This window comes from Sparus aurata, chromosome 5 (assembly GCF_900880675.1).
Source record: "Sparus aurata chromosome 5, fSpaAur1.1, whole genome shotgun sequence".
NCBI lineage: Eukaryota > Metazoa > Chordata > Actinopteri > Spariformes > Sparidae > Sparus > Sparus aurata.
The window spans coordinates 1252123-1324211 of record NC_044191.1 but is presented as its reverse complement, the minus strand read 5'-3'; the positions used below and the strand labels follow the sequence as shown (position 1 = coordinate 1324211).

General features: G+C 41.1%; 1 protein-coding gene across 1 annotated transcript; it reads right to left on the bottom strand.

Annotated features, from left to right (window-relative positions):
• Positions 1-18304: 18304 nt before the first annotated feature.
• Positions 18305-56841, bottom strand: crb2b (crumbs cell polarity complex component 2b). Its single transcript, XM_030418111.1, has 13 exons — positions 56580-56841; positions 47343-48038; positions 44968-45163; positions 43035-43174; positions 41018-41203; positions 40792-40905; positions 35499-36452; positions 31401-31942; positions 30829-30994; positions 28546-29407; positions 25297-25413; positions 25002-25128; positions 18305-23091 (listed from the first exon to the last, which is right to left on the bottom strand). Exons 1-13 carry the CDS (start codon positions 56647-56649, stop codon positions 22870-22872), a joined length of 4392 nt encoding a protein of 1463 aa, XP_030273971.1. The 5' UTR covers positions 56650-56841; the 3' UTR covers positions 18305-22869.
• Between the last annotated feature and the right edge of the window lie 15248 nt (positions 56842-72089).

Sequence of the window (72089 nt, the reverse complement as noted above, 5' to 3'; positions counted from 1 at the left end):
TTGTGATTGTTGCGGGCAAAAATCCTTGATTATGCGGCACGTTTTCTTAAAAAATGCGATGGAATATGCAGGATATTTATGCAATTTTATGCGTTGAAATTGCGGGAACTTGCAAAAATCGCGGGAACTCTCAAAAACTGCGGTTTGATGAAAAAGAGAAAAAAAAGTGATTCCCCCAACACCCTTTTCTCACTAGACAACTACCTTAATGTAAAGAGTCATTTCTTATTACTTCCTATGATAAGCAGCATACGACATCACAGAAAGTGCTGGAAATATTTAAGTTCTCAGCTTGTTTTATTTCAGACCTTAATAAACACATGGCTCAAACTTACAAAACATTGGTGAGTCAAACAAGTTCTGTAGCTTTACAAAAGAAATATGCTACAACTTCTGTAAAATGAATAAAATATAAAAAAATTAAATGTGTGCTTCCTGTTTTACAGAGGTAGCTGTACAAAACAGACATCTTCTGTAAAAATAGTGTCTCTACTAAATCTCTACTGTAACGTAAATTTACAAACTACTAATATACTTACAACTGTAAGGTTTTTGAAACTACTATGATTTTTTGTTGGCAAATGAGACTGATTTGCGGGCTTCATCATGGCTTCATCACGGGGTTTGCAGCTTTTCGACAATGTTCACGTCGTGTAATTACATCACTTCATAACGTTCCCATGGCAACAGGGGAAAATGGCTGCTCTTGTGTGAAGTAAGCGCAAAATTTTTCAACTTTCTGCTAAGATATATGTGACTTTTTTGCAATGAAAATGCGGGGATTATGAAATCATGCAAGCCCTGCATATTTTGCGTGGAAATCGTTAATTTATGCGGCGCAAGTGCGGCGTATTAGAAAAAATGCAGCCCCCGCATAAATATGCGGACTTTGCCTGATTATGCATTGAATTATGCAATCTCTAATCTAGTTTATTTAAGTGTTGAGAAGACTGGAGAGGACAGAATAAAAGGGGGGGTCGGGGGTGGTTGGATGAGGAAAAGGGGTCGGGGTCGGTGGATGAAAAGGGGGGCTGCGGGTTTGCCGAGCCATCTAGTAACCAAGGGGGGGAGACGGTCGAGACTCAGAGTGGGGGTACGTCTCGATGAGAGCACATCCTGACGGGCGTGGCTTCATCTTCCCCCAAAAGGTGCTTCTGAGATATGCTAACATGGGCTTGACGGATATCGCCGAGGTGGCTGTGAATGTAGTTGTTGTAGGCCTGGGAGGACCAGCGGCCAAGGACTTTGATGGTGTGTTCGATAATTCCTTGTTGCGAGGCGGTGGTTGAGTTAATGAGGCACAGGTGTTTTGATGAGATGCGGGTGGTTATGTTGATGAGATGCAAGTGGTTAGATTGGCTGAGCCTAGGTGGTGGATTGGCAAGGCGGGGTGGCGTGGTCAAGTTCCCGAACCTTAGCTATAATAACTCCATTTCACGAACAAGACCACGCCACAATTTGATGTTAAGATAGTTTATTGAATTGGTAGAAGATTTTGGAAAGGATGGGAAGAGGGAGGTCGAGGTCGGTGGATGACGAAAGGGAAGGGTCGAGGTCGGTGGATGAAGAGGGAGTTTGAGTGGGGCACAGATCGGCTGGACCGTCTAGGAACCAGGAGGTTGAGACTCAGAGTGGGGTACGTCTCGATGGGTGCATGTCTTGGTCGGCGTGGCTTCGTCGTCCCCCCCCCGGCTCGTGTGCTTGATGGCCTGGGTCCCTGCTCTGGTATCTTCTTGCCATGGAATGGTGATGTCGAAAGCTGGGCTGCCAGTGGTCCTGTGAGAAGGGATGGTGGAGAGAGAGAGGGTCTGGGGGGGAGGGTTATCAGAACGATGAACAGGAGAGAGATGGTTTGGCTTACCTTATGTAGGCTTCACGGGTGATGAGATTGGGCGTGGAGGTGGTTGAGTTGATTGGGCGCAGGTGGTTAGGTTGATGATGTGGGTGGTTTGATTGGCTGGACCTGGGTGGCAGGTCAGCGAGTGGATTGGCGTGGTCCTGTTCCTGAACCTTAGTATTAACTCCATATAAACTTTCCATGGGACAGTCTGAGTTTTATGCAACAGCAGACTGTCATAGTAGATTGTAAAAAAATGTGCACCAAAAATGAAGCATTTTACTTGAGTTAGTTTTGAGCTATTGTATAAACAGATCTTCAGTTTAATTGCCTTGCAATGGAATTGGATTTGCTTAACTCATGTGATTGTGTGGTCTTGCAAACCTTCAAGCTATGTGCCTGAACCAATTAGTCTCCAATGAGGAACTACTGGCAGCTCGAGAAGGAAGCTACAATAGCCGTTTTTAGACAGGGCACCAAGCCGCCAATTTGCCCGTCCTTTTGGCGGCTCGGTCCGCGGTTTTAGACAGAGGCCGGCAAATTGGGGGTCTGTTTTGGTCCGTCGATCTTCCGCCTTAGGGGGAACACTTACTTCCGCCTCGCCTGCTATCTAAAAACAAGGCCTCTGCGTGAGGTGGGCGAAGGTGTCGATGACCTGCACTGTTGTGCGACCCACAGCCGGGAAGTTTTAAAACCAGGAAACAGCTGATCACAGCAGTCAGTCCATCACTTCATCCACGGACATTAAGATGAGCAACTGGACAGCCGCTGAGATCCAGGAGATGCTAGCGTCTCCTCGGTCTCTGTAGCTGTTTGGTTGTGTTAGCTTGATGTTGTGTCAGCAAGCTAAGGACGGTCGCTACTTTCAAATTAAAAGCCCCGGGCTAAGTTTGCAGTTCTAAACCCCAATGGGGTGCAATGTAAAGCTCTCATTTTGAAGACAAATTTGTTGTCACCGTTCACAACCCAACTTCGAGCTTTACATCACGTCACATGTTTACGCCTACTTCAGAAGCGGCTTTTGGAAAAGAAGGAATATTATGCCTCCGTTTTAGAAAGACAGGCCGGCACATTGCCGTCCTTACCTTGGAGCAAATGTGCCGCCTTTTCTATCTAAAAAGGGCTAATGACAACTCCTCAAGAGGTTAACGTAGATGCTGCTATGAGCACCAGTTACTCTAAGATTTCACTGGATGCATGTCCATTGCGTTCCAGCTCCAGTACAGTTTTGCTCCATCATCCATCGTCCGTCAACCCCCATCAGCTGTGTTTTGAGTCCAGCACTGCGCAGCACTGCACTGCCGGACAGCTGGAGTTGCAAGACCGAGTACAGTTTCTGTCGATTATTATGAAAAAAAGACACATTTTAGTTTTGAGCTGCTTGTATCCAACTTGATAATGCCAAACTCAAAGGCAAAAAGTTGTTACAAATAAGTGTGAGTTTGTTATCAGTTTGTTTGTCTCCTTTGGTACAGTGTTTAATCGACCACCGAAGTCCACTTCAATTGCAATTTCGTTTGATGCCAACATCATTTGGTACTCAGACCTTCATCAGGATATCTCCTGAGATGTTTCTTGTGGGCCCTGGTTTCTCTCCTACAAATTAACCTCATTGTGCAAGTCATCCAGCTGACTTGTGTATCTGCTGCCTAAACGGGCCATTTGATGAAGAAGAAACATAAAAGTCACCAACAGTGGACCAAGGAACACATTTTTTCCTAAAATTTGTGAGATAATATTCTATTTAGTCAATTAATTATTGAAAAAAACTAATGCAATCAGACAATCAGACTAGAGTTAGAACTAAGTTGAATTAACCGAAATGATCATGTCATATTAACTTACAGTATCCATACAATGAACTGAATGGTTGTTATAACTTTTCAAAGAATCTGTCTTTGTTTTCAGGCATATCGGAGGATTACTGTGGAAGGGTCTGAGGCAGAACTTTATTTTAGAACTGGATTAAGATGCCTATGCATTTGTGTCTGTGTAGTTGAGTGTGTGCATGCATGTCTTCGTGTCTAGAGTGTGAGAGGTCCGCACAGTTGTGTGTGTCTGTGAGTGTTTGTGTGTGTGGTGTGTGTGTGAGTGTAGATGTGGATGTGGTGTGCATATCTATTCCTGGGCCGGGGGATCCTCTCCTGCAGGTCTAATTACTTTAATGAGGGATGTCTCCCTCTCTATCTGCCCTACCCAAGGGTACACATTAACATTCCCCCCACATAGTAATACACACCAACACTCACAATTAACCACAAATTCATCAGCAGAGTAAATACTCTCTGTTGCCTTTATGTGAAACTTACTCCTCTCTTAAATTCTTACTTCCGTGAGAAAGTGGGCCCTCCTTAGCCCCCCCTCCCCAGTCAAGCTATTCAGCCCAAACTCAACTTGATTCCTGAGGTACTTTAAGTCTGTCTGTCTTCGCCTCCAGTAGACACTCAAAGGTGAGAAGACACCCGGGTTTTTTTAACAGATCAGACAATATGCAATTGAGTCATTATTCAGCTGTGCTGTATCACTCTCACCCTATCGTCCAATTTAGAATCCAAGAGAGTGGCTGACAGCTGGATATCTAATGATGTTTCTGTTGTGACCCGCAACTATTACCCGTGCTGTGTGTGTGTGTGTCATGTGTGTCTGTGTGAGTGACTGTGTATTAAGCTTAAGCTAGCGTTGCCAAGAGACACTGCAGGCACCACTAAGGGCCACAGCTTTATTCATGAGAGAGAAGTGGAAGCGGGGAGGGTTAGTTATTTAAACTGATCTGATGAGCAAAGCCCAAGGATGTGAAATAAACACATTGAAACTTGGACGTTCTCCTTCTGCTTCTCTACACTCAGTCGGCAGCTTTTGGCTGTCCTCTGGTGGTCATAACAGGGAACTGCAACACAGGGGACATTCAGAGGAGAACGCAGATAGAAAATGTGACCAAGCCCAACGAAATATTCCTCTTTTTCTTTAAAGGTGATGGAGATGTATTTGTCAGTAAGAGACGTTAAAATTGTTTCTGACATGTGATCTTAAACTTGACCATTTAAAAAACATATGTATAGTTTTATTTTTTCTGTGATACCCACAACTGGAGTTTGTTTTTGTTTTTTTGTTTTTTTTCTCTGTGGACTGAATATTTGTCAGCAGGTGGGTTGCTACCTTCTTTGGGAGGTTTTAATTGTCACTGAACTTTGACATACCACTAATAATCTGACAAGCACAAAGACTGCATTTCCAACAAGAAAGTAGAATGGCCCTCAATAGACCAAATACCTCCACTGTGGCCAAACAGTCCCCTTTTGCACTCTCTCATAGATACTATCCGTCCCTGTACTCGGATCAACACCAAAAGGTATTGGGGTGTGTTCCACGTTCGTTGGAACTCAGCTCTGTGATTTTTGTGTAATCCCACTGACAATCAACCAACAAGCAGAATCAGGTGAAAACATAACCATGACAGAGATAAAAAATAAATAGAAGAAAAAGAACGTGTTGCATCTTTAAATCTGGTTTCATATCACTTTAGTAATACAGACTTTTTGATAATAAATTGTAAAAAGTTACCATTGCTGAAAATTCTTCAAGAACAATAACCATTTTACTTTGGGCATGTTATTTTCAGGCATGTACATTTTTTTCCATTTATTATCAGTCTCTGCCTTGTCTTCATGCCTTTTCCAGTGGTAGATGGACGTGCATTTCTATAGCGCTTTTCCAGTCCACTAACTGATCAGAGAGCTTGTAACACTTGTCACATTCACACACAAATTCAAACATGGCATGATGGCAGAGGATGCCATGCAAAGTGCCAACCTGCTCATCAGGAGCATTTTGGGGTTCCGTATCTTGATCAAGAATACTTCGACATGCAGCCGGGGGAGCCGGGGATTCTAACCAGACCTTCTGATAACTGGACGACCCGCTATGCCTCCTGAGCTACAACCTCCCAGTCATTTCAGTCAGTTACCTTTGGATTTAACCCTCCTGCTTTGTAGATTTTTTCACAACAGTTCTCCTAAAGCAATTATAGCCTCTTCCAGTTCCTTCAACAGACTGGAATAGCATTGTCAGTAACATGTAATCATGAGCAATGGTAATAATGGCTAGTACTATGAAAGCAAGCCTCCTGCTTAGAAAAATGTGAAATTTTCTACAACTTGTAACATATATTTATAATTCGGATGTCGCTTCAAACACACTTTGCTCTTTTTTGCCCTATACCAGCTATGATGGGGCACTCCATCAACCGTATATATCAATCTCTGCTTCTGCAATTCCAATTAAAAGCACCTTTCCTTGATATGGCCTTGCTACTCAATGATTCATACAGGAGTAGAATGTTGTTGACTTCAACCTTTTTTGTTTTCATTCTGACAGCAACCCACAGTGCAGTAAATAGACATTTTAACAAAGCATAGGTAAAACCAAATAATTAAATCACTACTTGTTAGAGTCAGTATACAGACTTTAATCTGCCCACAACTGCCTGTCTTGGCAAAATCTACTGCTGGATCTGTATGTGGATTGATGGTATTGGGTTGATAAAGAATCACTGAGGATGCACCTGAGAGCCATTTTAAAAGAGAATCCTCCAATTCATATAAACTTGAAATGGCTTCAAAGAGATGTCAAGCAGGTCTGAGAGTAAACCCCCTCTTACACTGGATTGTCAGAAAACTCATTGATGGTAAACAACACAGGTGTGGATGATACTGTTACTATAATAAAAAAACAGGCTAGAAGCAAAAAACACAACGTAACCGTGGGAGAAAGATAATCGTTGTTCATTTATAACAATCCTATGTGAGCCTGTTTGAATTTCAGTTATTATCACACATGACGAATAATCTGTTATTTTTAATTTAATCATTTGGTCTATTATTTGGTTTTATTATCATAACAAGCAAAAGAATCTCCATCAGTGGTATGGTGAGGACCTAACTGTGCCCTCTGCCCAACTCCAGCAACTCTCAAACACATTGTGACAGGCTGCAAGACCCTCTTTACGCAAGGGAGATACACCTGGCGGCACAATCAGCTCCTTAAGACCCTGGCAGTAGTTCTGGAAAGCAAGCAGAGCGAGAATAACTAATTGCCACCAAGAGCAATCAACCCCCTGAAGGCAACAGCTTTTCACAGAGGACAGGACAGAAAACACCAAAACATCCCTCCACCAGGCTGGAAGCAGGACACCTAGGCATGGCCTGGGACTAAAGGATGTTGGCAGACATTGGCCCAAAACTAATTTTCCCACCAGATATCGCCTCCGCCAACTTCAGGCCAGACTTGGTACTCTAGTCCTCTTCACTAAAGGCTGCCTACCTCATAGAGCTCACAGTTCCATGGGAGAACTGGGTTTAAAAAGGCCTATCAGTGAAAGAAGCTGCGCTATGCAGACTATCAGCAAATCGAAGCAGCGTGGCTGGAAAAGTTAAAATGGAATGCCTAGGATTTGTGGCATCCTTTACCATCAGACTGCTGAAAGATCTGGTCAGGCTCTCCATGTCACATTCAGACCATCAGGGCAGTCTCAGAAGCGTCTCAAATAAGCAGCCAGTGGATTGGGCTCCAGCAGAATGACCCTTGCTGGGCCCCAGGTACAACCAAAGGGTGAATTTCGGAGGCGGTTGAGCACAGTACACAAGCTGAGGGCTGATCATCTTGCAGCAGGCCACCGTCACGGAGGGTGTATAGTGTTAAAAGGCCTAAACACCCAGTGATGCAGGTCACACTACTGAAGATGTGTCCTCTGCCCAACTGTCCCCAGAGTTTTACCCTGGCCAAGATTCTCCTCCCACACAACTTCCAGCACACAAGTGTGTTTGCTGGGGCAAGTACGGCTCACAGCCCGCTACATCAGCTCCACTGCTGGCTGTTTTAAACAACAGCGAGAAAAACACTAGCAGAGCTAATTAAGACCAGACAACCACTTAACATACAGTTAGGAAATAACAATGTACCAGTTACCCTGACAGAAATGCAAAAGTGGGATTGTGGTTAATGTTAGCATAAAGCACACGCTAGAGCAACTGTTGTGCTAGCCTTTTCAGACTGAGATGCACTTGTGACCACTATTTTTCTTGGGTTTACATGATTGTGGCATTTCATCATTTGTCAGAAATGTTGCCTTGGTATTTGTCTAAAAAGCTATGATATAAACAACAAACCAGCCACTAACACATCTCCTGGCCAGCACTAAGAGCAGCGTGGCAGTCTATTGTCAGGCAGTCCACGTTCATTTGTTCAGGAGGAGCACCTATTAAATGGGGGAGGTGGGATTTTTATGGTTGGCTGCTTTCAAAACTGAGGCTTGCTTTTGCTGGTTTCTACAGTTTTGCCAACCCTGGCTTAACAACATTTAATAATCCTTTTAAAAATTGCAGTACAGAAGACAGCAAACTTGAAAAGATACAGCAACTACACAGTGACAACCGATCTCACTCCCAACTTGTCAAATACAGCAGCTTGGTCAGTGGCCTTAAGCTTCCAACTATGCCTGCCTATCCTTCTAGTGTGAGTTTCTCATGTGAATGGATTGCAGTGAAGTTAGCAGTGATACATGATACACAACTTCCAGTTAGACTTTCAAAATAAACAGTTCACTTCGTGCGATATATGACAAATTAAGATTTTTAGACTTGTAACATTGTGAAACAGTTTTTGGTAGGGTTTAAAGGGATTTTCCGGTGTAAATTTAATCCATGGTCTAACACACCGTGAAACTGTGTTAGACTCCCTCTCGAGAGATCAAGTTAGCAGACCACTAATTTACGGAGTTTTATCAACCTCAGAAAGGACCGCACGACAACAATACACTGCAGTAAATGGATCCAAATATAAACCGCCACCAAAAAGCCACAAATAATGCTCAGAACAGCACCAAACTTCAGCAACAGTACAAATAGGGTCTCAGCACATAGTCTGGGGCATCTAACCTCCGCTAGCTTAGCTGGATTTCTACTGAAAAGCTGACTAAATTTACCACTCTTCTGCAGCAGCTTCCTGTTGACGGGAAGTCCCGACGAGTCGATTACCGAGTGCAGTAGAGTTCCGCGGCTCATGGATGAAAATGTATGATTATGACTCCATGGAAAAGCAATCAAAGTTCATATTTGCTTACCTGCCAGTTTATAACAGTTATTATCGAGAGCGGACAGGGAAAAGAACGGAATTGAGCATTTCTAACCGCACTCTGTAATCGTCGTGTCGGGACTTCTCCGACCCGGAAGCTGATGGAGGAGAGTTGAAGTCTGTTTTTAGCTTCACAATAGAAATCCAGCTAAGCTAGCGGAGGTTAGATGCCCCGGACTATGTGCTGAGACCCTATTTGTACTGTTGCTGAAGTTTGGTGCTGTTCTGAGCATTATTTGTGGCTTTTTGGTAGCGGTTTATATTTGGATCCATTTACTGCAGTGTATTGTTGTCGTGCGGTCGTTTCTGAGGTTGATAAAACTCCGTAAATTAGCGGTCTGCTAACTTGATCTCTCGAGAGGGAGTCTAACACAGTTTCACGGTGATTTAGACCATGGATTAAATTTACGCCGGAATATCCCTTTAAGTTCCAAAAATACCTGGGTAAGGTTCAGAAAAATCATCTTTTGGGTTAAAATAGCTACGTTCAGTCTTGTAACTTAGCGTAAGTTATGGAAGTCATGTAACTCTCATACTAAAATGAGTTACATAACCTACAGTATATAAGTGTCAACACTCACATAATGTTAGTGTTTATAAGCCTGCCATTAGCACCTATTTTACGCTGCTTTTTCCTCCCTTTCACTACTGCTTTCAAAATCGGTGTCGCTACAGGAAACAACAACTTCTGAGCTAGCAACCTACGTGCTGAAAATTTAGCCTCGTTCCATTACATAATGTTTGCAGTTAACATTTCTGTGTGAAAGTGCAAATGTCAAGGTTGACCTTTATTGTACATGTGGCATATCACATTCACATTATATGCTTCGTAGCTACTTTTTATGGGGTGCAGGTGACAGTGGTGGCGTTGTTACAGCCAACTGGCTGCCGAACGGCAGGCAGCTCTTCAGCTTACACCACTGGATTTCGTAAGGACACCTGGGGATATATCCAGCCATTTTTGTGGTTAAAAGAAAACTATTTTACGCAGGAAGTCAGACCATCTCCATGCATGACTATGTCAACCAAAACAGGTATTACAAGCCAAACACTGTGTTTTCCTACCCACTATTATGTGTTTTTGTGTCTAAATCTAAGCAACAGCAAGCAGAAATGGAAAATTCTACCTGAGCAAATGTTAGATTAAACATACAGACGTCCAGTTTAAATTATTTGTGGTTTTGCAGAAACATACTTAGCTAACATTTATTCTGGTGGGTTATAAACAGTGCAATTCACAGATTTTTATGATAAGCTTCCAATTTCTTTTTCCAATGACTGGTTATTTCTTATATTCTTCTTTAACTGTTATACAGAGGTATGTTCTTTCCTGCCTCTCAGTCTGGTCGAACTATTGAATGGCGTTTTGTTCTCCTTGTCCTAAATTTGACTTTTTCTGCAAAACTTTTACCCAAAATGACACCTACTTGAGAAAATGCTTGTTAAAAGGAGGAGGATAGATATATAAACTACTACACTTATATTTCATGTTGAGTTGTGTACTGTCATTGTCCTTGATGTTTTCAACAATGTTTCATCACAGAGAAATTCATACTTTTATTCAAAGTAACAGTGCATTTCATTTGGTGACATCGGATAGATTTTTATTTCCGATTGTGGTTGTTTAACAATGAAGACAGCAACTCACACGACTCTATGTTACTTATGTCTTTTGATTGTTTTGATTAAGAGACCCCTAGCGTCAGAAATGACATACTGTGTGCTTAAATATTAGATGGTTTTGTTTTATTTGGAAGTTTTATTAAAATGTCAGAAGAATGCAAGCTATAGAGTTTACTTTGATGTCCCTGGTTAAAATTGCATAGAGTGTGCTTTATCAGTCAGAATTTAGTTGTACACAGAAGGCCTGAGAATGTGATCATGTAAATTGTATAAACTAGTATTCTTTATTTTAACTATTTAGTATTATTTGATAGTGTAAGTTATAGACAGCACACTGGAGTCTGGTTATATTAAGCTCTGGTGTCATGCCGGCTTGGCACGGTCTATGACACAATGATGATATGCCACATGTATCATAATCATCAATTAAAAAATTGTAGCAGTGTAACTAAGAAAGGCCTTTATAGCCCAAAAAATGAATTAGCAAGCAGACAATAGAGCAAAACACATAGCAGAATATCAAGTGTTCCCTAATCCAGCCTTTGTCAGGCAGAGTCGAGATAGGGGACTTTATAGAGAAAGCCCACCTGGCTAAATGAATAGGCAATGTTGTCAGGGTTTAGAGGAGTCAGTCGGCTGTGAGGCTGCCGTATAATACAGCGGCTGTCAGCACTGACAAGTCTCAGAAACACACACCTCTAATCTCAACCCCCCTTTCTTCTCCCCCTCAACCATAACACACAGAAAAAAATGACACCCTGCGCAAATATTAAACATCTTCCAAGGCCTATTCCATTATCTTCTTTTCTCTAACACTGTTTTACCCCTCCTCCGCCTCCTTGCTCTCTCACTCCCTCTCCATATCTCTCACCCATCTTGTCTTGTCCTTGTCTCCTCAGAAGCCCTGGCAGCCGGATCATCTCTGTCTCTTAGTGTCAATTAAAAGTGAAATATCTGCATTTGTCAACATATCATTTGTGCTGGGCCCGTGATGCACTGCTGATTTGTCGGCCGATTCCTGACATCGGAGAGGGAATGCCGAGGCGGCAGTCTCCCTCATTAGACCTGGAACTGGCACCATGATGGCTGACACCGCCGGGAGGCTTCGCTCCCCGCCGACATGATACTAACCCAGGAACAGGCCTCGTCTGTCAGTCCTGTCACTTGCCAGCCAGCCATCCAGTCAGGGAGAGCGAGGGGCAGATGGGTGGAGGAGGGGGTGTCGGGGGGTGGGGTGTGTACCATGTACCCTACTCTGACGCCCAGGGAGGGAGAGACTATAATGAAGTTTTATTTGTATGGCAAATTGTCAATATATGTCATATTGTCTGAAGGACATGTGGGCAATGGTTGACATGTCAGTGTGGTGACTGCAAACTGTGAGTTGCTCTAATAATGATTTTACACCAGGGTTATACCACCAGTAATATAAGGAGAATACACATGAATATGTATACCAAGTTCCATAGGAATATGGGCAGTAGTGGTTTAAATATATGTGTGTCAGGTGGGCCCAAAGAGGATGTTACCATCTGAAAATGAGAGTACAAATACCGCCATATTGAAAATGTAAAAAATGTTTTAAAAAAAAACTCCCTCAAAAAACAGTATGTATGAATCAATAAAATGGAAACTGATTGTGTGAGGGTTGGCCACTCGGTGGGCTCTTCAGAACCAGACGCTTTGTTTAGATCTAAAGAGACAGTCTAAAGATGTTGTTTGTTTTATTCTCTATTTTTCTATTCTTGTCAGTCAATCACAAACAGAGACCAAAACCAACAAAGTGTTTGTGTTTCAACATGTCCTGACTTAACTTTCCTGTCTGTGGCACATTTTTAGCAAACAGGACGAGCATAATTGTAGGGCAGTATTTTCACAGTGTTTGCGTCAGCAGCACGTTTTGTTGGACAAAACATACTACAGTGCTAATGAAGGAACATGACAATTAGTGTGGGGTACGTGTTACAAACAAGCCAATGATCAATGGATCAATGATGGGTTTTTGGACAACAGTGGAGCTCTGTGGCACAGAGTAATAACACATCTCAGACTATTGAGCCAGTCCTTCAAAAAAACAACCTATAGGTCTGTTATGAAGTGACTGTTGCTCATTGCCAGTAGTGGGCACTAGTGTATTGGACAAACAGGTATCACCCAGAGTTAACCTGAGTAAGGTTAGCCCAGGCAGAGCAAGGCGATAAGCCCCTGTGTTGGTGGTAGTGCTACTATGCAGAGTTGTAATTGTATTTAAGCCAGCTGAACTGGAAATGAAGTCTCTGCCTCTGTTTATTGACATACCAAGATATCACATAAGGCGACGAGGATAAAGGCCTAACTAGGGCAAGAATACAACTGCAGTGCTAGGTTAGCAGGTGAAGCTAGCCTTATTCCTAACAAACAATGTGGGTGACAACGTGTCACTAGCAAGGAAAAAGGCTGCTATGGTGGGTCAATAGCTCCTTTTGAGAGCAACTCTCAAGCGTGGAATTCTGGACATTTTTTTCTTGGTAAATGGCATCAATGATGAAGAAAGGGAAGTTAGCTGTGCTGCTCAGTGGCGTGGGCGCTCAGACCTACACACTGATGAGGAATCTGCTCAGCCCGCCTTTACTTCTTCTTTTTTCACACTCAACCAAGCAGCTGTGCTGGGTCTGTGATGCACTGTTGATTTGTAGGACGATTTTGGACATTGGAGAGGGAATGCCAAGGCAGAATCAAAAGAGGCGTTGCAGTGACTTTAAATACAAATTTCCAGAGACAGTAACTACAACAAAACAGTAGTGGAAGGAGACAAAGACATGGTGTGTTAAAGTTTTTTGCTCTGAATCACGTCACATAATCACCCACATTCAACTGTAGGAGCCGCCTGGCTCTGCTGCCGGGGACAGATGCTGATTTTCAGGCAGAAATATGACAAAGAGTCGGTAGGACAGGATGAGGCTTTTCCATGTATGGATGCAATATTCTTTTCCTCATATAAGTTGCCAAAGACACTACCAGTTACCACATAAATGTTGCTTGGTCCTGTAACATTGCTTTGTCAGTTAAAGTGTGGAAAGGATCTGTGTAGCTGTCAGACTGTGAATCCCATCAGACCGACACACCGCTGATCTGCGCCTCTGGCTTTTCAATTCACACAGACACCATCTTACCTCTGCTGCTGCTCTGATACACGCATCAGAGCAGCAGCGAAACTGTCCCCCCTCCACATCTGTAACTTTCAGACAGACTAGCACATGATTTCCGCACTGAAAGGGCAGTGTGAATGGGGCTACTGTGGACTTACATGGCATAAAAGAACATGATAAATGGAGCCGTGTGGGAGGGTCTGTGAAAAAAGGTGAGCGATGCCATTGCGAAACCCCAGCTGGACATGAGGAAATGCTACAGATGTGGGGGAGACAGCCACCTGCTCTCACACACTAGTGATGTCTAACCGTGCCACCACCTGTTCCTTGACCCAAAACAACTCATAAGACATCCTCACCACCCTGATCAACTCCTCCCTCACAGGCGATATTGCAGCTCCTTTCAAGACAGCTACAGTAAAGCCGCTCCTAAAGAAACCCACCCTAGACTCAACTGACATCTAAAACTAAGGAACTGTACCTCTTCTTCCATTCCTCTCTAAAACCCTGGAATGTGCCTGTCTTTCACAAAACAACCTCCTTGACCCCCAGTCAGGCTTCAGGTATGCCTACTCCACTGAGATGGCCCTCCTCACAGTGACTGAGTCACTCCGTGCCTCCTTATCTTCTGTGTTTGACACAGTCACCACACAACCTCTCCACTTTGGCTGTACTTGGCATCACTGACTCTGCTCTAATCTGGGTTACATCATACCTTGCAAATTGCACCTTTCAGGTTACATGAAATGCCTCCTTGTGCAAACCTTTGAACTGGTGTCTCTCGAGGCTCAGTACTAGGACCACTTCTATTTTCACTATACACTAGATCACTAGGCTCTGTAATCACATCACATGGATTCTCCTGCCACTGTCATGCAGATTTCCCCTATCATCCGACACCCACGTTGCAACACGCATCTCGGGATTGTCTGGCAGATATCTCTGCTTGGACAACTGCACATCACCTCAGGCTCAACCCTCATAGAACTGAACTCTGAACGGACTATCCGCAGGATCCAGTCTTTCCTCACAAAGGATGCCACTCAACTCCAAGCACTGGTCATCTCACACCTGGTCTCCTCCAGCTTCCACAACTAAATTGCTGCAGGGTGGCTTGTTTTTAATCTACCTGAATTCTCCATTGTGACCCCCCTTACTCCGTGACCTCTACTGGCTTCCTGTTGCAGCCCGCATCCGATTCAAGATGATGGTGCTGGCCTTCTAGGAATGTCAATGTCAATGAAAGTCATTGGAACTGCACCAGTCTACCTCCAAACACTGGTCAGACCACACGCCTCAGCGCAAGCACTTTGCTCTACTACATCAGCGGGCCGGCTGGTACCGCCATCGCTGAGAGCAAACAAAGGTCCTTCAGTGAAGTCGCAACTCTTCTCTGTTCTGGCACCTCAGTGGTAGAACAAACTCCCGACCAATGTCAGAACAGCAGAATTACTGGCCATCTTCCGCAAAAGAGTCAAGACTCATTTGTTCAGACTTCGCCTTGATCCCACATAGCATGACAACCCACATGAGGGTTGGTTGGACTAATGACCCAAAAGTGGCCCTAACGACTCAGAAAGAACACACCCTAAGAACATTTAAAAGCCTGCCAACTCCTCTCCAGTTAGTTAGAACTGAAGAAGCCTCTTGGGTGACAGGTAAAATGTCTTCAAGAAAGTCCAGCTGCCTACAATACAGCACTTAGATTAATAAAAAAAAAAAAAAGGTGGAAGCAGATAACAAAGTAAAGAAGCTTATCATTAAAGACATGCCAAAGAATCCAACTTTGTGACAGGAGACACTGTCTACACTAAAAACTGTGGATATGGACCTAGGGCTAATACAGGAGCTCACAGGACCAGTTTTCTACACAATGTTGCTTGGAAATGGTAAACTGGTCAGGAGACACATTGATCAGCTGTTCAGTAGAAAGGATTCAGTCCTAATACCAGATTTGACACATAAGGAGGAGTGTGTGGTACCCCCACCAGTGACTAACACAGAGCTACTCAAGTGGATGATAAAGTTGTACCATTTTGCAACAGGATAAAGTGGGCAATACACCTGATGGTCCACCAATGGAGTTGTTCTGCTGATCTCAAACACAACAGGAGGCCACCAGCCTACATTAAAGACTATGTGAAATAAAAAGCAAAAAACAAAAACATGTTAAAAACACAAAGATGAGAAATTTTTGTAGTATGGAAGTTGGAACTAACTCACCTTTTATGTTCACTATAGCATAATAGGTTTGCGGCTGAGCTGTTAATAGTGTTCAGATTTGCATGTAGTTAATAAGGATGTAAAAATAAGAGTTATATTGTTGTACCTGGCAACTACAGAGTAGTTCAGATTTGAGAGGGTAGGGATGATATGAAGTGACTGTTTTCTTTTGCAGCTCGGTGTGAGTAGTGGGCACTAATGTACTGGACATACAGGCATCACTCAGAGTTAACCTGAGTATAGTTAGCCCAGGTGGAGCAAGGCTGTAAGCCCCTGTGTTGGTTGTAGTGTTACTATGCGGAGTTATTGATTACATTAAAGCCAGCTGAACTGTAGATGAAGTCTCTGTCTCTGTTTGTTGATAGTCCAAGATATCACAGGTAAAAAATTCAAGCAGCTTACTACCACTCAGCTACAATGGAGGAGGTGAGCAGAAGTAGAATAAAGAGGGAAAAGTCCATAAAGGGATGAGGTCTGGGATGGACCATCAAGTTGAACAAGGACAGGACTTTTTTTCTGGAGACCTCTGTTCGTGTCTAGTGTGAATCCAGATGTCGACAGTGAGCTCTGTTTTACTTACTAACATGGTGATATAATGCAAGCCACTCAGGTAACAAAGGTATGTGAATTGGAGCCCTTTTCTGATTTCATAAGGAATTATTATGGTTCTAGCAGTCCAAGGCTTTCTTGTTCATAAGCACCACAGCGTTATTATATGCCCATAGAAGGCCTTCTTGCTTGTGACCAGAAAGAACCAAATATTTCAATTTGAAATAATAAATCAATGTGTATTTCCGACAAACAATATGCAGGTTGAGGACAATCAAATTTGAATCAATTTGTTAAATGTCCAAGTTTCCAGTTTCAGACACAGCAGAACAATTCCATTGAGACTGCTGAGGTGGCTGTATGTGCTTCTTTAGTTTTAGAAAACATTTCCTTGTTGTTTTCTAACTTGCTCAGGAGTAGCTTGATGACCTCAGGATTTCATGCAAGCATTCCTGCCTCCCTTCCCCTCCCCTCACTGTGGGATCAGAGAGGAGGAGGAGGAGGAGGAGGAGGAAGAAAAGGAGGATAGTGGTGCAGCTTTACTTGCCATCATTGAGAGGAAAAGCACTGACCGAGCCAGAAGTCAGGCCAATTGGGAGTCTCTCAGAGACATAAAGGAATGCACAACCATTATAGCTTCAAAGAGGGGAAGAAACGAGGGAGGGAGGGAGGGAGAGGGCAAGGGTGGTAAGGGTTAGCACTACGAAGATGGAAAAGAAGGCTTTCATAAAAAAAAAGGAGGGGGGATGTGGAGCAGATTCAACAGTTAAGCTAATCTTATATCAGTGTGTTTTATTAGTGCCTCCATACAATGATCAGTGGGGTGTGTTTGGGGGCATTATCCTGCTGCAGTATGAATCCTTCTCCACAAATATCAAACTAGAGGGGGGAGCATATTTCTGATCAGTGGTGTGATTCCCACCATGTGTCATTGTTGGTTTGAAACACAATAGTATCCTTCTCTCTCATGTTTCTATCCTTGCATCCATTCACTGTTAGTGACACTAATCTTTCACTTTGATTATTTAGTAAATACGACTTTTGTTTATTATCCACTCTGAAATTCTGGTATTTCTTAGCCAACCTCCAATATTTCTCCTAGTTTCCCTCTTGAGAAGTGGTTTAGAAACTTCACTTGGTCCACTGAGACACTACAAGAGAGCCTTCTTTTGTCTATTTAGTTATTCTGTATCTGTTAGTTCACTCTCAGTGAACTAAGCTTGATATTGATAATGTGATGATGTACTCACTTTCAGTCTGCCTGACTGTGCTCCGGATAAAACTGATCCAGTTTCTGAACAGTGTTGAACATTTCCATGCACTGCCCCCTTAGAAACCTTGAGCTGGGGCATGATGTGGAGAAAGTCCATCTTTGTTTAGAATAATAATTTGACCTCTGACACCTTCAATTACTTTTTAATCCTTGAACTGTCTGATTATTTCAAAGTTTACAGGACAATATAAGGGTACTTATGGTCTGACACTTTTGAACCCCACTTTACGTTCAGCAAAACCCCAAACAATGTTGTACAATCACCAATTTCCTCGAGCCTTGATGATCTGAGTTTTTTTTTTTGTTTCTTTGTTTTTGTTTTTTTGGGGGGGTTTTTTTGATTGTTGCATAGAAAATCTTTGCAAATTTGCTTCTTATTTAGTTTCTTAAAAAATATCATCTTTATAAGTGTCATTTGCACATTAAGCATCATATAACACCCCTAGTTATGAAATGAAGTAATATAGTGTCACCAAGACTTTCACATTCCTGTTTTGTTGCGAACTTTACTTCTCTGTATACTTGTCATTTAAATATGAAAAATCAGTGAGCCAGTTTTTTATTTAACATTGTTTAAGACACATTTCATTCCAACCAACTTTGATTCAAAGTGAAGCGCCATTTTCTACTATATTCTCAAAATTACAGTGTAAATATCCACTAGGATTCAAAAGAGGCCTATACATCGTACTTTATATACAAATCATAAAATCATTCTCAAATAAACAAGTGTTCATTTGTACCAAATGAAGAGTTTTATTCCAAAATGAGGTATTCACTTGCAGAAAACAGTAACTACTTGAAAATCACTTGCAGACATGAAACACCAAATGCGAAGACATTTTAATATATAATGTGTGTGTAGTGTGTAAATCACATTACAAATCCTGGGTTGACCCATTAGCATCACACACAAACAAACAGAATCCAGTCTTTAAACAACTCCAGGGGCTGATTAATGCCAAAAGTGAATATATAATATTTTGGAGTAGAACTCCTCATGTACTGATCTACAATGTGCTGTACATGGTACAGCATTAGAAGAACAACTCCAGTGTAAAATCACTACCATTCTTTACATAGCTGGGGTACTCATGTGTCCTGTGTATGTTCTGGTCTTAAGTCCCTTCACTTTACAAGACTGTACATCCACCACAGTGCTTCTGACAACATTTGAACATGCGAGCAGAGCTGCATCTCAGAGTAAGGTTTCTGTCACTGACCTCTCCTTTCAAGTACTACATGAAGGCTTCAGTTTGTCAGAACAAGTAGCATAAAAACAGACCACAGGTGTTTTATGGATGCAGGAGAACATGAAGGCACATACTGTCATCTCATCATGTACATATACCTGTACATTCCCTGCAGTCATTTTAAAAGAGCGTTGAACAACTTTTTATCTTTATTAAACCCAAAAGGGAACAAGTAGGAATGACAACAACACTGAGTACTCAGTGAAGAGGCAGCGGCATGCAGTGTACATTACAGCCATTTTTCTATTTCTTATTCGCCTCAGGGTACTTTCACTTTCTTTTTCTGCACTATTTCACAAAACTGTAGAGTCAATTAGTGATTTATCTCATCGACAGACTCCGCTGCCTATTCAATGTGCTCAGCTGACCAAAAAGCCACTGACAAGGAACTACTAGTGCCAACAGTGCAGGACAAACCGCAACAACTAGGGCCACAGACACTCACCGACGATATGTTATTCTCCTATACTCCTATACTTATACTCCTTACACTTTCATAACACTTCATAATATCTACAACTTCTTGGCCAGAATAATGTGGACTTTTGAGCATTGTTGTTCCAGTTACTTGCATTCAGCCACAACATTATTAGTATGGTCCTACACAGATGTTGGGTGACAGGGTCTGGGTCACAGTCAGTTTTTCAGTTCATCCCAAAGGTGTTGGATGGGGTTGAGGTTAGGGTTCTGTGCAGGTCATTCATGTTAATCCACACCTGGGGCATTTAAATAATGAAACAGGAAAAGAAAAACACAAACCTGGAAACACACTATTGTCTAAAATGCAATTGTATGCTGCAGATCTAGATATGGTATCCACATACTTTTGGCCATATAATGTATCTAATCTATGCGTGGGCAAGACTGTGTCAGTTTAATTGGTCAGATGAAATGAAGTCAATGCAAATTGCGTTCTAGAAAGTTTAACACAAGTACCATTGGTCATTGGTACCAAACGCACCTAAAACATGATGATTAAATCCCATTTATTACTCCTTACTACATTCAATAATAATGACCAGTGTCTCTCTAATTCTTTTTCAGCTGTGACTTGCATGTCACTTAACTTTCACAAGCTGTCTGTTGCCATGAGCATTAACTGGATTCACATTACATCAGCACCTTCAGTTAAAAGCATCCTGGTTAAGTGGTTTTATAAAGTTAGCAGCACTGGTGAGTAGAGAGTGAAAGGCAAGTGGGTGGGATTTTCTGATATAAAAAATGTGAGTGCAGTGACATCACAATCTAAGAATCCTTAACTAACTTAACTTTAAGGGTCTATGGCAGCCTGATCAGAATTAAATATAAGACAGTGAAAGTACATCATAAGAAAGACTAAGCATCCAACAGTCCCGAGGTGACTTGGTCCTGCTTAACGCTCACCAAAACCCATAGCTGTAAATGTGTAGAACTGATTCTGCATATAAGCTAGCTCACAGAGCTGAATAACTCTCCGTTCACAAAACTGCAGCTGTCATTTTGGCCAGACAGATTTGCTCCTTCTATTAATATGTCCAGTGTACAACCAAAAGTAAATGGTGAGTTCTTTTATTTTACCATAGAGAAGTTATGTCATGTACATAAGGTAAACTAAGTTCCTTAGGTAACAAGCGTACATCATTTGTAATGGAACTACAGATGCATCCTAGTGATTGTAACCCAAACTGCAATGTTTTCCTAAATCACTCAAGTAGTTTTAGTGTCGACACCTTAGCAAACAGCAACAGTACAAAGAATGTCCAGTACACTGCAACAGTAATGTTGGTTTGAGAATGGTGATGAATGTGGTTTTGGGAGAAACCTGTTCAGTTGTTTAGGTACGAGGACGTGTTGATATTGTGCAAGATGAAGTCTTTACACACAGAACTTGAGAGTATTTTACTATCTTTAAAACAAACTTTCTTCCAAAATTATCTTTTAAATTGACAAACACAATATGTCTCATTCATGGCGCAATTCAAACAGGATCAAAAAAATGTCTCTTGCTATTAACCACCACACATGAGGGAAACCAGAACGGCCTCTATATAAGGCTATAGTATGTAAAATGGTGACTGGTGACAACTTAAACAGATAGTTCAACATTTAAAGAATAAAAGACTTCTGAGAGTCATTGAAGAAGATGGGAAATAGTCCCATGTCAGTGTGTTACTGTAGTTGGAAACTGGGATTAACATAGTTTGTAATAAGGACTGAAAGCAGTTAGCTTAGCTCTGTCCAACGTGACAAAATACTATAAGTAATTAACACATTGTGTCTTGTTTGCTTGGTCCAGAAATCAGATCCAGAATTGTGAAACTGAATACTTTTTCTTTGATTCCAGCTCCACTACTGACTGTTTGTCTCCTTATCTCACTCTTGGAAAGAAAGCCAATAACTGTTGTGTCCCTACTGATTTGTGACCAATCCTATGCCCTTGGTGTTGAATTATTCCTTTAGATTAGCTAGACATTCTTTGCAAGTCTCCCTTTTTTCCTTTTTGTTCCATTTCTTATGTCTATAAATACTGGTGTGTCCACCTTGGAATGCAGCAATAAGATTTCTACAATTAAATACTGTTGAAAATATTGAAAATATAACTAAAAATTAAAATACAGTGACTTTAAGTTTTGCATTATACGCAACACAAAGACTCGGATAAGACACTCATAGCATCTTATCACAGTAACGAAGAATGGACAGAGCAGTTAGCCTGTTCAGTCATACAGTGCACACAGACAACATAATACAGCAGTTATTAACACAACAGTTTTTGACTCCTGCAGAGGCTGCAGTGATGTAGTCCACACATTCAAGGGGGTGTTCTAAATTCATGCTTCATCATATTATGTGTTTGCCTCATTTAATTCACATTACAGACTGCAGCAGTAAAGAGGGATGGAGTAACGAAAATCTGCAGACACAGATTTAGAAGACTCTTTTTCCCTCGTAACATAATTATTTGAACAATATTAAGTACCTGAAGTCACCAGTGTCAAGGTTGTATCGTACAAATGTCTGGTTCAACAAAGGAGCACATGAGGTTTGAATCCAAATTACTTCTTCAATTGATTTTGCGACTGCTGCTTCTATTTTCTAAGACAAAAAAAAGTTAAAATCACAAATTTCCAGTTGAAGGAGAGCTATAAGGAAATCAGGTGACTCAACACTTGACTGCAGTAAGGTCAAGTCATGCAGGATTAGCATTGCCAACACTTTGTGTCTTTTTAGTGTCTTTCTCCAAAGAACAACTAAAATAACGTTTTTATATAGAATGTAATAACTACTATGATGACTCACTGATAACAATGTGCAGTTTGTTAATTAAATTGTGTAATTTGACAGAATTTGGTTCAAATGTGTTTTTGTCCCTTGACACATGAATCTTTCTCACTTGCAAACCTGAATCAGCGGGGGAATCTACAGAGGAAGTTTTTAATGCTTTGCTTTACTAAACCACAAATGATGAATTCATTGCCCTTACATGACTGTATGAAGAGAATTTCAGTTTCAGTCATTTTCAGCCTATGTGAATACATTCCTTCACATCCACAGGCTTTTAAGCTTTTCCTTTGCACGGGAGGTCCTTAAATGATTCTGGTTCCATGAGATTTAAGCTTAAGATTGTCCTCAAAACTCAACTTCAATGTACATCCAGGTCAGAGCATCCTTTGACTATACACTCCCCCAACAGGGAGACTTTCTCTTGCAGCCTGTGGTCTTCACCTGTCCATCTCTGAGGCTTCAGTGTCAGTAGTTTTCACAAGTAGAGGACCACTCGTTGATTAATCATCCACACTGCAGAGCATATGTTCTACCTGCCCTTTAGATAGATACATCCACTGGATGTGAGGCTGTGGGGCAGGGCTTTAGACCTCAGATCAGCCTCTCCTCTGGGGGAACTTTGAGGACACTGCCCATCTCCAACCTAGCACCAGCCACCTCCTGAGAGCTGGGGCTGTACGTGCCCTCTGACTGACGCTTCTTCCGTGCTGTCATAATGAGGAAAAACACCACCAGGATGGCCAGTAATACACACAGGGTTGTCAGAGGAATGGTCACCACCAGCCAGGGGATTCGCTCCCTGTGCTCCTCTTTCTGAAAGACAATATTATGCATACATAGTGAACAAAACTAGCATGCACACACACGGTAACAATATTTTCATATAAATATATATACATACAAACAGTATTTGCATTCTGCAGTTGTGGATTGTAACCAGGCTGTAAGTAGAGCTTCAAAATGCAAAAACAAGAAACAGGAGCAAGAGACAAAAAACATAAAGTAGGCAATTTATCGAACACTGTATTTAAACTCGGCATGCTTGATGCAAGTGTTTCAACGAGGCTGGTGGGAACGTTGCTCCATGTGGTGACGATGGCCTCATGAAGGGCATCCACGGTCTGGAACTGAAGTGCGTTTTTTTGTAAACCTTCCCATCCATCCCCAGACATTCTCAATGTGATTTAGATCAGGAGAACATGCAGGATGATCCAAAATAGCAATGTTATTCTCCTGGAAGACGTCTGCAGCGTTGTCCTGTTGAAAGACCCAGCCATCACCGCACAGACGAGGGCCCTCATTCAAGAGGGATGCCCGCTGCAACATCTCCACATAGCCAGCCGCTATGACGCCCCTGCACAACCTGAAGCTCCATTGTTCCATTGAAGGAAAAAGCACCACAGATCATGATGGAGCCTTCTCCTCTGTGCCGCATAGAAAACATCTCCAGTGCGAGCTTCTTGTCATGCCAGTTAAGTTGGAAGCCATCAGGACCACCCAGGTTACATTTTTTCTCGTCAGAGAAAAAAACTTTCTTCCACCTTTCATTGTCCCATGTTTGGTGCTCCCTTGAAAAGTCCAAATGTGCAAATTTGTTGTGTGGGAGGAGACGTGGTCTTTCAAGACGTTTTTTGTTCTTTAAGGCCTTCTCTCGCAGATGCCGTCTTACGGTCTTTGGGCTGCAGTTAGCATCAGTAAGGGCCTTAATTTGGGTCGAGGATCAGCCTGTGTCTTCACGGAAAGCCCTTCAGATCCTCCGGCTCAGCCTGGTGAAATGTTTTGGGGTCTACCAATTGATGTTTTTGTCCCATAACCCTCAGGATCTGTTAAGAAATTTAAAATGACTCTCTTACTGCGTCCAACCTCGGCAGCGATTGCGGGTTGCTTTGCCTGTGCAGCTCAACAATCCTGCCACGTTCAGAGAAAGCCAGAAAGCCTTTTCGTCTTTATCATCATGAGGTCATGGCAGTGTGAAGAAAATGCCATGAAAGCCAGATTTGACTTTTTAAGGCTATGCCCTTAAACTTATGATCAGCTGATGAATAAGCCTGTTTGAGTTTAAATGCAGTTTTCAATAAATTGACTACATTACGTTTTTTTTCTCTTGCTCGCTCCTGTTTCTTCTTTTTGCATTTGGATGCTCTACTTACAACCTGGTTATGATACACCACCATGAAATGCAATACTTACTATAATATTACTATATATATATATATATATATATATATATACATATATATATATATATATATATATACATATATATATACATATATATATATATATATGAAACAAAGTTTGAATAATATTACTATGGTACTACTACTACTAATTACTATAATATATATATATATATACATATATATATATATATATATATATATATATATATATATATATATATATATATATATATATATATATAGTAATATTATAGTAATTTATATATATATATGTACATATATATATTAAAAAATTGCTGAGATAGATAGTAATATAGAGATATAGTAATGTTATTGTTCATTGTGTTTACAGTAAACATCTTTTTTCATGTACAGTATGCAAGTGTCATTTTAGTTTCTAAATCATCATTTATGTTGCGGCTGAAGGAAACCTGAATGTAGGACATCCACATATCAAACCCATCAGTCACATACAGGTTCTAATTTAGCACATGTGCTGTGAAAGTAAATTAAGTCAAAGCCAGTGCCAGAGAAACTTACATTGCTCTCACAGAGTCTGCCGCTGAAGCCCGGCATACACTCACACTGGAAGTGGTTGAGTCTGTCCAGACAGGTGGCACCGTTAAGACAAGGGTTGGACTCGCACTCGTCTATCTCTGTCTCACACCTGAAACACATCAGCAGGGTCTTAACACAACTCTGTCTGACAGAGCAGCTGCTCAAACACACTTACACACACATGCATTCATGACCTTTACACTTGGATATGCTTCAGAGTAGACACACTTCAGGGTACTGAACAGCAGGTGTGTGGTGAGGAACATGCTGCTCTCACCTGGCACCAGTGTATCCCGGCTTGCAGGTGCAGTTACCCCCATAGTCTCCTCCTATACAGACCCCTCCATTGAGACAGTCTGTGTTTGCATCACATGCCACTGGAGGGAAACGCCACCTGTTGGAAAAACAAACATACTTATTGTGCAAGGTATGATTTTGTAATTATTAGTGCAGTGCCTGTTTAAAATGTCCTCGCTTGATTTTTGGTCCAGTAGCAATGCTCATTGCAGCTTTTCTTGAGAATCGCTTATTCGGTTTACTTCACATCCCACACTGATTGCACAGGGTTATCAAAATATTAACATTAATACTGATATAAGCTAACAGTTTATTTGGTATAACAAATGCCAACATGGCTGTGGGTATAAAGTTGTTGAGGATTATTTTTCCATCAGTTAGTCTATTGATTCTTTTTTAGATTAGATAATTAATATATTGGCACAATTACTCTAAGGATTATTTTTTAAACCAGTGATTAAAGCCCCTGTACAGACTTTTCATTTAGTGTTGATTTTGGCGGCCCCGCTGGACGAAAGCGGTAGTGTTTTGCCGGAATGAAGACTGCATTTCCCATGAGCTCTAGCGCCCACTGTCGTGAAGACGTTTGTCTGGCCGGCGCGTGTAGATTTGTTTTGGAAATGTTGGAAAGACGACGGGACTTGCTTTGAAAACTTTTTTTTTTTTTTTTTTTAGCAGCTATCTGCAGCGTGCATATGGACGAGGTAATGTGTCTATTTGTATTTCTACTTAATATAATATGCCGCCGGTGAAACAAAGTAATGCTGCTGTTGCACTGCAATTTCCCAGCTATATATATTACCCACGGTGCTACAGAGCTAGCGTTACAGCAAAGTCACAGTGACTGTGATGGATGTTTTGTTCTAAGTAAGAAACTGAAACATTTATAATGACAGAGGATATTACCCATGCATCGTTGCAGGTCGGCTGGGCTGAAGCATACACACAGCTGAAATGGATGCGTGATCTAAGACGTTTGTTGTCGTTTTCACGAGTGTAGTATCTAGAGCTAATCTAGTGGTAACGTTAGCCAGCTTTGTTGTAACAACATAAATTCATGTATTGCTGTAAACTACGTCCCGCATTACATTTCATAAATGAAATAAAATTTACAAACCCGTCTAGGAGGAATCGGGCGAATTCTGGATCCGACCCTCCCTTCAAGCCCCGCAACTCTCTCCATCTCTGGAAGGAATCGCCAATGTTTATCCGTGTTTAGCCCTAGCTTGATAGGATTCCCTCTTGGCCTTTCGTTGGTCTTCGGTTCGAATTCTTTTTCTTTTCTTGTCTCATTATCAGCCATGACAAAAGTTTTAGCTCGGTTAGCACTGGCTAGCGTAGCAACAAAACAGCTATGCCGTATCCTGAATGTCGTCAGTTCCGGTCTGACTGCCGTAAATCGTTTCGTCAGTGGTCCGACCCGACCAAGGCCTTTCAGAGGTATAGAATTAGACTACTTAGAAATAGCGTATCTTCACGCTGATGGGCTCATTTGCTGTTGTAGGTAACAGAGACACATCAGCAGAAACCAGAGACTTTTGCATATCCAGTTAAAAACTCCGTACAGGGGCTTTAATATGAAAATTAATTTACTCAAAATAAATATAAAAACTTTTTTTCTTTTCTAATATTTCATTATTTTTTTTCAGCATCTATTCAACATCATCTAATTTATTTGGTGAAGAATATGCCACAAAAATCAGGTTAAGATGCTTTCTGTCATCATGGCCCTAAATTCTGGGCCGCCTCCCCTTGGATCTTAGAACTGTGAACTCTGGCATTATTGTCATTATTATTATTATTATTATTATTATTATTATTATCATTATTATTATCATTATTATCATTATTATTATTATTATTATTATTATTATCATAATTATTTTAATTATTATAATCATTATAATCATTATTATTATTTGTTTGTTTGTCAACTTGCTTTTCACTAATTTATTGCAATTGCTGTTAGTTTTCCCCTGTCAATTCTACATTTTTTTTTATTATTGTGTATTCTTTTATACTGTCTTTGTTAAGCACTTTGGGCAGCATATTTGCATGAAAGTTGCTATATAAATAAAATCATTATTATTCATATTATTAATTTCCACATCACTGCTGTGTTATGATATGAACAATAACAATAAACCCTCTGTCAGATGCCTGATCAGGAAAATACTGTGACACATTCGATTTTGACATGGGTTCATTCCTCGGGCTCCTGCTGAATTGGTTGGCTTTATTGGTAGAATTCTGTGCTTGATTCAAACTTTTAATACACACAGTAGCTCATGTCTGCAGGTCTCCCTCCCAGTCCTCTGCTGCTCCTGTCTGGGTCACTCATCTGGAGCCACTCTTCACTGTCAGAGAGGTGGGGTGTTTACCGGGGCAACCATGGCTCACAACTGGCTGTTCTAGCTGCAGTGTCTCTGGGCTTGTGTGGAAGAGCGGACAGGCCGGGTGGCGGAGCAGCAGTCCAGTGAAGTCCACTCTACCAAACAAGTTCAGACACTCTGACAGTGAAAAGCGGTTCCAGATGCGAGACCTGGACAGGATCAACAGAAGACCATGAGAGAAGCTGACTACAGCTCATGCACCGCAGGCAGACACTATCACTCTAGTAACAATGAGCTACTGAGTAAACATAGAAGACAACCAACAAAGCCAACCAATCAGTGGCAGATTAATCCTATCGAGACAGGCCGAGCCAACACATGCATATGAAAAGCCCCATTACTTTCAGACTGCAGACCAACTCTGCTGTGAAGAATGCAGGAAGATGCTATAAGCTGCATGAACAGGGACTTTAAACTTCTCTATTGTGGCAGCAAACAACATCATTTCAGTAACTAACTATTATACTGCAAACTGAGCCTATCTATGCACTTTATGTTGACTACAGTAATAATAGTGACTGTGGCAAGGTGCTGGTGTCTCTCTCAAACACCAGTACAGACAGACACACTAAATTAAAATTAGCTCTAAAACACACTGTGTGTGGCTCCCAAACACATGCCAAAACATTTGATTGGTATCATCCTGGCACTATGCACAGAGCTTTTATATACAGGTTTGATCACTAACATGTCTACACAAAACATAGAAAAGCAGCTTTCAACCTACAGTGATGTAATTACACTGCCACCCAGTCAGATCACTCATGATATTAGTCAGGAATATGAGCAATAGGTAAATGCTTAAGATGTGCTGTAGATAAACAGTCTGTACTCACTGACAGCGCTTGCCGATGTAACCAGGAGGACATAAACATGTGTGTGTTCCCGCTGTCTCCATGCAGGTTCCTCCATTCACACAGTTGAACTCCAGGCAGTTATCCACCTCCTCTTGACAGTCTTTCCCTGTGTATCCAGGATCACAGCTACACTGGTAGTCTGCCAGTAGGTCTTTACATGTACCGTACAAACAGGGACCTGAAGAACACTCGTTTATCTCTGTCTCACACAGCTTGCCCTCCCATCCTGTACTGCAGCTGCAGTTAAATTCATTGAACTGGTCCTGACATACACCCAGGTTGAGACAGGGCTCAGAATCGCAAATCGGTGTTCCTTTGCAGCCTATGGTTGGCTCATGCCCACCCAGTCTGAAAAACTGGCTTGTCTGAGGGGCATCTGGTAGTCTTATGAGTGGAAGGTAGATTCCACCCACTCTTACCTCTCCTACACATCCAGTGTATTTTTCAGCCAGCAAGATTTTAGTGTCATTCAGGAAGTTGAGGTTGCCTCCAACGCCAAAGCTGCCGCCAACTCTCTGCCCATCCACGGTGAGGCGCCAGCGGGACAATAACTGTGTGGGATCAACCATTGACAGCTGAATTTGATGCCACGCTCCGTCCGCTATGATCCTGTCACTTGTGAAGGCCAGCAGCTCTGCACTCACCCCGCTGTCCAGTTTGACCAGCAAGGTGGAGTTGAGCAGGCCTACACAGAAGACCTCAGCTTTGCTGGCAGCCCGCAACAAGATTCCATTTGCGTCTCGTGTCCTTATATCCATGGTGATGTTGGTTACAGGGTTCAGCAGAGAGCTGTTGGCTGCATACAGCAGAGCGTTGTCCTGAAAAATGGCTTCAGATAAACCTGTGGGAGCAAAAGATCGTGTGAGTAGTCACTGAAAGACAGAATTGTGCTATATCATGCTGATTCAAAACTAAGAGTATTGTTAATTTATAAGATCAATGTATTAATTGGAAAATCACAAACTGATCTGCTGTCTCTGAAGTAGGCCCAATCCTTGGTCTAAGGTTCAAATATGTGATTCGGTATGCTTGCTTTAAAGAATTTACAGTTTTAATGTAGAACTCCCATTAAATCTGAATTGCATACGCAATAATTGTATTCATCTTGCTTTTATTGCAATTTATTTTGCAGACTCAGTTTAGGTATCCTATCCAGAGGTTCTCCAAATACCATTAAAAAATATATATTTGCCAGGTGAATGTCACTATTAGTATATATATTAGTCAAGGATAAACAGTGTTAGGATATTCATTATACACCCACAGCTGGATTGGCACACCCAATAGAACATAGATAAATAAATCAGCAGTGAGAATGGCTCCCATCTACCTGACACTTGTGCCATGTGTTGGCTATTGGTCAATCTGGCTATATATCTTTTGTTTACAGTACTTATATTGAGACATTACAATTTAAGGGGCATTCCATCTATTTTATACACAAATGAATTTGCTCATGATTGTCAGTATGACTCAGTCTGTGAAAATATTTTTATGATGTCTCTTGTGGCTCAGAAGGAGAAATTTACCCAGATGATGTCATGGGGGAATGTCCTGTGTATGACCCATCCAACCACCTCCCAATCTGTTTCCTCAAACCTTATGGGAGTGCAATGTTAAATGCTATAGTTTAAATAGGAATGTTTAAAAATTATATGAACACCTCCTAAACTATTAAGCAGAACACCTTCTGCTAACACAGCCAGGAGCTCAAATCCTACTGCAGTCATGCATGGAAATCAATTATACTGATTGATTATAGTTACTGGAATAAGGGATAAGGAAACACATTTTCATTCCTAAAAATCAGTGGTGGGCCCCTTTAATTGTGCTACCTTGAGGCAATAACTGTAAACAAATGAAGCATGGTAACCATTATTGGCAGCCTCTGTTTTATGGCTTGTGCTGTCAGTATCATATTGCTTCCTGTTCCCATTTAATTTCATCAGACACAATATCTATATATTTGCTGTTTCTGTGTTTTAGTCTATTGTAGGATAATCTTACTTCTTACACATCTCTCAGTCAGACTGTTGAGGTCATGGAGTTTCCTCCCTCTCTTGCACTCAGAAGTTTTTCCTTCGGTGTCAGTGGGAGTCAAGGTTTGGCAAGTTGTCCATACCATCTAATGTTAAATGGCTCTACAGAAATCCTTCCAGACTGTTAATCAAATTAAGAAATTAAGCGCTAAACAAACAACCTTAACCTGACTTACCCTGCCTTGATAAAGAGAGTGAGAATTACTGTCAAAGGATTACTTACACTCATAACCATCCTGTAAGTCCACACAGCGTACTCCGTCAAAACAAGGGTTGTCGACACACCACAAACGAATCTCGCACAGACGCCCTGAGTAGTTAATAGGACAGTCGCACTTGAAGTCATTCCAGGTGACCTGACACTGTCCATCATTGAAACAGGGCTCATCCTTTGCAAGACAAACACAGATGGATGGATTAGATGATCACTTGTACAATCTCTCACCTGATGCAACCGCAGAGGTAAAAGCAGCAGAGAGGATTGAGTGTTAACTTGCAGCTCAAAGGGACTAACAACCAGATCAATGCTAATAAGGGTGAGGAGATACAGTACAGCGTAGCTAACAGACAGCACTACAAGGCACTACAACAATTAGCATGGTCTCAGTGTTAGACAAACACTGGCAAAATATTTATGCTAAAAGTATATCATATTAACCCACCATTTTTCCAAATGGTGGGTTAATATGTCAGTCCATCACTTTGGTCTTAAATGCAATTTTTCTCAAATAATGTGGATGGGCTGTCTGATCTGGCTGGGTAGAGTGATGATCATACAGCAGATGTTGTATTTACCTTGCATGTGTCATCACTTTGGCATCCTGGCAGCACATTCTCCTCTGTGCTTGCTTGGTAAACTTCGACTCCCTCTGGATGATCCTCACTGGTCAGTTGCTTGTGGTCCAGCCGGATGTCCTGCAGGCAGCCCTTGAAGTTTCCACCCCAGGCGTTCATACTCTTGCCTGGAGGGAGCCCCCCGACATACGCCACATCTCCTGCCTCTACGCTCACATTCCCTAAGGCACGATTATTCCCTGCTTTGGGAAATACCACATGGCCATAGTGTACCTTTACAGTTACCAAATTATTGTTACCATCAGTGACGAACTTGGCCTCAGAAAGCAGGGTGGTGTGGGGGCTGTAAATAGCAACAGTACCCTCCTTCAGGTAGATTGTCAGGTAAGGTGCTCCCTCTCGACTGAGCTGCAGGAGCAGACCGTTGTGTTTAAGGGAGCGCATTGAAAAGGAGATTGTGAAGTTTTCTCCATGGGTCTCTGAGATGTTAAAGGCGGCATAGCTGGTGGTGTTCTCTCGACCAAAGGTCCATGATGGGTACTCTGAGGTAGGAGAAAGAAGCAAAATGTTGTCACAATCTTACTTCCTCACACTGGCACAAGTGTATCTCACATCAGAAATCTTTTCATTTCTGACATCAAAATAAAGTATTGCTATTATAGGTGTAGCATGTGTGCACATGGCATGACATGGCTGTGTTAGAACAACAGAATTACTGATACACCAGGACGATCACTGCACCACACCAATCACACTGTTGTGATATCATGGCTGTGCGACTCATGTCGTTGTTGCTTCTGGAACATTATAATTAATTTCTCTAATCATTTCAATTAACAAAGTAGCCAAGAATGCAATACCTGGAGTAAGCCACTTTGGCTGAATGGATTAAATACAGGACTCTCACTCAGGAATCTGGGGTTTCATATTATATTACACATATTGTTATGATTTTCACTTAGGTCACTTATCATTTGCCATTTCTTTTGGTGTTTAGGTGACAAAAAAACTCTGTCAAGGTTTAGAAGAACACGGTTTGAGTTAAAATAGACTTTGAAACGATTTTACAATGGGCAGTGTGGCTCTGGAGGAACATTTTCAAGACACATCATTTATCCTAAGGTTGGGCTTGAACAGGGCAACTTTTTAGCATACATTCTTGAAAGAAATGCATTTAACAGGAAGGAGGGGTAGCCAGGACCAATAGTGGAAAATCTTGTGTAACATGAAGCTGCCTTATCAATAATTGATGCTTATGTGACACCGTATCACATTATATCATCTTATATTATATTATATTATATTATTCCACTATATTATTGTATAGTACATTACATTACACATGTTTAATGTGGTTCCTTATCAATAAATAACATTTACAAACCTGTGAATTATGTTACACCATCTATTGCATTGATCATAATTTCTAAAGTAGTCGGCTGAGTGTATATTTAATATACTGTATCATGTTTCATCACTCTAATTGTACTGTATAAGTATTATGCTGAATTATCATATTTGGTTTCACGTTTACACTACTATATGGTTTGTCATGCTTATCAATAATAAACAAGTGTATCAATTGAGACATTTTTAATTGGTTTCTAAGTCAAGCTCCTAAATTATGATATTTGTAAGTTGTATATGATAAAAGGTGTTTAAAAGCAATTAGAAATATTTATTTACAGTGAGTACTGAACTCACAACTCTCTGAGCATTGTGCAGCCGCTCTAACTGTTCAGACATCACAGATTTCTTGGAGAAATACAATCTCAATCGTTGTTCCCCGGCCCCCCTACAAATTAGAAATGAACAAATTATCAACATAATGTAATTTTACAACTTCATGTTTTGTGCACATTGAAGCTGGAATCACTTTGAAAGAGGGTGAAAAGATATCTTACTCATTCAATATAATGTAATATAATGTAATGTAAAATAGTGGCAGGTAGTGTTATTTATTGATAAAGAGGCCCAATAATATTATTTTCCACTATGGGTCCTAGTGCTGGTGGTGGGCCTGCAGCCAGACCCTTCTAATTGGGTTAGCATAGTGACTGTTGCTGCATTCTGAAAGAATAATTATGTGTTTTGTTTTTTTTATGTTGATTTGATCAACCACACATGGCAGTTTTGCATGCTAGTAGCCACCAGCAGAAGTAAGAACTAACTCTGTGGAAGGGTTAAAGATGCTCCGACTTTGATACATCCTGCTTAGGTTAGACCAAGTGTTAAGAGCGGGTTTAGTATTCACTCATTCACTTCTGTCATGGCCTCACCAAAAAACAGGACCATCACTATGTTTGGAATACAAAAATGTGTGGTTCTCTAAGTAGCCCACCTACTAGAGAATCATGAGAACAGTACTCCTACACATAGTCTTGGAGACTCCCACAGTGAGAAACACTAATCACTGGCCACAATTTAATCTTTTCAGTGGTTTATAAATTGTGCTTTAAAGCTACCTACCAATAGAGTTGGGTACTAAACAATCAATGCCAGAATGTGGTACCTGAGAGCACATCTTTACAGTAACGTTATAGTGAGTGAGATGTCACCTCAAAATGTACTGGCGGCATCCAGAATTCCTCACCAACATGCTGCTTAGTTAATTAAAATAGTAATATTCAATATATCTGAAATATTGGTATGAAACCAATAGTATGTGAACTGCATACTGTCTACAAGGAAATATTACAGTATGCCTTATTCGATGTGATGAGTGCTTAGCCCATTCAGCAACATTCTATTTTTTATATATCCATTTCAAAGATGTCAGGGAAGAAGCAGAAAGACCTGCTTTCATTCTGGGTAATGGTACTAATTTACTGATAATATTTCTTGCATGTTCACTGGTATATTCAGAGTAATAACAGAGATGGAGAGAGCACGAGAAGGCCAACAGGGCAGGCAGAGTAGCTAGCATGAAGGTGAGCGAGAAAATGAGCAAATACCGATGGTTAAGATGGACCAAATAATGATCTCACAACTAGAGTTGTTCAGATTTCGATACCAGTATTGAAAATGCTGCCCAACTAACAAAAATGCAGGTATCGGTATCAGTCAGTACGTGCGTCTTTGCACCGATCCGATACCATGTAATTTAGAAACGGGACCATGCTTCTTCCCAGTTAGCTCCGTTGGCTCTCCTTAACGTAACACACTGGAATTCAGTTCTTATTCACAGCGCTAAAAGCCAACAGAGGAAGTTGTGCTGCGCTGCTTTTGGCAACTATTGTTTTCAGAACGGCGAAGAAAAAGTTGATTTTTTGTGAGTCAGGCGGACCTAGCAACATGTCAGCTTTTTGGCAACATGTTACTCTGGAAAACCCCTACCAGGAAAACATTGACATTTTCAGTATGCACGGTTGTAATTTGGAGGGGTGGCACAAGTGTTGCCAATTTCAACACCAGCAACCTTATAAAGCATTTGAAGAAGCATCACACAAAAGAGCACAACAAAACTGCTCCCCCCAAACTTTATGAGACAGTGAGGGAATACATTTCATGTAGGCTGTAAGACAGGCAATCAGCTTTACTACTGACATTTGGACCGCAGACGCGTGTCCCATGTCTGCACACTGGGTGGACACAGTATTGGCGTCAACATTTGCCCTTCAAAGTGCGGTGATGCATGCAAAAGAGTTCTGTGAGTTAGTTTTAAGAGAATTACTTATTCCTAGATTTAATTTGCCCCATCTTTTTTGCAAGCGACCAGAGGTTCCTTCCCCCAATATCTCACTCCAAACTTTTCGTGAAAATTGGCAGCCCTGTAATTGGAATATGGGAATTCCCATTAATGTGCTAGTACTGGTTAGCACTGCAACAGCGATAACAGTACATTTAGCAATGATCCGTTTTAATTCATGTACTTAAAATAAAACACATTGTGTCCTTATATTTGCAAATATGACTCATGAAATATTGACTCTACATGTAAATCAATTAACTGGTCAGAACTGAAATAACCTTTTTTGTTATTGCAGAGAAAATAGAGAACCAACAAAAGGGAAGATTGGGTACAGGTATCAAATTCAAGGTACCGGTATCAGAACTGATATTGCTTCAAATGTGAAGGTACACTGTGAGCAGTCTCACCTTTTCCACAGTGTTCTCCATAGTAGGGGCGATAACACATACAGCTGGCACGAACCCACATGTCCACACACTGCCCACGCTGCATGCAGGGGTCACCCTCGCACCAGTTCTTTTTGCTGCAACCCATTTCCAAGCCCTTGTTCTCCTCTCTGATGAGGTCCTGAGGCAGAAGCAGCTTATGGTCAACTTCAAGGTCTTCCATGCAGCCAATGAACCCCCTTCCGCTGGATGTACTGGCTAAATATTCTTGTGGTGCCCCTCCAACATAAAGCTGATGAAAGAAGCTGGGCTGCAGGAAGATTAGATGGTTGTAACCCTCATTCTTCACTTGGCACTCTTCCTCACAGCCAGGTCCTTTTACAGCCAGAACCAACCTCTCATCCATGGTCACAGTGACCTGTTGCCATTCTCCATCATTGACTGGACCAGGGTAAATGACCTGCAGAACCTTTCCTGACTTCACCCGGGCCTGAACAGAGCCTTCGACAAGCTCCAGGGAGAAAAAGTGCTCCATAGTTCCCCGGTAGTAGAGCACCATGTTGGGCAAAGTGCTCTTGAATCGGAGCTGCATGTGAAGCCCGTGGTTGTGGTCTTTAGTCTCTCGTTTTGTCCTGTTTTCAGAAATAGGCAGCTGCATGTGGACATAGCCCTCTATGTTGAAGGAGAATGTAGTGGAGGTATTGCAGCGTTCTCCGGTCCAGCCAGGCAGACACTGGCAGGTGTAGCTGTGCTCTCCATCATCAGTCAGCACAGGGACACAACCTGCTCCATGTTGACACTGGTGCTGTTGGCAACCAACCAGGCGGACTTCACAGTTGGGCCCACCCCAGGGTTCCTGGTCTGGCTTTGACACAGGGCAGTGACACCTATAAGAGTTGGCAGCGTCTTCACACGTGGCACCATTCTTGCAGGGATTGCTGTCACACTCGTTAATGTCCACCTCACATCGTATGCCTGTAAGTAAAGACATGCACGTTTAATACTGATTCAGCTCCTCAGCATACTATATCCTTCACATGGATCACAGTGGAAGTCATATTAAATCTAACAATGAAATCACAAATCTGGTTAATCAGACAGACATCAATGGGATTGGGGCTTGGAACATGGAAAGTCAGACTACAGTAAATTACTTAATTACAGAGCTCAGTATGCATGCATACAGATGAATAGGCAGGCTTGGTTGACGCATGGTATGATTTTCTTCTGTCAGTGTTGTTTGCAGATGAGGAAATGACTGGAGGAAATGGCCAATCATTTTGCAAATACAGGTGAATTAAATCTCCTTAACACAATTAAACCAGTGTCTGGCATACTGATTAGTTCAGCTACAGATTGGAATATTTCTTGTCAGACAAATTTGTCACAAACACTCACAGACACACAGAATCAAAGACTGCTTGGTTTCAGCGGTCAGACGCGCCTCATCAAACCGCATTCAACAATAAGCCCTGGCAGCCGCAGTCAACTTGCATTAACATAGTCCTTTAAAATACTCTACACCCAAGGAACCCTAAAGCTGTTCATCCTCACATGCTAAGACTCCACCCTCATATACAAGCACTCAACTTTCCTCTTCGTTAATGTAGCATTAAAATGTACCTGTCAGCCACCAGGGCCCACAGCAGCAGCACAGCAGCAGCAGCATCAACCTGCTTCCCCCCATGATCCACTGAGACAACAGCTAACACACTCCTCACACTGCTGGATGACAGAAGTAACACAACCAGGTCCCCCCTCCTCTCTCTCTCTCTCTCTCTCTCTCTCTCTCTCTCTCTCTCTCTCTCTCTCTCTCTCTCTGTTTAGCTTACAAAGCAGAAGCACCTCCACTCCTCCACTCTGTACCAGGCAGACAGGCAGGAGCGATTACTAATAGCCCTGCCTACCTCTTCTTTTCCTCCCTCTCTTTCTTCCTCCTCCATTCCACCTAGAATCCCTCCCTTCCCTCCCTCAGAACCATCTCTCCTATCCTGCCTGTAGCTCAGCCCTAGCAGAGCGGTAAGCCTCCAGCTGGCTCCTGTCAGTGTTTGACAGGAGGAATGCAGTGCTGCAGTCCCCTCCCCACTCCACGAGCTGGCCAGTGGATGCCCGTTAGCGGCAGGAGGTTCTAGGATGAACCTGCAGGAGGTGCTGCAGGTTCAAGGTGGGCGGAACCTGAACAACGCTGGACCAATACATGGAGCCCACATTGACTCTTTCTTAATCTGAGCATTTAACTCCACCATTGGTGTGGAGTTTCATCCACCACTCTGTCTGATTATATTTCATTAGATCTGTTATTTTATATATATATATATATATATATATATATATATATATATATGTATATACATATATATATATATATATGTATATATATATTTATATATAGTTAACATATGCTTTGTTATAAAAAATCATGACTTTTTTTCTGAAATTATTCTTGAAGTTATGAGGGGAAAATCTAAATAGTAACTGACCTCAATAAGCCATGGTTTGCAGTCAACCTTAGTATGTTTTTTTAATGTAAAAATGCAAACTAGAAAAGCGCAGATGTGTCTGCATGTGGGTTGGGAACAGGCTGAAACAGTTGTTGATCGCTCACAGTCCCTGCCTGAGTGGCAGTACAAAATAGATCAGTCATAAAAAGTGGAAAAAAACTCTTAGACCTGATCGGACCAGAAGTGATGCATCATCCTTTCTAGACTTATGCTAGTTGATAATTATAATGAGTAATTTTTGCAATGAAAGTTGGAAAAGTCTCAGATTTAGGTGGGACTTCTGACAGTCTTAGAATTTAACATCATCTGAAGTCACAGACTCTCTGAATTTTGACCTAGCTTACAAATGATAAGTTACCGTCAATTGAATACATGTTTTGACTGACCTTGCTGTCTGCATTTTTTTAAAACCAAACTTTAACTCGTCAAATTAATGTTACGTCTGAATTATATGTCCCTATTCAATTCAAATAAGAGGATTTACTTCAGTCTAACAATTCCCACATTTATTCTTGAAATATAAGAAGAGATATATCACAATCACTCACTAGATATCACACTAGAACATCAGTGTCTCGACCATAACAAATGTGCACCTTGTTTTCTTAATAAGCTGGAAAAATAGAAAGATAGCAACCTCTGAACACATACTGCTCATAAAAATCAGCTCAAGCTGTCAAATTAGGCAGTTCTGATCAGATAAGGATGAAGATTATGTTCAAAAACAGCTGTTTACTTGTGATATAAGAACATTTCTTACCAAGCCATCAGGTTGAAAACGGACATGGGTTGGACAGAGAGGAACTAACACACAAACATGCACACATGGGTCACACATCACACACAGAAGGAATGTGACTTTACTCTGTTCAGGACACAATTACTCCACTATATATTTACATAGCAAACAGTTGTTTGCTGCTATATTAATGTTCAAAATATAACTATATTTAAGAATTGTTTTAGTCTGCCGTTCTTCACATCATCTCTGACATGAATCTTCTTCCATAATGGCAATTCCCACAGTATATGTATCATGCTATTTTTTTATTTTTGTTTTTATCACATGATCTGATCTTGCTGATATGATGAGCAAACCAGAGAAAACCACGATGTGAAGAAATGTGTTCATAGGACTGCATATTGTATACTGTATGGCCAAACTTAACCAAGACATTTGTTATGTAAAATGTCATTCAGCAGCCTTCAAACTTTAAATCCATAAGCAGGCAATGAGGGGGGCATGAGATGGTTTACCCACAGTATATCTTTATACAGTGACACCCACCTCATGCACCTGGAAAGTCAACCTCTTAAGTTAACAGGATATTATTTTTGAGCCATATTTTCCTCTATTTATTTTGGATTTGGGAAAAGGACCTTGCGCTGCTCAGAATGTATTGTATCTTATATCTCTTCTTTTTTCATCAGCCTTTAATTAGGCCTCTAAGCAGCTTTGCTGTAATCTCCCCTCCCCCCTGACAATTTTCTTAGAGGACCCCCATTTAATGCCCACGCTGGACACATGACATATGGCACCTTTTATTGACTTTGTTGTTTTCTGCTATGCTTCTCAATACCATATGCCCTCTCATCCCCTCCTATCCTCTGCTCTGCTGAGGCTTCCACATGGTGGGGCCCTGATACTGTTAGAAAATTAGCCTCTCATTTTGTTACTGAGAGCTTTTGGCTGAATTCCTCAGTTCCAAGTCCAGATTGTGCATTTCGAGGTCAAGCTTTTGGTGCAGTCCCTCCTTTTGAGTGATGCAGTGACAAATCTCCTCTAATGAGGAATTAATACCTTGGCTGGCAATTAGGAATTGTCAGCAGGAGAAGGATTAACTCTTTATTGTTTGGCCACTGAAATACTGAGACCTGGCATGAAGGTTATCTGTCTAGCTTCCACTGAGGACATAATATTCACTTCTATTAACATCTTTCTTGTCCCTCACAGGGAAGTTGTTCTTGCAGTGAGGTAGCCCAAAAACAATGACAGAAAACTTTTAAGTCCAAATACAATAATTACTGTTCCCTAATACTGTAAAAAAATATCTGGTTGTGACACAGGGCAAAGGAATTTAATAACGTGTAATCTAATATGTTCAAATAACCAAGAACATAATAAGATACAGCGTTGGAAGAAGACAGTTTCTAATATTTTTTGATTCAAGAGATTGTTGTTGATTGACTAAGAATTAAAGCAAATGCCATTTCAACAAAACTGTGTTGAAAGTTTGTTGAAAACTAGCTTTATACTACTTTTTTAAATATGCACTAATACTCCCCAAGACTTGTAATCACACTTTAAAATTGGTGGAGTCACCCTTTAAAGAGTACAGTCTGGGTTTGCCAAAATGAACAGTGCTGTCATGATGATTTCTCAACTAAAAACAAGAAAGGCTGCTGCTCACCACTCCAGCATTACCAGCTAGCCTAATCCTATATTATAGTCATATATTTAAATAATATAGTCATCTGCAGGGTCACTCACCATTTTTTGCAAAAGACTCAATACTCACTTGTTCAGACTTCACCTCGACCCCGTTTCGCATGACTCCCTCTCTATTTTTTCATTCTTACTTTATCAACAGTGATATGTTGTGGTTTCTTTCTTGTGACAAATGTACTTAATGTAAGTCGCTTTGGACAAAAGCGTCTGCTAAACGCCCTAAATCTTAATCTAAATCTAAGTCTGTCAGTGTGAATGAAAAGTAACAGGGACAGGACACAACCCTGTGGGGTGCCTCTGGAGGAGAGCAGCTCAGTTTGGTTTTGTTAGGAGATAAGAGAAGCAGATAAGAGGTTTCTCCTACCTGTGAATCCGTCTGGACACACACATTCATAAGAGTTGACCAGATCCTGACAGCTTCCTCCATGCTGGCAGGGTGCAGACTCACACTCATCCACATTGACTGAGCAGTTGTCTCCTACAAACAGAACATATTTATGAGATTCATAAATACATCCTCATTGCTTCATGATGATCTAATGAGGTATCATACAGTACCAAGTAACTAAAGGGCTTTTGTTGTGACTCACCAGTGAATCCTGGCAGACAGTGGCAGATGAAGCCAGCTGCCTCTTCATAGCTGAAATTTGCATTGCTGAGTTCAGGCAGCATCCCATAGTTCAGGATATCTGAGCGTTGGAAACAATGGCCACCATTCTCACAGGGATTCTGCTCACACTCATCTATATCCACTTGGCAGTTCTCTCCATCATAACCTGGACAGACACACAGACATGCCAAAGGCTCATATTTTTTAAAAGTCTGTCTTCATACAACACTTACAGGCCCATAAATACGTTGATCCCATCCTATCTTCCACAAATATACACCAACACATGCCCCACATACTATACATCTGATAGCTAGGTCAAACTACTGTCTGCTCTGTTGGCTGCATAGGCTGTTTGTGGCAAATGAACACGAGCTGCATTAACACCTCGGCTGTCCTCATTGCCAAGAAACGTTCAAGTCAACAGGGGATATTTTACCTGAATAAAGCAAGCTGAAAAATGAAGTTTTATGGGTAAGAGTCCAACTTAATTTGACTATTTCAGACAACTGCATTTTTGCATTATTGCAATGAAAAATAATATTACTTTCCCTTTACCTGTAGCGCTATTTATCAAAATCTTATTTTGTTGGGAGTTACAGAGTTTTGGAGGTCTCGATCAAAGAGATGTCTGCCTGCTCTGCTTTATAATGGAGCTAGATGGACTCGATGACCCAGTTACTCAAGATAATCCATAGACCTTATCATGAGCAGTTTCATGTCGGAACTATTTTCTTTGAACCGCACTACACCTGCCGACCGAATCCCCAGAAAAGACAAGAGGCTCCTGCTTATGACAGTGCAGGATGTAAACATTGACACCATCCTCCTCGCCTGAACTGTAACATTTGCTTGTTTAGCTAGCTTAATTAGCTCGCATCTCCATTAGTAGATGCACATGTCCTTCAATGCCGCGATACAGAGAGAAAATAGTTCCTTCATGAAAGTGCTCACAACTCGGTCTGTATTGTTTTTGTCTGTAATGTATTGTTTTGACACTTTGAGCACCACAAGCCAAGTGCCATCTAGTTCCATTATATATATAAGAGAGAAGGCAGACATCTCTATGGCTGAAATCTCCAACTCAGCCAATCACACCAAAACAATCTAGAATAATATATAGCACAACAGGTATGAAGGAAAAATATGTAGCCACGATTTCCAGGTGAATTGGCCCTTTCAAGCTATCTCAATTCACTTAAGTTTATAACGTCACCGATATGCGAATTGGCATGCAATGTAATTTAGTGACTTTTTAAGCAGGATCTGGCTGGTGAAAACAGTTGATGACACCAACAAGGACAATCACAATTGCTCATAGACAGTATGAACAAAGGGAATAACTACAGAGTAAGTATAATTTCAGTCTTTCAATCCACCTTTGAAATCTAGACGGGGTACTTTTAGGAAATGCACACACACATATACACAAATATACACACACACACACACACACACACACACACTCTCACAAAAATGCTGCTGACGTCGGCATCTCCCTCTGTAGTAAAGTGCTTATGCATTACTCTTCATAATTCATCATAGCCCTGAAACATTTAAATAGTAGCACACAGCTGTTTTTATAAGCTCTACCATAAATAGTTTTGTGGAGCACAGCTGTTGATCTTTAGCCCCTTGTCTTGGCCTCTAAAGTCAAGGGTCACATCATCTAACTCCTTTTGTTTGCTTTGATTTATGCGTGGGAAATCTCCACCCTGATGACCCTTTCATGTGTGCAAGTTCTAGGTTTTTTTGTTTTCCGTAAACATTACAACACTCATTTTCATTATGATTTCAATTTAATGATCAAGCAGAGACACTGGTGACAAAATACTGAATGTCAAAGAGTTGTTTATGCTGTTTATATCATGTTAAGTTCAATGGTTGTATTACACATTATGTTAACGTATACTGAGTTGCAGGTTTATATGTGACTGCTGCGATGTTTGAAAAGTAGTTTAACAGGTGTAGAGTTGGTGCCTAGAGTGATGGGGTACCTTGCCAGCAGTGGCATGTGTACTGATTGATCCCTTCCAAACAAGTCGCTCCATGCTGGCAGGGGTCAGAAGCACATTCGAGAATTTCCTTGTCACAGTGGTCGCCAACAAAACCAGTCCCATCACAGTCACACTCAAAGCTACAAGAGAGCACAGACACAAATAAGACTGTCATACATTGTGATTGTCAACAGGATGAAGTGGAAAGTCATAGACACAGCCTTTTTGTTTGATTCATAGGTGAACATTTACTGGCTTGAGCAAAACATTAGAAGATGGAACAATGGGACATTTTGAATGTAAAGTTGTCTAAATGAGTCATTCGATTTGTAGTGGACAGTGAATAACTAAAGACAAAATGAATGTTCAGGCAACAGAAATGTAATTCATTACTATTTAATTTTGCTGAACAGCAGCCAGTGTGGTCCCAAGAGAAATTAGTACTGGCAGAAAAAACCGCCTGTTGCTTTGCCTCAGCCAAAAAGTTGCACCTAAACACACCACAAACACAAGATACTACACTAAATGGGTGAAATCATAAATAGTACAGGGCACTTGTGCACTTATTTTCTTCTAGCTGAATAAGTGCATTGACTGCAGTGAGTGCAAACTCCCCTACTGAATCAGCATGCTTGGATGGCCGAAACACAACAGACAAGGTCCAGCTGGTGCAGAGGGTGCGGGATACACTGCAAAAACTATAGCCACAGACGCTAGCCGACGGCCCCAACATCATTGGTCTGGTGTCAGGGACCTTACAAAATAACATGTTGAACTTCAAAATTTCACTTCATTGCCCAAAATTATTTTAAGTCAACAGGGTGATGCAACATTTTCTCATCATAACATAAATAGAAGTGTTATAATATAAAGTCAGTTGCATAGCACCATCTACCTAAACGTCAACACACGGTGTATCCAATTGAGCAGCTGTGTTGCCACACCTTATGAACCCACATTTTCAATTGTAACAAGAAGAATTTCTTTCCGTCAAAGGTCATTAAGTCTGGCTGTGAATATTCAAAATGATTTCATATTTACAAACCAAGGCTTTCAAAGAGATATTCAATTAACTAATAGAAATGTGGCTGTACTCGCAAAGAAAGCCATTAACAAAGATGGAATAAATCCTAAAACCTCAACAAAAAATAAGACAACAAATAAAAACTGTATTATTTCAGCTCATTCACACAACAAAAGTAAAAACTGCACTGTGACATTTGTTCATTATTGGAGCTGACATGTTGGCAGGGCCCTTAGAACAATCACTCAGTCCTGAGTTCTGGACCATTTCACATCAGCTGTCTTGTTCCTAAGAAAACTTAACATGCTTCATTCCTGTTGATCCTCAGTCCCTGCTGTTCCTATCGGTGTTACGACCAGGTATTCTCTCCACCTCCAGCCGTCTAATGACTCATCACAATGACTGACACTAAGTGGATTAATTCTATCCCTGGTCAACTTTAATGTCTGCCATGCAGCCTCAGGCTGACCCAGCCCACTGCTGGATGACACGTCAGTGCTACCAGACTCAAACTGAGAGGGATATATACTGACCAATACAGAGTACAGAAAAAGTCATATAGAAATATGTATTGGATACGCATTTGATAGAAAAGACAATCTCTTACAACCACCAGTCTAACAGAGTGTACAGGTCTGACCTTAATTACAAATCAAATCATTTTCTTTACTTGATTCACTTGTCTCTCCTAGTTAGAATATAAATGGTCTGTTCATCAGCCGTCATTTACTACAGACCATACACTGAATCCATCAGTACCATTCTTACTACACTAATATTGTATCTGTGGGTATGCACAGACAGTAAAAACATGTGTTGTGTTTTGTGTGTGTGTGTGTGTGCGTGTGTGTGTGTGTGTGTGTGTGTGTGTGTGTGTGTGTGGGTGTGTGTGTGTGTGTGTGTGTGTACCTGTTGACCCTGTCCAGGCACGTGCCCTCATTCAGGCAGGGCATGCTGGCACATTCATCAATGTTGACCTCACAGTCTTGACCCTGGAAACCGGCCATGCACTCACACGTGTATGTGGCGATGTGGTCTCGGCAGGTGGCGCCATTCTGGCAGGGATGCAGCTCACACTCATCAATCTCCACATCGCAGTTAATCCCTGCAGGGGACAGAGCAGGGATGGCAGTGTGCCAAGGCATGAGATTGGCAACACATCTAATTATCTTAGCACACATACAGATACAACACAGTAACACTGGAGCTGCCGGGAGCTCAGCTGTCAATTGAAAACAGCAACTCAGACTAATGCTACTTAAACACAGCCATGTCACCTCTTTTTATATAGTGAATAGTATGAAAAGGTAGAAAAATAGAGAAGTATGCTAAATGCTGACTGTACTAATCAGTACACCCCATTGCATTCAAAGGTGTGATTGGTATTTAACCTGAAAATGATCAAATTTAAAATCAATGAATGCTGTAAGAAACACTGGATGACAACCTTGTCAACAGAAAAGTAGTGCTATGACCATAAAAAACAAATCTTTCTTTGGAGACTGTACACAGGATGTATAATGCTGGCATGGAGTCAGTGAATTAGCAAAGGGCTACTCCTTGAGCGCTGTTTTATTTCACACATATTTGTTCATATTTTGGTGAATTGTCACAGTTAAAAGTAAGACCTGAATTAAGCATTAATCAGTTCCTGTTTCTAATGTACCCGTGGATGTATATCTATCACTATCACTCTGATATTTAAAAAAAAAAACATTTGATGATTCTCAATTTCTGGCTTAATAAGCAGCACCAAGCAGATTTATGGGTGCTTAATCGTGATGGATATTGTGATAATAATTGTTTCTGTAAAAATGCATATATAATGTCTATGTGTTCAATTATGGCTGAGTTGTGACCCTAGCAGATTAGCAGATTTAGCTCAAATTGTTACAGTATGAAGGGTTTAAAGTACCTTAATATCCTCTACAGGCTGTGTGTTACAGCCAATGTTGAAGCTCCTAGTGCTGACTGTGTTGGTGAGGGGGAGAGCTACAGTAACTAACTTCCTGTTGACTTTAAAGCACCTTTGATATGCACCTCCCTCTCACCTCAGACAGCCTCATGTCCGTCTCTTTTTGCCCCTCACTGTGGGACACTGACATTGAATGATTTAACAAACCTCTGATGGGGGTCACTGACAATGTTTTTTTGTTGTAATCTCTTCTTATTAGTCATTATTATTGGACAGTTTTATTCATTCAGGTCTAATGAAATGTTTCCAGTAGAACGATCCTTAGAAGAGGAATAAGTCTTTGGTTGACCCGGTGAAAAAGCACTAATACTGTAAACATGCAAACTGTGACGAGTCCCAAGCTGATTAAGCTTTGTCAGAAAGGTTGGGAACAATTGACGGCACAACACCACTTTCACACCCAAATTAGCGTGTCAATGCAGGTTTTTTAAACGCGGGTAAACCTGCTAAAAAATAGGTGTTCAACTGAAATCCCAAGGAGTGAGACTCACCTCCGTTGGAAGTTGCACATGCACAGTACAAAATGAGTGTATCCTCTTGGATCTTGTTTCCTCCACAACTGATCAGAGCTGAAGCTGATAAACACTCATGACTACAGAGTAATTTAATGCAGAAGTAAATGCCATTTGCACACATTCACACGATAGACAAAAGCCAGATGTGTGTAGGTGTTGGTGGGTTTTTTGTCCATTGTGAATGGTGAATTAGATGCTACACCCTGACCTGCACTGTTTCTGCTCAACCATATAATACACGCTACTACCTGATTACCTCAAATGACTTAAAAAGATGGAAGGGTCTTTAGGTCACAGACTCTTGCTTGGGGCTGGACTGCTGTGCTGGCTGTACTGGAGTCAATGCACTAAAACACATGCCAGATATGTATGTATACGTATGACTTCTGATGAAGAAACTCTTCCAGGACAAAATGAAAGAACAGACTTCCGATTTGGTCAAACATTCATTTATCTTAGGATAAGTTACAAATAAAGTTTTTTTAGTTAGGTCAAATTAAGAAGTTATCACAAATCTTTTTCCACACACTGATCCGTGAGGGTCTTAAGCCCCAGGACAGCTGCCCTTTTGACTCTCTTGCTAATCCAGCTTAGATTTAAGTGCTAGTGTTTCATAATTGGATTGATGGTTTAGTAGCTTTTCAGTCTGAAATGAGTAACATTCAAGGAGAATCTGTGAACAGTTGAAACGGAAATTGCTCACATGTATTCATATATGTCAAAGTCAGCTCTTTAGCCAAAAATCTCAGATCCATTAACACACATTTCTGTTTTTACTGTACACAGTGTATTACCTTTGAAGCCTGGTGCACAGACACACAGATAGTTATCCACCTCGTCCAAACATGTGCCATTGTTTAGACAAGGTCTGGAGGCACACTCGTTAATGTCCAAGTCACAGTGGTAGCCTTGAAATCCAGGCACACAGAAACACTGGTAGACATTAACCCCGTCTTTACAGATGGCTCCATTCTGACAAGGCTCCGACTGGCATTCATCAATGTTCTCCTCACACTCTGTCCCCTGGTACCCAGCAGCACACTGGCAATGGTACCCAGTGTCAGGGACATCCACACAGGTGCCACCATTCTGGCATGTTTCTTCTGAACAAATGGTCACGTTATCCTTGCAGTCCACTCCTCCCAATCCAAGGGGGCAGTGGCAGGAATAGCCATTGACTCCATTGACACAATAGGACTGGATGCCTTCGCAGGGGTTGCTCCGACATTCATCCACATCTTGTGTGCAGTTGATCCCGGTGAATCCGTCTGGGCAGTGACAGGTAAACTCGTCAGTCCCAAGCTTGCTGGTGCAGTTTGTGCACGGTTCCATAATACAGGCATCATACAACTCATCACAGTTTTTGCCCATGTACCACACAGGTCCTTTGGGGCACAGGCACACATATTCCCCCATGTGGTCAAGACAGGTGGCACCATTGTTGCAGGGAGATGACAAACACTTGTCCGCTGCAGCTGTGCACAGAAGGCCTGGAATAGAAGACAACACTGCAATTAATGAAGCAATGGGTAAACTTTTTCTATTAAGTATGTCTTGTTTAGGGCACTCATCCCCCCCGTAGAGCACTCATCCCATATACAGAGGCTTTGTCCATACTGCAGCAGCCCAGGGTTCGAGTGCCACCTGCAGCCCTTTGCTGCATGTCATCCCCCCTCTCTCTCATCCCATTTCTTGTCATCTCTCAAGCGATCCTGTATGATAAAGCCATGAAAGGCCAAAAAAATTTAACTATGTCTAAATGAATAAGGATAATACCTAACTGAAAAATATTTTTAAAGCTTCATATTCACTTTTTGGCATTCTTAATTTCACAAATTGTACATGCATGCATCGTACCATGTGACATCAATTTTTCCCTTTTGTGTGCCTTTGTCTGTATGCTCAATAAGTTTCATACTGAAAGTGTTGGTTATGTATCATTTAAAGCCCCATTCTGTGATGCAGGTAGCACCTTGATGCAAAAGTCAAGGTTGACTTGTTTAACGTAACATACATAACTGAAATTACAATTTAATTATAACCCAAACCATGGTCTTTTCCTCGGCCTAACCAAACTGAGGCAGACAATCCAAAAGTCATTATGTCAAATCTTTCTCAGCAAGTTTATTTTGAAAGTCCACCTGGACACCGTATATTTATCATCGCATACTTGAACACGGAGCCATTCTCGTCTAAAACGTATTCTAAAGGGGTGCTGTCATAGTCTGAAGCTTAAGGCCACATGACCAAAGTTGATGTATTTGAGTTGGAAGTTAGAACATGTTGTTTCCTGCAGCCGCAGGCATTAAAAGAACAGACAGACACAGTAAGTGATTAGCTAATGAGCATTCTGCAGCTAAAGATTCAAATGTTCTAATCAGTTCAGTCAAAGACCAGACCCCAGAGCATTTCTATTTTTCAGGAGGCCAGAAACGCAACTCCAGACTGTGTGCTACCATGTTAGTGATATCAACTTAATTTGGTGATTATATGTAAGTGTTGTGTTACCAGGTTGGTGTGCTGATCCCAAGTGCCCCCACACACACAAAAAAGAAAGACAATCAGGAAATGCAGGTTAAAGTGCAGACCAAACCTTTTTGAAACCAGGTAACCAGTGTAAATAAAACCCCAAAGTAGTGTGATCGAAATCGTGTTAATACAGATAATCTCACAGATTACGCTTTTACTATTGATCCAATATATGAAGGTAGAACATAGAACATACTAAATAAATGTCTAAAAGCCTGCCACAAAGGACTAAAACTGTGAAAGAGTGCCTCTGTAAATGATGTGAAGAACACAGTAAACTGTCCTACCCCTGTAAGCTTCAACTGTATTATCCTCTGGCTTATACAGTGGGCTTCCTGGACCTTTTACCTTTAGAGGTACTTAGAAACCAATCTGGTGATGAAGAGTAACAAGCCCCTCTTTTCTCTGGACTTAAGGTCACAGCAGATGGTGATAAAAGTAAACTTATTACAAGACCAAGCTAGCAGCTGTCAGTGTTGTCAATAAACATTCACTCGCTACTGTTTGTACACAGTGTTGAACTTGGAATGTAGTGGTTGTAATGTATTGAAAAGCAGTGACATTACACACCTGGCAAGTGCAATAATTGCCTTTTATTTTCTTTTTTGCTCTGCTCAAAGTGGAACTTAGAAGACATAATGACAGCGAGTCAGTCCGTCCATCTCAACAACACTCTAGTTCAGTGCCCAGTAAAGCCGACTTTAAGCTCTTTTTAGGGGTGCTCCAGAACACTTCATCCCTGAACTACAAAAATAATCATTCTCATCAATTTTCTTTATCATATAGCTCACTGGCCTAAAAAAATGAATCTTGGTCATGTTATGTACCTCATGTGCACTCATTTCAGCTCAGGGTGAGTAATTGTCATTTACTGTTGCACTAGTTTCTCTCCTTCTCTGTCCGTTGACTATGAAGTGAAGATAATGCATGAAATATGGCATTCAGACAGGAAGACTGCTTTATTGCATGCTCCAGCCTTTAGTTTGTTACTCACACCATCATATCATTCACTCCTCTCACACATGCTCACAAAGTCCTCACTTGCTGCCTCATTATCTGAGGCTGTCAACTAATTCAGCTTTTCACATCAGCTGGTCACATCTATCCATTAGCACAGTGACACACCTTCACTGTTTTGCATGCCCCCTCCACTTCAACATCACAACCCAGGCTTTGCAGATTCATCAGCTTCATCAGCTTCAACAGCTTCACCAGCTTCATCTGCCTCAGAGGAGTCATCAATCACCACCACCAGTGTCTGCACTTCATGGGGGGATCCTTCTTGCTGCTGCTCAGAGCAAACGCCCCCCCCAATCAAATCTCTGCGTAAAGTCCAAAGGCCAAAGACTTTCTGACAAGACTCAATATTTGTATCACCTGCTGTTATAAACTCCAGACACCTGTCTCTCCTGGTTGAATTTAAATGTCGTTATGTTTTTCTCTGTTTGATTTTGTCTAAAATGCAACATAAATTTGGAGGCAGTAGAGAAGCTGACGATGCTGAAGCACTTCTTCAATGTCATTTATGCCACCAAAGAATTGTCTGTATTGCAAAGTGTGAATACAGGCTACACATTTATTCTCTGCAAAACAGCCAGGTTCAGGTGAGAGTCAGGCTTCAGTGTTACCTGGCTGCACTGACCGTGCAGGAGATGAGGGAGAAAAGGAGACAGAGAGAGAGAGAACCAGGTGAGAAAGTGGACAGGTACTAAAGAATAGTTTTTTTACGCATTTTTTGCAGTCCACTTCACAATGATATTCGTTAATAAGAATTGTTAATGCCCTGTGATCTAATGTGCACCACCTGTTTCATGTATATGTCATAAACCCACTGTTCGCTTTCTTTATTATCAGATTATATGTCATCTTCTAGCTACACAGAACATAGTTGTGTGTGATTGTCAGTGCAAAAAGGGGAAAGATGAGGATGGGGAGAAAGAACAGAGAGATGAACAGATGGTGAACATTGCTGTGTTGGTAAAACTGCTCAGATGAAGTGGAGAAATAACTTCATTAATGTAATTTTTAATGTGCAGGAGCACAGCACCCCTAAAGGTCTGATGTTAGAATGGCCCCTGGTGCCCATAGAACTGACTTAACACATGCATGATCTTCAGCAGCCCTTTGCACCAGCTATGTGTAAGTTCGATCTTAAGTCAGAGTGCCCACACTAAACAGTAGTGTGATACTAAAATGGTGTTGTAGTTTGGTTGCACCACAGTGAAGTAAGTTACAACTTAGTTACTCTTGTGCAATGTCCAACTAACCAAAATATTGTCATAGAAAATGGCATTTGCTTAAGATAAAAAAAAATGTATTGTTGAACAACAAATAACAACAGGTACATTAAATAGGATAAAGCTTTATGATACGGTAATAACTATAGACTCCAGCCTCCATCTATAGCTAGTTTAAAATAACAACAGTCACAGCAAGTGGTGAAACCATTAGCCACAACATACAGCAATATAGCGAGGCCCTGCTAATGGGCAGATGAAGTTTTGATAATATAAAAAGCACATAATCAGGCTACATTTGTAAACTGTTATAAATGAGTAGCTAGTTGCTAGTTACCTAAACTCATATATTGCTTGTCAACAGTATAACCTGTTTGTAATGTCAAAGGTAGATGCAAAACATCTTTCTAAATGACAGGGTGAAAGTTTAAGTCGTAACTTATGCCGATGTTGGAACTGTTTCAGTTGGTGCAACCCTTAAAATGTTAGAACAGCGTAACTTCTTCCAAACTAGGCTGAGTTTGAACTAATGCATAGCTGCTGCAATCCACTGCTGAGGATTAACAGTCCTGGAAACTCTACAAACGGGTACAAATCCAATGTAAAGTAGCAAGATGGCATGGTCAGAGTGTTACCAAAAGAACGTGATAGACCAAAGCACTTGTGTCAGTCGTGTTCTGTTACAGTATATTGTAATTAATTACTGTCATGTTCAGATTACTGTTTGAACTGATTGTTCACATGTTTAAAACGGAACAAACTGAACCTTCTACCCTGTGTCTCTTTACAAGGTGCTTGATTTTCATCACAAGCACCAACACTTAGAAATGCTTTGAATCATGGTATTGATGTATAAAATCCTCAAGAAGACAGCAGATATATGGCAATATGGTCCCTGCTACCAAGTTATCAAGAACAACCACAACAATGTAACAATGTGAAAATGTGTTTATATCTTCCCTGCCACACCTACATTCCTCATCTCCCACTGCATCCACTTTAACACCCCCAGTTCCTCTCACATACATCTGCTATCACATCCTTCTCACTTCCCCTCCCTCTGTCTTGATGCTCTCCATACCTGATAAGTCCTAAGAGGTGCTGTGTTGTTTGCGCTTCCTCTGTTTAAATTTGAAAGCTGGTAACAAGCTCCAACATCGTGCTTATAAACTTATCTGATGCTTACAGCATGCTGGAAGATGTTTTCTGAAGCATATCTAAAATCTTGATGGATTTGTTTTTTTAAGAAGTACTTTTATCTTTAGACCAACTGTTGGATTCAGTCCACAGTAAGACCAGGTCTAGCTTCTGTCTGTATAGTCTACAGTGCTTTCCACTGATTTCAAATCAATTGAAACTTAGAATGAATTAGAAATTAATTAACTGAAGCAATGACATGGAGCTTTTCATTCTTGGTGATTCTAGCCGCCCCTGTGGACAAAGCCTTAGTATACACAAACACACACACATACACACACACACACACACACACACCTTTACAACCTCAGATTAGAGCAAGCTGCGTCACACCGTTCCAGTAACTGTCCTGAACCGACAATCTGACATCCACGTTGAACTTTTCTCTTACTCAGTGTTTTAATTTGTTACACTGCTATGTGTGTCAATCTTTTATGTGAGCAGCCCTGTTGATATCTTCCAGGAGAGACTGTCTGATAATCTACTCCATTATGTCCATATTTGAACCCCTCCCCCCTCTCTATGGCAGGTTTGTGAAGTTATACATTTGATAATGTAATAACTGATGATCAAGATAATGTTGAGCATCTGACAATACCATCACAAATTGTGTTTTTTTGTGTGTGTCAGTTGTGTCAAGTGTCAGTTCCCCTGTCTTGCAGCATGTGTCTACATCTCTCTCTTTTACCTTCCTCTTGTGCTGAGATCATCTTTTACTTTATGTAATTGCTTTTCTGATTGGCCAACTGTGTTTAGGTGACCCTTGATCTTTGACATGATTGGCCTGTTGAGCTGAACTCAGTCGGACCCGCGCATGTTAACCTGCGCTAGCTGTGACCTGTGGGCTAACAGAGACAGTGAGGGTCTCCTCACTCTTCACCCCTCCATCCAAACTCAATCAACCCCTCACACATTCCAGAGTGATGATAACAGCTCCTCCTAAACACTGCCCAACCCCCACATTTCTGAGTAAGTCATACATCTTGGTTATGGTCAGACAGGGCTGATCCTGGTACTGAGTGGTACAAGTATCTCAGCCCAACAGTAACACTGAGCAGAGCTGCAGAGTGCTAGCAGGTAGGAGGATGTCAGGCTCAAACCACAGATGCTCTCCAGAGTCCCTTTAGAGGGGGTTGAGTTTCAACATGTCATTACTCATGGGAAGCAGCGAGTTAATTAAGGTTAATACTTGTGTTTCATGCGTCTTTGATGAGTCATATTAAGTGTATCTGCAGGTTTTCAGAAAGTCTTCAGTCCTAATATGAATCAATAAAATACAGAAGGAAAGAAAACCAACTTGTTTTCAATGAAAGCCCTTCATCTATAAACATATATTTAGATTTATTTAATTAACGTGTTGTTTTTTACTCAAATTTAAACCTGCACTGCATCCTTTTATCCTTTATTATAATTTTTTCATATTCAACAAATTTGTTGACTCGCAGATTACTTCATTTATTGAGTTGCCCCTGTGATAAATGAGGTGTTTGCTTAGTTCATTAGCACAATGTTAGCAAAACCTCAAATTTTGGAATCTCAATTTTCAGTCCAAATGGTTCATGTTTCCTATTCTGTCCTATTATTTTACCGGTGTGCAGGCTAGTATTTAGGAGGTTCATAGCGTACACTTGGATCAGGTTTGAGTGGATAGGATGCATGCTGCTAACACCACCTCTACACTTTTTAAAGAACAAGATTAGTGATGTTCAAGATATTTTAGAGCTCTACTGTTGTCCCAAAAAATTACACATAAAAACACATAATTGAGCAGCACTGTGGCACTGGGTTACATGTTCTTCCAGTACCATGAACACACACTGCTTTTTATTTTGACTCAGTTCTACAAACACCATCCTGCTGCCACAAATGCTCACTACAGCACCAGTGTTGATTAAGCTGCTGTTGTTGTCACTGAGCCTTAGTTTAGAAAAAAAATAACTTTGTACTTGTGCTCTCTTTTAAAGATTGACTTAAGTAGAAACCATTTGGTGTTTCTATACTAGTCATGGCTTTACCCTCCCTCGTAAAATATAATGGACCTCATCGCCTCATTGCCAAGGACTCTTAGTTCTCATCTGATGTGCAGTGAATATCTATTTGTTAAAAAAAACAAGTCTTTCCTGATTGAATTAGAGTAGATGGCAGTGAGAATACATTAGACAGAAATAATCTATGATAATAAGACAACTTAGACTGTTTAAAAGTGTCTGCACATCTTAAAATGATGCCATGAGATAAAGACACTCTTATATGATGATTATTGGCAGGTGTTAAAGGCAGGGGGAGAGCAAGAGAAAGTGTTCAACCCGAGTCATGAAAACAGCAACACAAAGTCAACAGAGAGCCTTGCTGCAGGGCAAAGGAAGCAGCAACGCTATGAATCACATAGAAAGGGAAGCCCCTGGCTAATACACAAGTTGAGCTCAGAGGAATTTTATTGAATCACCACAAGACACTGGCAGCTCTGCCTGTGTCCAGCTTTGTGTTCCTAAGGCTCCACAGCAGGTGGCTGCTTTGCTTTATACAAAAAAATGCACAAATCCTCTCTGAATCAGTCACAGTTACACACTGAGTCAGACGCACATCTTTTTGTCTCCTGCTCCAGCCACTGCAAAGGCTGGGTCATTTCAGTGCTATGCCTTTTGTTTGGACAAGGAAAAGCACATTTAAAATAACTGTCAGATTACAATCATTGGACGAGATTAAAACAATGTGTGATTTCTCTGGCATCCAGAGTAATTAACTGACTGTAATTAACTGGATGATTTCACAACTTTTTTCAGTGAAAAGTGAAATACTTTATAACGTTTAAATATGGTACACTTAATTTGCACCCTCTTACCCACATATTTTTTATGTTTTGGGTCATCCTCATCTTGGTCACATTTTTACAATGTTAGCCTAGAGTTTCCTGGTCTCCGTAGCCCTGATGGTGGAGGATGGTTTGGCTGGTGTTTCTCCTCTTTCCTTAAGCTTATTAAGGCTTGATTTTATTAAAGCTAACATGTTTCAGCCTTTTTAAACACCAACTCCCTCTCTGCAATGTCTGAGGCTGCTTAATTGCAGCAAATCAGCAAATGTTTAGCTTGTGTTTTTTCTGTACTTTTCCTTAAAAGGATGTCTAGAATATAGTAGTCATACAAGACAAACTCTTTATCTTACAGTGACTGTCACATTCACATCATCACATAAACTGTTTGTGTTTTGAGCTGCTGTCCTTTTCTTTCCTTCCTTAGGACCTCGGGGTGCAGGGTCTCTTGCCATGCTCCTTAATACCCACAGCTCCCTCCATTCAAAGCCGAGACAAAAAAGCTGTGCAGCAGTGCAGCCGGACGCTCAGCTCGTTACCATGACGATCTTTAGCAATGCCACCCTTAGCCAATCCCTGCCTCTGCTCTGTCACCATTTAAACGAGCTTCAGACGCTCTACACAAATGAAGGTCGCGGGAAAAATGGGTCAACAGGGTTTCAATAGGTGCTGGGGTTGACTAAGACATAACCCCCCACCCCCTACACACACACACACACACATACACACACACATACTCAGACACTTCAAGAACTGGTGCTGCGCCAGCTGTAGATTCATCACACATGAGGGAGTTTTAAGAAAACAAACTACTTAGATCCTGTTAAATAAGTTAATTATCTGTTGTGAATCAGGGAGCTGTACACACTAAAGGCAAATGTGGTCATTTGTAAACACAGAAATCTGTAACGATCACTGCATAAATCACTTGCATATTTCACATGTTCAAAGCTACTGACACTGCCATGATTACTGTGTAGTTTCTAATGAGAAACAAGGCAAAGAAATCAAAAAGAAACATATGATGAAAAAAATACACAAGAGAAAAACACAAATGTGAGATATGAAAAACATTAGTGGCTCTATGATTTCCTAACAATTGTACTGGAAGTTTAGCGGAAATACAAACACAGATATCAATAAGATCATATTGTACATTTACACTAAACAAGCTGCACACTACAAAACTGTCTAAAAAGTTCCATCTCTGATGGCAGAGTGTGTTTACATAGCTATGGTAGCTGCACATGGAGCCTTACCCAGCTTGAACATCATCATGGTGATGAGCAGCGTCCTCTGATATCTGGACCAAACTCTTCCAAACTCCATGGTGAAACAGGCTGCTGAGGTTACCAGTCAGTGTAGAACAATGCTGTCACTCCACAGGTTCTCCATCCAGCACACTGCAGCGCTCCATCCACGCTGCTTCAACTTAGCTGCTGACCGTGAGCTCCAGCACCTCCATGCCTGACCACTGGGACTCTGGGTCTGATTGTGTGTCAGCGTGTGTTTTGGAGTGTGTGTGAGTCTCTCAGGGGGACCAAGCCAGGCCAGAGTAAGGCAGAGTAATCACCCCAGCAGACAGTGAGGCAAGGAAAACATGAGCTGGAATGCTGGACTGGACTCATTCAACCAGTGTGTGTGTGTGTGTGTGTGTGTGTGTCTGCATTTTAATCCAGATGGACTCCAATCAAACACAGTCATCCCAGGTTTCAATTTACAACTTTTAATGATTGATTGGAATCCCAATTATTTTCCAAATGGTATGGTCTGTTAAACCTCAGGAAACACAATGATACTGTTCAATTAACTATCACATATGCTAAACTAAAATAGTACCCAGTAGAGCACATACCTCCATCAAGGACCAACAGTCCGCTTCAATTCAATCAAGCCTGGTCCAATATCAAATTTATGAGCCCTGAATCACTCTAAATTTTAAACCATCCACATTTGCTTAACCATAATTGAAGATCACCGAATCTAGGATCTGCATAAAAAATGTACTCAATCATAGATACCAGCTACCTAAATACACATGATTCTATTCACCAAGATCCATACATTATTCCCAGAGAGATTATTGACAATGTTGAAAAACACCATATCTGACAATATTGAAGAGAGTGTAAAATAAATCCATGACCTGTCCCTGTAGTCAGATCAGTACCACAAGTTAATGGGGTCCATTCTAGACTGAGAAATACCCTCAATCCAAATATTGCAGTAACCTGTTATTTAGGGTAATTTTGCATAATCCTTCTGACAAACCAACCAACCAACAAACAGATAAATGGACACAGGTGAAAACATAACCCCACGCATCCTCTCAATCTAGAAGCTTGGGTGAACAGACTAATAAATGAATCAACTATTTATTTAAGTTCTAGACATTTTTCAAGATTATCAGTATTCCTGACAGCTGCTGATAGAAATAAGCACTGAAAATGTAATGCAAATACTAACATACAAACATTTGTAAAATGTGTTGCAGATCTGGATTTAAGGAACATGTCGTAGTGTAGGCTAAACACTGTGTAAATAATATTCCATGTTTATATATATATATATATATATATATATATATATATATATATATATATATATATATATATATATTTATATGTATGTATATATATACACATTTCATGTTCTTAATACTTTTAACAACATAAGAAAGGGCAAATATGCTTGCTTTATGAAAATGTTTATTCAACACTTAAAATCATGCACTTCAAATAAAAGGCTCAAAAAATATCCCCTCACCCTAAATGGGATCAAAACATGGTGATGTCTGCTTTTGGCGAGGGGGCGGTGGGCTCTCTGCATCTGCCGTGTGTTTGGCTTGCAAATGATATCTGAGACTCGACGTACTTCAATTGAGCAATATTACCCGAGAGGGTGTGCTTTAAGGTCATTTGAGCACGACAGTGATGCAGTCAGGACCGAGGCGCTTGCGCAGAGGTCCGCAAGCAGCACTGAAGTACTTAAATGACGCTAAAGCACACTCTCGAGGGTAATATTGCAATTATACAACTAATACCAACACAAATAAAATGTATAATCAAAATATATCCATGTTGATGGACAATTTGCTCTCAAATTTTAAAGGTATTTGCGAGTGTGCGTCGCGTTTCCATGGAAACACATGGGGTCTGACTAATAACTGAAACAAAATCAGTCACGTCAGTAGACTCATATGTGTAATGGAACGTAGTTTACCACTCCAGCAAATAATCCAACCCTTAGTAACGACCTAGCAACAGAAAGGATGTTCTAGTCCCAGATGATGAACTCTGAGCTGACGTTAATGTTTTATCGCGGTCTCTGAATTTCCCGAACTAAATCAATACTGCACAGATAAACAGAAAATGCTTATTTTTATCGCCCAAGTTATAACAAAGATGTTGATTTTTTTTTTATATTTTTTATAAAACGTTTTCACCGCGGTCACAATAGTGTCTCTCACACTGAAGGGAAAATAAATAATAGCCAGGCGTTTATTTGTTTCAATCACTGAACAGACCAGGCGTTTATTTGGGACCAGGCGTAATTCCTTCCTCTCAAAAATCCGGGATGAAAATGTCACAAACTTCGCCAGCTTCTCGGTGAATTCTCCGGCATCCTGCTGGGCAATCGTTGTCTTCTGCAACTGAAGTTGTTGCGGCGGAGGAAATGATTCAGCCAACCAGCACTCACAGATAACTCCTCATCTCTGCTGTCACTCACGGTGGTGTACATTTGTTTCTCCGTCGCCCTGATCATTTTGCGGGACACTCTCTCGTGGCGTGCCCGTTTGCTGATAACTCATTCCCGCATGTTTATCTCAGGCTCCTCACTAGTCTTCTTCCTCCCTCCAGCAGGCAGCCTGGCCCTGTTGCTGTCCTCCTCGGACTGCTCCGTTTTATTTTTTCGCCAATCTCTCACTCTCTTAGGGTCGACAGAGAAACGTCTAGCGGCTGCTTCTCCCGACTTTTCCTCTGTATAATTATTTTAAGGCAGAAAGTTTGAATTTCAAGCCGTACTTTTTATTTTTTTTGCTCCAGCTCTGACAGTTACTATGTTGCCATGGAGATGGATACACTATTGCCACGGACTTGGCGGAGTAATATTTTGAGTAATGAGTCAGGCGTGCTGTCATGCTGATTTAAGCACGGTCAAAATGTCTTGTTGACCAATCAGATTGCTTGGTCGGAACTACTTGTTGTATAATGGTAACTCATTTCATGTCGACAGTACATGCAGATAACTTTTGTCCTATCGACCGAACCATCTGGCAGTGTTTTGAGAGTGAATTTGCCGTTCATAAGTCCTTTCTTCATTTCCTTTCACTTTTCGCTTTTTAGTCCACCGTGTTTTTCCAGAACGCCAACCCTGCTTCTTCTTCTTCTGATTCCCTTTCTTATTCTTCTGCCACCCTCTGGATCAAGACTACAGGTGCCATCGACGGCCGTAAATCAAACAATGCACGTTTATTTTTTTTTTAATACCGAGCGTTAATCGCGCGTTAAAAAAATTTACAGCATTAAAAGGATGTTGCGTTAATGCGCGATTAACGCGTTAACTTTGACAGCCCTAATATATATATGCATATATATGTATATATATATATATATATATATATATATACATATATATGCATATATCGAAATCCTCTCACTTTCTCACTCCAAACTCCTCACATGCAGTTCTTGAAGCACCCCTCTAGTGCAGTAGTAGAGTGATCTGTTCATTTATGTTGAGTGAGTAAGTTAGCGTCTATAAATGATGTGACTACTGTTACATGAGTCACGTCACTTATGTAAGTTATGCTATGAGACTAAATGTACTTATTGTTACCCAAAGTATGATCTTTTCCTAAACCTACCAAAGTAGCTTTGGGGGCTCAAACCTAACCAATCTGTGACCCTTTGACAATGTTAATATTCCAGAAGTTGTAATAAATCATACAGTCATAGTATGTGAACTGTTTGTCAGAGGGTTTTATTTTGAAAGTCTCATACACGATGTTTATTAGGTATTATTGCTGACTATGTTATGCCATGGTTTAGAAAGTGTTGCTTGGTGTGATTATGAAACATCAGTCTGGTAACCAGTGCCGTTTTCTTAAGGCAGGAACACACCGGTCCAACCGTTGGACGTCTGAAGCATTTAGGGAGACTCGGACGAGGTCAGGAACAAATCTGTTCAGTGTGTTCAGCTGTGTTGGAAGCTTTCAGAGCCGCGCGGACGTTGTCTGATCCGATTCAACATGCGAAGTCTGAGGAGGCTGGCTGTCGATCGTCTGAGCCATTGGATACTCTGATTGGTTGCTGGCTAGGTGTATGACCATTCTGATTGGCGGTGTGCTAGCGAATCAGCGCGGTGTGTGAGGGGCGGAATACTGTATGCGCTTTGTTTGTCTACACACTCCGTTCCGTCATTTCTTGTTTTCATGTTTTGGAGTACTGGCATGAGACTAGCTGCTATTATGTCCGTTCAGGACAAATTAATCTGTGTTCGTTTGGTAATGCCTCGCTGCATGTTTAGTATGCAGTTGTTTTTATCTGAAACAGTTAAGTTTAGTTTTGATTGAAAGTAAAGAGAGTTGCGTGCATAAAGCTCTCATCCAGCGTCTTTTAACACTAGAGCCACCCGCTTATTGCATCTCGCACAAGTGCAGAATGTACACACTGCTGTTGAGCTGGCAGCACGTCGAAGCGGTGTGTCAGACGAGAGGCAACAGAGTGGTCAGGTAAAGGCAGTTGGCTGTTGGTTTGAGTCTGGGCGGTGTGTGGGGGCCTTTACAAGACAGAGACAGAACCAGTAAGTGTGTGAGAGGAAGAGAGAATTTATGTAGTAGTTGGTCTTTTTAAGTGAATTTCAGACCTAATAACTTAGTTATAATTATTAACATCTGTATTTCCACAAGTTTGCACAGAGAAAAGTATGGACTCCAGTCCAGGATTGTTACCAGTAGGTTTTGGATCAATGGATTTCTGCTCCCCAGTCCCCTCAACTTAGACCCCCACCTTTGGGATAGAGTTGGGGAGGGCTTTACCAGCCCCTCTCTGGTTGGCGGAGGCCTATGGCAGATGAATGCCTTACTCAACCCCACTCCCACACACTCCCACCCCCAACCGCCCCCTGAGCCAGCGTCAGGGTTTACTCCAACCTGCTGCGCTCACACCAACAAAAAAGTTTAATTAAACACTCTGTGGGGGGAAGGGGACGAAGAGACATGTCTCCTCACTTCAGCGCCTTCAACAAGCGACATGCAAATGAGTTAAGTAGTGAGTCACAGCTACACATTCCTCAGTGACTGGCTGCCGCTTTCATTAAAGAGCTCACACAATAGAAAAATAGAAGGTAGGCTGTCAGCGTGTTTACAGTTTCTGTTTTTCCGGAGGTCTCTCTTTCTGTCAGGGAAAGCGAGGTTTAATATACAGTATACTGTGATGCCATGTTTTCCCCTGAATTTCGAAGACTAATAATTCATTGATTTGATCTTAAATTATATTTTACTTTAGATCTATGATTCCCACTGTTCATTATCTTACATGAGACTTCATGATATACAGCACAAGTAGATTATGGAGTGCCGCAAGAATGAGCCTTAAAGCCGCAAATAAGTTAGCATTTTGTACCTCCAGTCCCTCGTATTGAGGTCAAATGTTTCTTTGAATGATAAGTTCTATGAATAACACTAGAGGTTTTAACATACATCACTTAATACCCCACGTTTGAATTATGAAATGTTTATGTGTCTTAAAAACAGTGGTTGCTAACAAGTGTCTAAATGAGACTACAGAGCCTGTCCGGGACATTGAATGTCCTTTAGCTAGGTTTCCTGTTGTTTTGTTCACTCTGCAGTCCCATTATATCCTCCTGGTCTTAGTCCTATGGACCAAAATTATTGTGCAGTTTATGGAGGTGAAAACTAGCCATGCTCTGTGAGGGCAGAAGGGATTTATTGTGGGGAACCTTACTCAAACACCACAGCACTATACAGAAACACTGGAATTCAACTGTAAAAGTGACAAAGAAAAACCTGTTTTAGCCCTCAATAAATTGTCATCTCTATTTACAGTGCAGCATTTACAATCATGTGGAGGACCTAAATATCACCAACTTTTCTGTTATTTCTTATGACATTTGACACACTGCTGATGTTAAATGAACAGTTAAGGCCTACTTCACTTGAAATCATGGAAAATGCCCTCATCGATCCACCAATATATGTGTTTCCATTTAATCATTGATTAAAATGGTTTCTGACTGACATCTCTAATAACCAGAATACTATTTAAAGGTGCAATATGTAAGAATTGGAGTTCGAATTCATAAAAAGAATAAATAAATAAAAAATTAGCGTTAGATGTGCAGCTAGCATCCCAAACTGGGAGCTTGGAGCGCTGGGGGAGTGGTGGTGCTTACAATGCTAGCACAGGATTAGCATGCTAATGTCAGTAGATGTCTCTCCAAAACAATACATAGATGTCATAATGTCAAATCTGCTGTTTCTTCACTTCATCTTCTTAATGGATTTAGTTAATCTTCTCAATCATCCCCATGTTCTCAACTAAAATTCTTACACATTTCACCTTTAAGATATGTATCAGAAGTGATACTGTATCAAAAACCTAATCTAATGATCTGCAGGTGATAGAGAGATAAATTAGGTGTGCATGTCCTCATTATCTGACCACTTGGATGACTGATCCATCCTCTGAGTATTCTTTTGAGAGCCGTTGGATGGATAAATCCTGTTTCAGCCAGGGTGCAGACAAACCACGACAGGGGGTCATCATCTGTATGTACAAATACTGTCTGGATTAACAGACAAGAAGCCAATCTGTCCCTCTAAATCAGTATTTGCAGCTTAGTGGTCTGGGGATCTGTTGTGAGTGTTAACAAACATGCTTACAATACACAATACAGTCACAAGCAATTATAAACTTCACACATGGAAAATTACAGCTACCAACAGGATGTTAACCATCCCGCCCACTTTATACCTGCACTGTATGCTAATACAGTGCAACAGGAAGAATAAGAATACATGGTCCCGGTGTCACACATACTCACTTGGAGCACCAAATGTAGAAGCAAAGTGACTAAAATTGTCTCAAACATGTTTTTCTTCTAAAGAATGAAACAATGCCTGTTTTTAAAGATTGACACCTTTTTACATTATTTACATCTGGTTTTGGTCTTTTCATGGGCTTTTGTTCAATACTGTACATAATGACAGTAGCCTTCCATCTTAAAACAGGGTTGTTTGTTTTTAAAATTTGTGAACGGACCATTTACATTAAGGAACAACCTGATCAAAACATCAACCTGAATCACCTTGATAGAAATAACCTCAAACAAGAGCAGACATGCAATCATAATTCATCATAATTAATACCAAACAAAGGGTGGATAATGCGTGTGTTTTGAATTATGATAAAAATAAAATCATAGTCTGTGTATATTGTGTGTAATTGCTTAGATGAACAATGCACCTGTCTGTGCCATTGTTTGTTCAAGTTTCCACTGGCGCATGGCAGTTAAAGAGGAAACACTGTTGGTGGCATTTTACAAGCAGTGGGAAGAGCTGCTGCTGTCTGCTAATGCTAATTCTACTATTGAATAGTAAACGGTGTTTACAACAGTCAATCATTGCCCACTGAGGTGCAGCTATTAACACTTTGTTAATAGCATACAGGCAGAATAACACTCTGACAAGGTTGATTTGTGAAGATTTTAAGAAATGTCAGACATATGCCATGTATAACAGTGTGATGCCCCTCGTTCTGTGTTTACACAAAAAATAAAAATAAATTGCTATATATTGTCTATTGTATATTTTTCATGGGTTCCTTATAAAGATATGCTGTGGATAGTCCAGTCCATCTCATCCTCTCTCCTTCACTTTCTCTCTCTCTCTCTCTCTCTCTCTCACCCCCACCCCCCCTGCACAACTCAAAATCCATTCCTGTCTGGCACTCCACAACAATGCCATTTCAAAAGCACTCCAGTTGCCTTGTGAACCTTAACTTCACCCCATCACCCCCTTAAACTCTGCCAACAAAGAATGCTGCTTAAGCTCAGATGGGAAGCCATTCAAACTCCATACAACAACCATCAATTCACCATTACTCACATCATGTTCACATGTCAAAAACCCTTTAGTTGTATTATTACAACGTGTTGATGCACTTAAAAACAGCAAAGGGTCAGCAGACAGCTAACTAGCTCATGCACTCTGTAGCAACTGACCATTGGCCTGGTGTGTCAGGACCCTAAAGGAAATATAGGAGTCAATATGCTGAATAAACTGCCTGATACCTGAACCTAATTACTAAAGCAAGGGCAGCACATGTAGATGCAGCAGCTGGTAGCTCCTCCAAATTATGCTGCATTTTTGTTTTTCTGACAGTTTTTCTTTTTCAGCTTTATTGTTAAAACACATACTGCCCTTGGCAGATATTCTGCTATAATAATAATAATAATAATAATAATAATAATAATAATTAATAATAATAATACATTTTATTTAAAGGCGCCTCTCTGGGCACTCGAGGAACACCGCACAACACATATATAAAAAAGCAAGAGTAAGAAACATACAGAAAAGGACAATGTGGACAGTTAAGTGGGGTAGGCAATTCTGAATAGGTGAGTTTTCAGTCTTGATTTGAAGAGGGGGAGAGAGTCCTGATGTCCGGTGGCAGTGAGTTCCAGAGTCAGGGGGCAGAGCGGCTGAAAACTCCCCGTGGTGACGAGTCAGGTGGGAGGGACAGAGAGGTGGACAGAGGAGGCAGATCTAAGGGAACGGGAAGGGGTGGTGATGTGGAGGAGTTCGGACAGATAAGGGGGGGAAAGGTTATGGAGGGCCTTGAAAGTAAACAAGAGGATTGAAGTCTATATGGAGTTTGACTGGGAGCCAGTGGAGTTGCTGCAAAACAGGGGTAATGTGGTGAAAGGAGGGGGTTCTGGTGATGATCCGAGCTGCAGAGTTCTGAACCATTTGAAGTTTATGGAGGCATTTGTGAGGTAGACCAAAGAGAAGAGAGTTACAGTAATCAATGTGGGAGGTGACAAGGCTGCGTACAAGAATGGCAGTGGAGTGGGGCGAAAGGGAGGGGCGGAGGCGATCGATATTGCGTAGATATAAATATGCCGACCGGGTGATGTTATTGATATGCAATTGGAAAGATAATGTGCTGTCAAGGATGACACCCAGACACCCAGATTCTTATCCAAATCACAGCCCCTGGTGTCTGTCAAGCATCCAACCTGACCGTTTGAACCAGGGAGGAAGAGAGTTGGAATAAGAGCCATGCTAATTTAGCTTGGTATAAGGCTGCTCCTGGCTAATGTCTGGTCACGGGAAAAGGAAATGGACAGAATTGGACAAAATAACATCAAATCAGAGACTGTTGTGCCCACAGAGACCTGTTTCAACCACAAACTCTCGGATCAAGCTGTTGCACTTGACGGGCAGACCGTGTTGTGAGCCAGCGGGGTGGAAGACTACAGCTGGACGGGGAGAGGTGGACTCCGGTCTGGTGTTTATAACATCAATGCTTGGTGCTCACACACAGTCAGAGTTGATGGACAGTGTTTACCTGATGTTGAACTTTTGATATGAAGATGCCATCCACATTATCATCTCCATCTTGTTGCTGCTGCTTACATTCACCCTGACACAGATTCAGTCTTCAGATCGCAGATATGTTCTGTAATTTGTGTAGCATTAAAGAGTTTACAAACTTTCATTTTGTAATGCAACCCTGTGTTGTATAATGACGAATCAATCCCCTTGTACCATGTATTATTGTATTGAATATTTCAATTCTATTAAGTTTAAAATATCTTGTGTTCTAGTGGAGTCTCTGACTTTAAGCTGGAACACAAAAAAGTCAACTCAAAATAGAAAAGAAAAGCGCCGTGTTGGTTTTTTTTTGCAAATACCTTGTCAGGTGCTTGACATAAGAGTTGGTCTCTAGGAAAGGTCATAGAGGTTCAAAAAAATAATCACATGAGCACTCCTCTGGGGACCACGACTATCAGTAAACTGAATTTATTTGACGTATCTTTACACCAGGCTCTTGTTTAACATCTGGACACACTGGGTAGTTCACAGCCTGGACTGCCGCTTGACTGAATGAATGACGCTTAACACGGCATGTTACTTACCAAAGCCTCCCTTTGCAAATAGGTTAAATGAAAAAATGGGTTTCTTAATAGCAGTCTTACAGTTAAAGCCTTAACAAGAGACTGTGATAAGTACAGCAGCATGGTTCATCTCCTCCATGGGGAATTAATGTGGATAGTGGGAGTCCCGGTAAGAGGATTCTGGTTTGTTCAAGTATCTTAAAGAGAAGCAGCACTAGATACATGCCCAAATCCCTGAGGTTTCTCATTGAGGGACAAATGCCGTTCCCTGACAACAACTCGCCAAAACAAATCTCTGTTGTGGCTTTACTAATTGCTCTGGCCGTCTCTAATACCTGATTAGCACAATAAAGTGATTTACACGCCAACTGGGGCCTTCCTCACTACCTGTGTGAGTGAGCGCCTTTGTTCTGCTCTGGCTCTTACTGAGATGTCATCCATGCACAACTGGAGTCTGCAACACTCGGTACCACACATTGCTTCCAATAAAATAGGTGGATGTTGAGCTAAATCTCTAAGGTCAACAAGAGAATGTCTGCATTTCAGTCAACTAGCTGACCTCTCCTCTAATGATATTTTCTCTGTATGGTATAAAGAGATTGTCAGGCCTCAATCTGTTGTCCTGTCCTGGCCTCCTGTCTGCAGTAATCTTGATGAAGGTCTAATAAGCCAGAGAGACAGCAGCTCCCAGCAGTGGCCCCCCAGTGGGCCCTACGACCTTCCAAAACATCCTGAGTTAACCCTTTATCACCCGAACCCTGTCTGAAGTATGCGTGCTCAAATGCTCAAGTAATGAAAGGGATTTGAAGAAAGTTAGGAGGGATCAGAGCAAATGTCCTCCAGTAATATTTGGAAGATACATGTAAGAGTAAAACATTGCATTCCATTTATCCTTTGATATTGTGTCTGTCTGTCAGCTTAGTTCTGACATTATTACCAGGAATTCCCAGCAGGGGAGGGAGGACAGACTAGACACACATGTTTTCATTGTTCCGCTGCAGAAGTTTTATTGGATTATGAGTCTCTGCAGTTTGTGGCAGTTGTTTGTTACCTGTCATAAGACAATGCTATATGTTTAACATGTGAGATAACAAAAGAAAGAAATCACATAGCTGTAAACTGAAAGGGGGGGACTCAACTGTCCTTCTGCTACACAGCATTGCACAACAAACTGCAAGTTGTAGTCCCTTTATGCTACACAAATAAACTTATTTTTATGGTGGAGTGTTGGGGATGAGTTCAGGAGTAGTAGTCTGGTGGTATGGCAGCAGATACTTGTGTATCTTCTGTCAGATAGCAGCAAGGTGAACAGACTGTGGCTGGGTGGGTGTTGTCTTTTATTATCTTTAGGCTCTGTGCAGCCGTCTTACTTCACAGAGGTCACTGATGCTCTGTAGATGGTAGCAGTGAAGTTCTGGTGGCTTTTACCACTGTAGAGCCTTGCTGTCCTAAGCTCTGATGAACCATGCCAGTCTGAGATGTTTTCAGTCAGGATGCTTTCTATTGCTCCTCTCTAAAAGTTGACATGAACTGAGCAGCAGAATTTGACCCTCTTAATTTTTACTTTTATTCAAAGATCAACAATCAGATCTTTGGTTTTACTGACATTGAGCACTAGATCAATTGTTGATTTCATCCTGATATGAACTGTGATTGGTGTTTATAATGTGCAGGATGAATGTGGTTTCGTCAGCATACTTGGTGTACAGTGGAAACAGGAACTGAGTAACACACTCAGTTGTATTAATTAAGTAGGCAGGTTTTGTTATTTGCTGATCAAGAAGAGAGAATGCTGGTTTTGAACCATCGTAAGTCCTGCGGGTAGGAGGATACACATATTAACGGACGAACAGGCGTTGACACAACACCGGAGGGTTCTCCATCGAGTGAATGCCCATCTGTTCACTGTTGTTTTACCTTGGTTTCTCACTCTCCTTCTTCACCTTATTTGCCTCCTCCATCAGCAAGATTCATTTTCTTTTGCAGTGTAGAGTTCTCACAGTTATTCCAGTTGCTCCACTGTAATCCAGGGACAGTGACCAGGGAGAACATTGCATCTTCCTGTTTTGGTTGAGCTATGGCAGATGAGCTTACATTGTGCCATAATGCAGCCATCATTTCTTGTGGGAAAAATCCAGCAAAGGCTGAACAGTGTAGTGAAAGAGAGGTTTATAGTGAACCAAACTATACGCCAATGGGGTCTTTTCTTTTTGCCGCCATTACACAGTGTAATCAGTGTTTACTTCAGAGTTATACGTTAAAAGCAGAAAAGTTGTGAAGTTAGAAATGAACAGTTGCAGTTTCAGAGACTCCTCTGTATGTAAGATATATTGGGTCATAATAAAAACAGTCCTTATAGGACTGAAAATAAAAAAAATCATAATTAAAAGATTCCCATACAGTGCTGCTAACAAGTAATACATATGAAAAAAAAAAAAAAAAAAAGTTCTTAGACAAGTCCTACCAGGAGAAAGTCAGAATAAGCTCATAGCTCATGTTCCTAGAGACTGACCACAGTGATCACCGGTGCTGCTGATCTCTGATGATCTATGGGTCAAGTGAAAGCTCCAGATGTTTCAGCACTCCCCCCACCAGGCGCAGGCTGCCAGTCACCAGCACAGAGATGTGGCCTGCATCTCAGCCTGACAGGGAGCCCAACGGTCCAGCAGGGGCGGCTCAAGTTCCTCTCTCTGGCTGATCCACTGGAGGGCGCTGAGGATGCAGGGGAACACTCGGCTGTGATTCGAAGAAGTGTCCACCAGAGGGCGGTGGTGCTGATTTCTTGTTTCTGTTGCATTCAGGCTCTGCCATCTGCTCTGGTTGTCTCTGCAGCCAGCCAGCATGTGCTGCACACACACACACACACTGATGCTGTGGTTAGCTACAGAGAAACAGCAGCACAAGAAAAGCACAGTCATGTAAATGTAATGTACAAGATTTTCTCCAATGGAGGTGAAAATAAACACAACACAACTTTATTTGAGTTGGTTGTCAGTACATCAACTCTTATATAGCACAGAGGTGATGCAGAATAATTCTGTGAATATAAATCCAAAATCAGAAGGAAATGTATAGAATACTAAGATTGTGCTTAAACCTGCAGCCGGGAGACAAAGTCACCTAAATCAAAATGTAAGTCAAGCCTTTTGATACATACAAGTACATGTGTATTTACTCAGGCACCGTACTTCCGTACAATTTGGAGTTTCTTGTTCTTACTCTCTGCTACATTATACTTCCACTCTTTAGTAACTTTAGTTACTGGTTATTGTTGCAATAAGTAAAAAAAAAAATCTGATCTTCTGATCAACTGAAAAGTTATGAAAAAAATATCATAAGCAATAATCAGCCAGGCCAATAATCAGTCTATCCTCAGTATGCAGCAGGGCTTCCTAACCGCTGGGCCTTGGACCAGTACCGGGTCTTGGGTTCAGCCCCAGACTGTGTAAACTCAGTAGAAAGTAAGGGGGCAGATGTATTTGCCATATACTGTATGTGCTGCATTGTGTTGAATGAAAACAATTACTGGGACTGCTGGAAAAAGGCCCACAGACATATGGGAGTAACAGAGGCAGGGACTATGAAGTATGTATTAAAATGCTGACTCAGTTTCTTCAAGAAGCTTCTGATAAACTAATTGTTACACTTTCCAGTATTATAACAAAATGCAGGCAACATGAAATCGTTCCAGTTTGGCCACTGCTTAAAATAAAGTTTACTGACAATGCATCAGTATGTCTTCTCATCTCGTCTCACCTGTAACACAACAGTGGAGTTCCTCTTTGCTGTTGTGTTAAAGAGCAACATTTTGACTCCAGGGCTTCTGTAATACAAATGGAGTTCTAATGGGCTCTTGTTTTCAAGGTTCTGTTCTAACAATGGCAAAAGAAGGCAAGATGCAAGTGTATTGGTAGAGCAGCTGTGAATTGATGTTATTTTGGAAAGAAATTGAGATGCATGGCTTATTAAATGTTTGCATCAGTAAAATCGGATCTTTTTGATTATTAGATCCTTTATTCATGTGTTTAGAAAAGTGCCCTTCCCATGAATTAGATATATTTGCATTCCTCCTAAATTGGACCTCCTTTACATTGACGTGCACTGTGGACGTGTAGCATCGTGTGCGACGTGATTGTGCACAACAACCGTGGCGATCACTGAGCAGATATACCCACCTGTGAACTGCAAATCACAAGTTTAGGAACACTACAGGTTCTACCAGAGAGACAGGAAACTTGACAAGTCAGATGCAATTTGAAAAATGTGCTGTGCTTCTGTTGAGTACACAGATACAGAGCTTGTTACACACCTGAAGTGACAACATGGCGTGACCCTGGATGCGTCTATCAGTAAACTGGCATCCCCCGCCTCACGTTCGATTCATCAACAGCCAGCATTACTTCCCCCAAGAGTGGTGAGCAAAGTATTGCAAGTTTTTTCCATGCCGGGCTGGCTGTCAGCTCCGGCCAGCTCAGCTATGTCACTGATGAGACTAATGTTTGTTTACAGCAGCATGTGACTGCTAATAGTTTATATTTTTTATTTCTAGGCAGTTATGGAAGACCTCTTTGCAAAAGGTTAACTCATTTTTATTGTTCATTATATAAAAAATGATTTGTGCTACTCAGTGGTGAGTTGACCTACCTGCTGCATTAAAGGGATATTCCGGTGTAAGTTTAATCAATGGTCTAACACACCATGAAACTGTGTTAGACTCCCTGTCGAGAGATAAAGTTTGCAGACCGCTAGCTAACGTAGTTTTAGCATCCTCAGAAACGACCTCACGACAACAATACATTGCAGTAAATGGGTCCAAATATAAAACCGCCATCAAAAAGCCACAAATAATGCTCAGAACAGCACCAAACTTCAGCAACATCAGAAACAGGGTCCCAGCACATATTTCGAAGTATCAAACATTTGATATAGTTGCCGTATTTGTCGGAATGGATAAACAAAACTCACCACCCGAGAAGGCTTCCTTGTTGTGGGGAAGCCCTGTGAGTCGATTACCAAGTGCAGTAGAGTCCTGCAGTAATGATCATCATTGAGCTGCAGAACTCTACTGCACTCGGTAATCGACTCTGTGGGTGGGAGTTCACTGGGTTTAGTTTATAATACTTCACATATGAATAATGTGCTAAACTTTGAGCTCACTTAATTAGCATTGCTATTAGGATTCAGAAAAAAAATATCTTTTTTATAATTGATGAATGATATGATGTGATCTTTTAAAACAACGGTCTTAAAATAGCTACTTTACAGGTACAGTTAGGGCTTGAATTAAAAAAAAAAAAAAAGTGTAATGATTATGATACCTGACCTGATGTTTTGGACTACATTGGTAGAGAAAATGTGCTCTCGATCAAGAAACTAATAATTCATGATTTATGAGCTTTGTTGTGTGTTACATTAACACTTGACTGATTTTCTGTAAAGCCGTCACTAAGAATATTGTTTCTGCTCTGATAGGAATATTTGCTGCCTGGACAAATGTCCTTCCAAAGTGTTGAACGACTTACATCTTTTGTTTTCCCTTCCAACTCAACATCCTTCTTAAGCAGCTTACTCAACCTACACCTCTGCTTGAGAGAGGACAGTTGCCTGTTTGGAAAAAAGAA

Coding starts and splice junctions, on each gene's coding strand:
- crb2b (XM_030418111.1), bottom strand. CDS start 56,649: ATGGAGTTTGGAAGAGTTTGGTCCAGATATCAGAGGACGCTGCTCATC. Junction 41,204..43,034: donor CACATGCCACTGCTGGCAAG/GTACCCCATCAC, acceptor GTGTCTGTCCAG/GTTATGATGGAGAGAACTGC. Junction 23,092..25,001: donor GCAGACTCTGTGAGAGCAAT/GTAAGTTTCTCT, acceptor ATTGTCTTTCAG/AAAGAGGAGCACAGGGAGCG.